General features: G+C 37.6%; 4 protein-coding genes and 1 long non-coding RNA gene across 8 annotated transcripts in view; all 5 read right to left on the bottom strand.

Moving 5' to 3' along the window:
* LOC126620149 (uncharacterized) overlaps positions 1-1,129 on the bottom strand; it is a 1,296-nt gene extending 167 nt beyond the window's left edge. The window contains exons 1-3 of the long non-coding RNA XR_007622250.1: positions 1,106-1,129; positions 784-831; positions 119-506 (exon numbers count right to left, since the gene is read on the bottom strand). This is a non-coding gene — a long non-coding RNA (uncharacterized LOC126620149). The remainder of the gene's footprint in view (positions 1-118; positions 507-783; positions 832-1,105) is intronic.
* Positions 1,130-31,670: 30,541 nt separating this feature from the next.
* LOC126617965 (galactolipase DONGLE, chloroplastic) lies at positions 31,671-33,415 on the bottom strand. The gene has a single exon (XM_050286050.1). The coding sequence runs from the start codon at positions 33,330-33,332 to the stop codon at positions 31,920-31,922; it is 1,413 nt and encodes a 470-aa protein (XP_050142007.1). The 5' UTR covers positions 33,333-33,415; the 3' UTR covers positions 31,671-31,919.
* Positions 33,416-43,543: 10,128 nt separating this feature from the next.
* Positions 43,544-52,161, bottom strand: LOC126619098 (uncharacterized). 2 transcript variants are annotated; one of them, XM_050287378.1, is made up of 14 exons: positions 51,550-52,161; positions 50,198-50,336; positions 49,741-49,960; positions 49,516-49,616; positions 49,273-49,394; positions 49,078-49,169; positions 48,794-48,899; positions 47,929-48,083; positions 47,484-47,608; positions 45,600-45,721; positions 45,116-45,213; positions 44,746-44,990; positions 44,233-44,605; positions 43,544-44,134 (listed from the first exon to the last, which is right to left on the bottom strand). In XM_050287378.1, the coding sequence occupies exons 1-14, from the start codon at positions 51,832-51,834 to the stop codon at positions 44,068-44,070; spliced, it is 2,250 nt and encodes a 749-aa protein (XP_050143335.1). In that variant the 5' UTR covers positions 51,835-52,161; the 3' UTR covers positions 43,544-44,067. The 2 variants fall into 2 exon arrangements, with proteins under 2 accessions (XP_050143335.1, XP_050143334.1); XM_050287377.1 differs by having other exon boundaries at positions 47,484-47,611; positions 51,550-52,155.
* An 881-nt stretch (positions 52,162-53,042) lies between these two features.
* On the bottom strand, positions 53,043-55,424 carry LOC126619691 (uncharacterized). Its single transcript, XM_050288107.1, has 5 exons — positions 55,340-55,424; positions 54,744-55,019; positions 54,030-54,250; positions 53,694-53,773; positions 53,043-53,395 (listed from the first exon to the last, which is right to left on the bottom strand). The coding sequence occupies exons 1-5, from the start codon at positions 55,422-55,424 to the stop codon at positions 53,287-53,289; spliced, it is 771 nt and encodes a 256-aa protein (XP_050144064.1). The 3' UTR covers positions 53,043-53,286.
* A 1,245-nt stretch (positions 55,425-56,669) lies between these two features.
* Positions 56,670-62,391, bottom strand: LOC126619101 (vesicle transport protein GOT1). Of its 3 annotated transcripts, XR_007621945.1 has the most exons (8): positions 62,154-62,391; positions 61,990-62,061; positions 61,803-61,894; positions 61,585-61,665; positions 60,138-60,235; positions 58,791-58,865; positions 58,240-58,308; positions 56,670-56,967 (listed from the first exon to the last, which is right to left on the bottom strand). XR_007621945.1 is itself a non-coding variant. In XM_050287384.1 (7 exons), coding segments are annotated over exons 2-7 (375 nt in total). In that variant the 5' UTR covers positions 62,018-62,061; positions 62,196-62,390; the 3' UTR covers positions 56,670-56,966. The 3 variants fall into 3 exon arrangements, 2 of the variants coding, with proteins under 2 accessions (XP_050143341.1, XP_050143340.1); XM_050287384.1 differs by lacking the exon at positions 58,240-58,308 and having other exon boundaries at positions 62,196-62,390; XM_050287383.1 differs by lacking the exon at positions 58,240-58,308 and having other exon boundaries at positions 62,154-62,389.
* Between the last annotated feature and the right edge of the window lie 9,698 nt (positions 62,392-72,089).

Genomic DNA, 72,089 nt, shown 5'->3' with positions numbered 1-72,089 from the left:
AAAACAACTCTAAACAAAATCATCTTTTACCATTTATATAAAACGATAATTGAATGCATCTGAAGATCTTATTTAACTTATACTACAGATAAACAATTGAAAGCTTTTATTTACGAACCTCAAAAAGAAGAACCCCTAATCGGTAAATGTCTGAAGCACATGAAGTTGATCGACCAGAAACCTCTTCGGGACTATTATACCATAGCAGATTAACAATGCAACTGTTATCTTGATCTCCTAATCGGAATTCTAATGGATCCAACAGAACTTAGAATTTCATGCCTAATAGAAGCCACTTCACTTCTCAGCTCATCAACTTCCAAGCGCAACCTCTCATTTTGATTTCGCAAATGTTATATATACTCCTCTGCAACTGCAGGATAGTAAATAAACAACAAAGTTTGAGCCGTAGTCACGGTTATGGAAAAATAAATACCAAATACATAATGCTTGAACTCTCCTTCTTGTTCTTTACCAATTTCATCCAACTCTGACTACTTCTTCATCTGCCATGGCATAACAACCACCGTAGATTAGGAAAAAAGGGCGACATAACAGATTTAGATTAAATAGAAATATCCAAATCAAAGTAGAGGCACCACGTAGGTCCTTACAAATACGTTTACAATATACCCAAAATTCAGAAGTACAAAGGACAATTACTTTCTATTTCCCTAACCTCAAATTTCTCCCCTGAGCAAATTTAACATACAATTAACTGATTAAGCAAAAAAATGAATGAGCAAAAAAAATTGTAAAGAAGTGGGAAAGAACACAGAACACCTTGATTTTTGTGTACTTTTCGTAGAGTTTGGAGTAAAGAGCTTCCGTCTGCGAATGAACAAAATTCCAGAAAAAATTAAAATGGAGGGGAATCCTACAGTGGACTGGTAGTACACTCAAACATGACAAACAGAAAATTAAACACAGAGAAATGAGAGATGAAGGACTGACGATGAGGGCGATGTGTGAGAGATTGAGAGTGAGATGGGTCGCGTCGTCGCGGGTCGCCTGGGATTCAAGACCGAGAGAGACAGAGAGTTTGAGAGAGATAGAGAGTGATTGAAGTTGAAGACCAAGAGAGAGAGAGAGAGAGGAGGCTAACCTTTTGTTGTCGAGACTCGAAACGGTGAGATGAGAGACTGACGGCGAGGGCGAGGTTTGAGAGATTGAGAGTGAGAAGGGTCGCGCTGTCGCAGGTTGCCTGAGAGATTGAGAGAGACAGAGCAATTGAAGTTGAAGATCGAGCGAGAGAGAGAGGAATCTAAGGCGGCACGAGAGGGTTACTGGGTTAGGGTTCATGGAGGGAGTTTGGAGGCAGGGAACGAGAAAGAGAAGAGGGGAATGAAAAATAGAAAAGTGTGGCTGCTACTTGTGGCAAGGGTTAAAGGATTTTGTTGATTTCTCAACAAAATTAAAAAAAAAATCTCATAAATCCTGAAGGCATGAGGGTTCGAACCCATTGCCTCTTGCGTGAAAAGTTTTACTTAAACCAACTTGGCAACAGGTTCTGTTTTGTTATGATTGTATGACTAAACTATTTATAATATTGAAAAAAATAATTAAATATATATATATCGGTTCGGTTCGGTTTGGTTGTCTATTTTTTACGGTTTTCTATTTTTTTGAACCCACCCTTACTTTAAGGTCTGGCCACTACGTGTTTCACGTGGAAGACATCAGGGGAGGCAAGTATTAAAAGCCTAACTGGGATCCAATGTGTTTCTACTCTAAGGAAGAAAGAGGTATCATCTACCATCACAACGACCCACTGATCGTGGAAGCTCACATAGCCAACTTTGAAGTGCGACGAATCTTAGTAGACACAGGGGGTGGACACGGGGGCTTCGGTCAATATCATGTTTGCTGAAACTTTCAGGGCACTTAATGTAGCTGAACACTTGCTCGATCGCTCGATTTCCCCTCTGATAAGCTTCTCGAGTGATATTGTGCAACCTATAGGGAGCATACACTTACCTTTCACCATTGGTACATGCCTTTACACAGCTACCATTACCACTAACTTCCTGGTAGTCGATTGCCCAATGGCATACAATGTCATATTTGGACGCACATGCATCAATGATCTCAAGGCCATGGTATCTACACATATGTTGTTGATGAAATTTCCAACCCCTTATGGCAATGGTTACATCAGAGGAGATCAACTTAGTGCACGGTCATGTTACAACACTTCGGTCAAGCAACAACACATGCATGTGCCCAAGATACATGACCAAGTCATAAAGACCAGCCTGGACGAAGCTAACTTGGATCTTCACGGTGGTAACAGTCAACCTGACGATCCTCGAGATGACTCTTTCACCCAGCGATCATAACCCGCTGAAGAGCTGGAGAAGGTTTCTATATCAAAAGATTATCCAGATCGCATGGTGAAGATTGACACCACCTTGTCACCACTCATTCGGTTGGTATTGATCTCTTTTTTGCAAGAGAACACTGAGGTCTTCGCCTGGTCATATGAGGACATGCCAGGCATCTCTCCCGATATTATATGTCATCGCTTGAGTATTGACCCCAATACCAAGCTGGTGAGACAGAAGCGAAGATCTTATGACGCTGAACGATACGAAGCAATGAAGGCAGAAGTTGAAAAACTCAAAGGCATAGGCTTCATCCGTGAAGTTAATTACCCAACATGGGTAGCAAATGTGGTCCTTGTTAAGAAAAATCCGACCAAAGAAAGTCTTTTGCTTTAAAAGGTCTTGTGGAGAATGTGTGTTGACTACACCGACCTAAATAAAGAATGCCCAAATGATAGTTTTCCTCTTCCTCTCATTGATAGACTTATAGACTCTACGGCAGGGTATGAACTCTTGAGTTTCATGGATGCTTCGGATACAACCAAATCCTTATGAACCCTCCGGATCAAGAACACACAGCCTTCATTACTGACAGGGGACTATATTGCTATAAAGTCATGCCCTTCGGCCTAAAAAATGAAGGAGCGACTTATCAGAGACTAGTCAATTCAATATTCACCAAACAGATTGGGAAGAGCATGGAAGTTTACATTTATGATATGCTAGTCAAGAGCAAACATGCTGACCAACACATCACCAACCTATCTAAAACTTTCACCATTTTGAAGAGGTATTGAATGAGGTTGAACCCCAACAAATGTGCCTTTGGCGTAGGCTCTGGCAAATTCTTAGGCTTCATGATAAGCTAAAGAGGCATTGAGGCTAATCCCGAGAAGATCAAAGTAATCATCGACATGAAGGAACCGGTAACTTCAAAAGACATTCAAATCCTTATTGGCAAGGTGGCAGCCTTAACTAGGTTCATCTCTAAGGCCACAGACAGATGTGCTCATTTCTTCAAAGCACTTAAGGGAAGTAAGAAGTACATTACATGGGCTGATGAATGTGCTGAGGCATTCAAGAACCTCAAAGACTAGCCCATCTGCTCTCCAAACCTGAGGTTGGTGACACTCTCATTATCTATATGTCAACATCGGCTTCAGCAGTAAGTTTCGTTCTCATTCGAAATGATGGTAATGTCGAACGGCTTGTCTACTACGCTAGCAAGGCCTTGCAAGATGCGGAGACATGATACTCCAACATTGAGAAATTGGCTCTAGCATTGGTCATGTTTGCTCGAAAACTTTACCCTTACTTCTAAGCACACTTCATCATCGTGCTTACCAATCATCATTTTCGACAGATACTCCAAAATCCTTACACTTCTGGGCGAATGATTAAATGGGCGATAGCATTGGGTGAGTTTAACATCTCTTACCAACTAAAGCCAGCTGAGAAGGGCCAAGCAGTGGTAGACTTCATCGCCGACTTCACATATCATGTTGACATTGTTTCTACGCCTAAAAAAGTGGTTTCATTACCCTTGGAAGCTCAGAAAATAGAACCAACAGCCCCAGCATGGAGTCTATATGTTGATGGCGCGTCCAACCAACAAGGTTATGGAGCAGGACTAGTCCTTATGACCCTTGAAAAAGTGGCGATTGAGTATGCTATTCGTTTCAAATTCAAGGCATCAAACAATGAGGCTGAATATGAAGCCCTCCTAGCAGGCTTACGTTTGGCTAAACACCTTGGGGTTAAACGAATTGATATCTTCAATGACTCTTAATTGGTGGTTAACCAGGTCACCAACAACTTTGACGCTAAGGATAGCTCTATGGCAGCATATCTGGCACAAACACAATTGTTGCTCAAGCACTTCCACTACCAGATCACCCAAATTCCTCGAGCGGCAAACAGTCATGCAGATGCTTTGGCTCGTCTCGCCTCAGCGGTGGAAGACAAGATTGGGAGAAAAATTCAGGTTGAATTGTTGGCAGCACCAAGCACCATGGCTGCGGAAGTGTGCAACTTACAATAGGGGGATAGTTGGATTACCCTGATTTATAGATTCCTTGCTCATGGCACCCTTCCAAATGACAAAGTCCAAGCTAAGCAGATTCGATACAAGGCTACCCGTTACTAGATCATTAATGACCAACTCTACAAGCGGGGTTTTAACCTACCATATCTAAGATGCCTTACTCTCGTAGAGGCCGAAATTGTCCTTCAGGAAATACATGAAGGAGTCTGCGGAGATAATGCTAGATCTCGATCCCTAGCACACAAGGCTTTTCACCAAGGATATTACTGGCCAACACTCCACCACGATGCCATTAGAATATCCCGTTCATATGATAAGTGTCAACACTACACAACTATTCCTCATTCCCCTCCCGAGATGCTCACTCCTATGATCAGCCCTTAGCCCTTTGCCCAATGGGAAATTGATTTGATCGGCCTAATGCCTGCAGGGAAGGGCAAGGTTTGCTATGCAATTGTTGCAGTTGACTACTTCACAAAGTGGGCCGAAGTAAAACTCTTGGCAACCATTACTGAGGCAAAAATAGAAGACTTCGTATGGAAGAACATCCTTTGTAGATTCAGCATTCGCAATGCGATAGTCACTGACAACGGGCGACAGTTCGACAACAATAAGTTCAGGATGTTCTACTCTAAGTTCAACATCAATTTATGTTTTGCCTCTCCAGCTCATCCCCAGTCCAATGGACAAGTCGAAGCCATCAACAAAAAAATCAAGCAAACTTTGAAAACTAGCTTGGACAAGGTTAAAGGTTGTTGGCCAGAATTTGTACCCCAAGTTCTTTGGTCATACCGCACTTCGTATTGGACATCAACAGGAGAAACCCCATTCTCACTTGCCTTTGGTACATAGGCAGTTATCCCAGTTGAGCTTGAGCAAGCAACGTTCCGAGTCCAGAACTACGTGCAAAGTGAAAATGACAAACAACTTACCCTCAACTTAGATCTAGTTGAGGAACACAGAAACCAGACTCACTTAAGCAATGTCACCTACAAGTAACACATCTCCAACTACTATGACTCAAGGGTCAAACCTCGTTCTTTCAAAGTGGGGGACTGGGTATTGAAGAAAAGATTACTTTGCGACAGAGTCTCAAGTGAAGGAACACTTAGTCCAAACTGGGATGGACCGTTTGAAGTTGTTGGCATCAGTCGTCCTGACTCCTACAAGCTTAGAAGCTCTGATGGTAAGACCCTTGGCCATTCATGGAACGCTGATCGCTCGAAGTACTTTTACAAGTAAACTCATATTGTACAAGTGTTAAGCTTCAGCCGTTCGACATCCTATGTAACGAAGACTATTTGGCATGAATTCAATAAAGAGGTGATTTAGACAACTCAGTCCTAATCCTCTTACATTCCTAACAATGAAACACTCGGGTTCAAAGCTTCAACATGAATGCTTCCAACATGAAACACAGTGTAAGTATATGTCAACAAGACTATACAAATAAACGAATAGCTTCACAGTATATTCGGTCAATCATACATTCCAACACATTCATACATAAGCCAATTGTGCTTTGAAAGGGTTCAACATACTTTGTGTCATTCGACACTTGCTACAATGTGCCTAGATGCCTTGGCCTTATTCTCACCAACCAGGTGATGAAATGTGAAGAAGGAACTTGTTGATGCACAAAACCGGAGGTCTTAGAACAACGTAAATCCGACTGTGAATCTGTAAGAAATGTAAATAACACAAAATGTATCGTGGTTTACCCCAAGATTTGGTCTACGTCCACACTAATTATGTATTTATCTAAGGGGGAGAGAGCTCTGAGAGTGAGAGCTTTGAGAGGGGTGAGAAGGCCTAGGACTTGGTCTCCCTTAATTGTGAGGGTGAGAGGTCATTTTATAGAATAAGGACTCCTCATTTATTACATATTTGCCCATTCCTTTATCACATAATTACATTTAAGTCCCCCGAGTATTTGTACGAGATCTAAATACGGAAGCCCTAAATATGGTATAAACAGTAGTCCTCCAAGTCTTCAGTCAAGAGAGTCTTTTGGCTGGAGACTTGAAATTCAGTCTATGTGTGGGCAAAAGTGACTAGATGTTGTCTTAAACTGATGTTCGATATGAGGCGGTGCTCAATCCGAAATGATGCTCAACTATCACATGTTGCGAGGCTGCGAGGCTGCGAGGCTTGTGGCTTATGTGGGCTTGGTTGGCTCGGCTTGTGGCGTTGAAGGTGAGGGAGTCCCTTTTATAAAATAAAGGCTCGCTCCTCAATACATAAATGATGGGCTAGAGTTGATGCTCGCGGCGAGGCAGTTGCTCAATAGGCGGCGATGCTTTCTAATGGTGGTAAGGGAGTCCCTTTTATAGGATAAGGGTTCGCTCCACAATACATAAGTGATGGGTTAGGAGTGATGCTCGCGGCGAGGCGGTTGCTCAGCTGGCGGTGTAGCTATCTAATGAAGGTGAGGGAGTCCCTTTTATAAAATAAGGGCTCGCTCCTCAGTACATGAATAATAGGTGCTCTGATGAAAGTGAGGGAGTCCCTTTTATAGAATAAGGGCTCGCTCCTTAATAAATAATGGGTTAAGTCCCCCAAGTATTTTTTATGAAGCCCAGTTAAGGCCCAATATATGGTACATAATGTAATCCCCCAAGTCTTTGGTTTATAGAGTCTGTTGGCTGGAGACTTCAAATTGAATCTATGTATGGGCCGAAGTGGCGGTTGTTCAGAGGCGGTATTTGTATACCCTGCACTGAAGCTTTGTAGGTGAAGCTTTGCAAGTGAAGCTTTGAAGCTAGAGCTTTGTAAATGAAGCTTTTGAAGCTGGAGCTTTTGTAAATGAAGCTTTTGAAGTTAGAGCTCTATAAATGAATCTTTTGAAGCTAGAGCTCTGTAAATGAAGCTTTTGAAGCTGATTGACATGAGTGATGCTCATGAATGTTTCTGTTGATTGACATAAGTGATGCTCATGGATGTTGTCATGAGTGATGCTTATGAATGTTAACATGAGTGATGCTTGTGAATGTTGACATGAACGATGGTCATGAATGTTTATGTATGATTGTCATGAGCGATGCTCATGAATGTTTATGTATGAATGACATGAGTAATGCTCATACTTGGCGTACTTTTGATCACCTGGTTGGTGGCATGAAGGGGAGTACGGGTTGTACATTTCATCACCTGGTTGGTGGCATGAATGGCTAGTTGCCAAATGATATTAGAGTACGGGTTGTACATTTTATCACCTGGTTCGTGGCATGAATGGCTAGTTGCCAAATGATATTAGAGTACGGGCTGTACATTTCATCACCTGGTTGGTGGCATGAAGAAGAGTATGGGTTGTACATTTCATCACCTGGTTGGTGGTAATAGCGGCAGGTTGCCGAATAATTTTGGAGTACTAGGCGTACTTTTGATCACCTGGTTGGTGGTAATAGCAGCAGGTTGCCGAATAATTGTGGAGTACTGGGCGTACTTTTGATCACCTGGTTGGTGGCATGAAGGAGAGTACGGGTTGTACATTTCATCACCTGGTTGGTGGTAATAGCAGCAGGTTGCCGAATAATTTTTGGAGTACTGGACGTACTTTTAATCACGTGGTTGGTGCTATTTTGGGCCTATGGGCCTTCGCCCTCCACACAACATTCCAGCCCATTTATTTTGGGCTTTGCCATTTTTTATTTTTTTATTTTTTTATTTTTTATTTTTACCCTCTGATGGGGTTTATATAAATATCTCCGAAGATAAGAAAAATAAATTACATGTTTTCAGCATGTTGATGGGCATCTTCTGGTCCAACTGAAAGTGGAGATTTGAAACCTTGGTGGGCATCTTCTTATCTTTAATCATGTTATCCCGTGGGAAAGTGGAGTAGTGGAATAGTGGAATAGTGGCTTCTTTTCGGCTTTTCCTTTTCTGCTTTCTGCTTTTCTTTCTATTTCTTGACCCTGATGAATATGGCAGACAAGAAATGATAATAGATTTAATAGTAAGAAAATAATCTTATCTCTACTTTTGCTTTCTTCTTTTCACTTTCCTCACTTTCTGTCTTTGAGTTGTCATGCATGTGCACCCTTGAATCTGCAGGTTGGCCACGATGGTGATGCTTTATATTTCAGGGACAAATATGCAGACTTCTCACTGGATTTTCTGATGAGTTCATTCCTTTTCTCAGAAGTTGATGCTGGCAGATTAATCAGTTTTTCCATGCTCTTTTCCATATCATATCCGCAACCATCAAGAACTTGCCAAATTTGATCCCTCTCTAGTTTGAACCCAACTCCAAGCATACTGAACAGAAAATCCTCCATGCCCTGGTGGAGCCGTTCATCCCTTGAGGAACAAGACTCATCGTTTTCGACCCAATTTTCTGACATTGGCAACACACTGGAGTCCAGCTTCAAGGGCTTTGGTTGCTTCATTAGACCCATTTGCCGCTGCCGACGCCGTTTCCTTCACATATTGCTTCCCAATAATGCTCGAAACGCTACCAACCGAAACCGACCGATATTTCAGCTTTGAAGCTTTGGGATTCCCATTTTCTTGATAAGGCGACTTCTTATAGATACTATTGATAGGTAATCTAAAAGTTTCTCTGCCATTGGGTGCAAAGGTAGCCAGAGCTTCGGCGGCGTCGTCAGCATTCTTCCCCGCCTTGTAATACGCAGAAGTGATTTGATCAAGAGAAAATGCAGCCCCAAACACCTCCAGCAAACCCCTCAGTGCCATATCGTCTGTGAGACTCGACACGCCGTTCGAACCAGAGGCCTCCATTTTCCCAGAAACTCGACGTAACAGAAAAATGGATTTCGCTTTCTCCCTTCCAAAGCACGTTCATTCCGATGGAAGTTGTTGCATAACTCCCAAAGACATTGAATTTTTTGACCCACTGAGTGATTTGAGATTGAGTGGTCAAGTCTCAGAGTTTAAGTACTGATTGGTGATTGCCTACCTGGTTAAATACCAACAAAAAATACATGGCTTTCGAGGCGGGTCACCAAAAGGCTGTTGTACATGGTGCTGTCTTCAAACCTCTTCGAAGCTCATTCCTTCCGTCAAATCACCCACAACGCGGCCACAAAAGAAAACCCCAACAATGGCGAAGCAGACGAAGTCGTACCAGTAAATTTGCAGCACCATTGTCGGAGATGAAGACTTTCAGTGAGAACCCAGAATCAGTTGTTCCGAATTGGGAAGTGAAATCGTGATAAGATGGACGACATTTGTGGTGGTTCTGGAAGGTGTTTATTTATGTTGGGTTTTTCCAGATTTTGCAGATTCACGACGGAGGTGAAAAATTAAGAGAGAACCGACATAACTTTTCGTGTCGATTCCCACAGACGGCGCCAAATGTTGATGCACAAAACCGGAGGTCTTGGAACAACGTAAATCCAACTGTGAATCCGCATGAAAGTAAATAACACAAGATGTATCGTGGTTCACCCCAAGGTTTGGGCTACGTCCACACTGAGTATGTATTTATCTGAGGGGAGAAAGAGCTCTGAGAGTGAGAGCTTTGAGAGGGGTGAGAGGGCCTAGGACTTGGCCTCCCTTAATTGTGAGGGTGAGGGGTCATTTTATAAAATAAGGACTCCTCACTTATTAAATATTTGCCCCTTCCTTTATCACATAATTACATTTAAGTCCTCCGAGTATTTGTAAGAGATCTAAATACGGAGGCCCTAAATATGGTATAAACAGAACTCATCTTCATGCTACCAACCAAGTGATGAAATGTACAACCCGTACTCTCCTTCATGCCACCAACCAGGTGATGAAATGTACAACCCGTACTCTAATATCATTTGGCAACTTTCCATTCATGCCACCAACCATTTGATGAAATGTACAACCCGTACTCTCCTTCATGCCACCAACCAGGTGATGAAATGTACAACCCATACTCTAATATCATTTAGAAACTTGCCACTCATGCCACCAACCAGGTGAAGAAGGAACTCATCTTCATGCTATCAACCAGGTGATGAAATGTACAACCCGTACTCTCCTTCATGCCACCAACCAAGTGATGAAATGTACAACCCATAGTCTAATATCATTTAGCAACTTGCCATTCATGCCACCAACCATGTGAAGAAGGAACTCATCTTCGTGCCACCAACCAGGTGATGAAATGTGATGAAAGGTGATGAAGGAACTCACCTTCGTACCACCAACAAAGTTATGAAAGCAACCCACCATTCATTCCACCTACCAGAAGACGAGTGGTACAACTTGTACATGTGAACTCCTAGCATTCACAAATAATCAAAAACCCTCAAGCTTGACAACTCAACTAGGGGAGCACTTATGCCCAACAAGAGTTATAGTCATCAACAAAGTCTTATTGCAAGCCAACGACAACTTCAGTGCATGGCATACGAAGATCAAGCTATTCAGTTCTCTTGCATCTGCTTCAGACATTTCCCCTATGTAACAATGCAAACACTACAACTCGTAGAAAACTTCACACACTCTTGATCAAGACAGTGTGAAGCAAAACCAATTTATGGTGCCAACAAGAGCTTCATCAAAGGAGTTCAACCACAATTCTCAAAAGCTTCACACATTCTTGATCAAGACAATGTGAAGCAAAACCAATTTATGGTGCCAACAAGAGCTTTATCAATGGAGGGCAACCACAATTCTCAAAAGCTTCACACACTCTTGATCAAGACAGTGTGAAGCAAAACCAATTTATGGTGCCAACAAGAGCTTCATCAATGGAGGGGAACCACAATTCTCAAAAGCTTCACACACTCTTGATCAAGATAGTGTGAAGAAAAATCAATTCGTGGTACCCAACAAAGCTTCACCACAAAAGCTTCACCAACAAAAGCTTCATCAATGGAGGACAACTACAAATTCTCAAAAGCTTCACACTATCTTGATCAAGATAGTGTGAAGCAAAATCAATTCATGGTACCCAACAAAAGCTTCAACTCCAAAGCTTCACCTACAAAGCTTCAACTCCAAAGCTTCACCTACAAAAGCTTCACCCACAATAGCTTCACCCACAATAACTTCACCCACAATAGCTTCACGAACAAAAGTTTTACCCACCACAAAAGCTTCACCCATAAGCTTCACCCACAAAAACTTCACCCACCACAAAAGCTTCACCTACAAAAGCTTTACCCATAAAAGCTTCACCAACAAAAGCTTCACCCACAAAAGCTTCACCTACAAAAGCTTCACCCATAATAGCTTCACCTACAAAAGCTTCACCCATAAAAGCTTCACCCATAAAAGCTTCACCAACAAAAGCTTCACCCACCACAAAAGCTTCACCCACCATAAAAGCTTCACCTATAAAAGCTTCACCCATAAAAGCTTCACCAACAAAAGCTTCACCCACAAAAGCATCCCCAACCACAAAAGTTTCACCCACAAAAGCTTCCCCCACCACAAAGGCTTCACCCACAAAAACTTCACCTACAAAAGCTTCACCTACAAAAGCTCCACCTACAAAAGCTTCACCTACAAAAGCTTCACCCATAATAGCTTCACCTACAAAAGCTTCACCCATAAAAGCTTCACCCATAAAAGCTTCACCAACAAAAGCTTCACCCACCACAAAAGCTTCACCCACCATAAAAGCTTCACCCACCATAAAAGCTTCACCCACAAAAGCTTCACCCACCACAAAAGCTTCACCTACAAAAGCTTCACCCATAATAGCTTCACCTACAAAAGCTTCACCCATAAAAGCTTCACCCATAAAAGCTTCACCAACAAAAGCTTCACCCACCACAAAAGCTTCACCCACCATAAAAGCTTCACCTATAAAAGCTTCACCCATAAAAGCTTCACCAATAAAAGCTTCACCCACAAAAGCATCCCCAACCACAAAAGCTTCACCCACAAAAGCTTCCCCCACCACAAAGGCTTCACCCACAAAAACTTCACCTACAAAAGCTTCACCTACAAAAGCTCCACCTACAAAAGCTTCACCTACAAAGCTTCAACACAAAAGCTTCACTTACAAAAGCTTCACACTATCTTGATCAAGATAGTGTGAAGCAAAATCAATTCATGGTACCCAACAAAACTTCAACCTCAAAGCTTTACCTACAAAGCTTCACCTATAAAGCTTAATATATATATATATATTTTTTTTCGGAAATTCAAAAAGTCAAAAATTCGGAAATTCAAAAATTCAAAAATTCCAAAATTCAAAAAAAAAAGAAAAAAAAATCGAAAATTCAAAAAAATAAAAAATTTGCCAAGGCCTCCTCTTCTTTGGGCCTAACAACTTTCATAACAAATATATATGAATGAGGAGTTTTGGGCTACCACTTAGAAAAGAAAATGGTGAAGTTTTGTTACTTTGGAAACGTTGCTACTAGCAAAACACCTCCTTCGTCAACTCCCTCGACCGAAGACTTAGGGGACTCCTACCATATGCTACTGGACCTTGATACTCGAAAATCTCACGACCACTCAGTGACTTAGATTTTTTCAAGTCTCCAACCGAGAAGTTTTCCTCACTCGGGAAATTAAGGGAGCACAACCTCAACCTACATGCTTCACTCACAAAGCTTCAACAGAAGAAAAAATTCAAAGAATTTAGTGAAGAAGACCTTGGTGTATTTAACACAATATGTTGAAATGAAGCAAAACTTGTTTATTGATATCTCCGATAAGTTACAAATGTGTACATATACATGAATCAAAATAAACAAACAAGAGGGAGCCTTCACAAAGGTTGCTCAGGAGAAGTCTCAGCAGTCGGCAGAGCCCCAGAAAGAGGAGGCACCAGAGGGTGATTATTCGGAGCCCCAGTACTAGGCAGAACCCCAGAAGGAGGAGGCACCGAAGGTTGATCATTTGAAGCTTCATTACGCGGTACAGCCCCAAAAGACGAAGGCAATAAATGCTTTTGGAACAAACCCACAAACCTCTGATGATCAAGTAAAATATAACCATCAGATTCCTACAGCTGGTTGAGCTTCCTCTTCATATTTGTAGCATAGTCATGTGCGAGCCTATGCAACTGTTTATTCTCATGCTTGAGCCCTCTGATCTCCTGTTTGAGACTTATCACTTCAGCCGCCAATGATTCAACTTGGCGGGTTCGAGCAAATAGGCGCTGGGCCATATCAGACACAGAACTTGCACACTGAACACTGAGAGCCATAGAATCCTTAACAGCCAACTCATCAGACCGTTTGGAAAGTAGTCTATTATCTTTAGGAGTGAGAAGGTTCCTGGCCACCACCGCAGCGGTCATATCATTCTTTATCATATAGTCCCCAACGGTAAGAGGACCAGTAGGGTATAAGAAAGATGGGCGTCATATGTTGTCTTGAAAAGGCATGGCTGCCTTTACCAAAGTTCAAGTCAAAACGACGGTCGGATGGGCCAGACATTCTCAGAAATGATGAAGGAGAAATGAGGTGCAATAAATCTCTGAAGTAAAGGGAAAATTCCTACAAGCAATAACTCTTTGAATGTACTTCTTGCACACAATTGGTGCCCTTATAAAAGAAAGGGCAACAGGGTCGTTGGTTCAAAAATCGAAGAGGCACCACTCTCCGGATTCCGAAGAGGCAATACTTTCCACACTCAACATCAGCTCCTCGGGTACCACAGATAACTTTGCCAAAGGTCTCTGACAACGTTTACACACATAAATTTTGAAGGTCCAGCTACCCTACTATTACCCACAATGGTAAGGGAACAACACCACTGCTTGATAACTAGAAAGTCCCTATGTGTGTCAACCTCGGTGCTCCGTGGCAAGGCAAACTAGCAAAAATGCCTAACCTTTACTCACATTTGAGAAAACACTTCCAACAAGATTTCTTACTCAAAAATTGAAGAGGCACTGCTTTCCGAATCTCGAGAGCCATACTCCCAACAGGATTACGTGTTCAAAAATCGAAAAGGCATCGCCCTCCGAATCTCGAGAGCCAGACTCCCAAAAGGATTTCTTTCTCAAAAATCAAAGAAACACTGTTCTCCGAATCTCAATAGTCAAACTCCCAACAGGATTGCTTTCTCAAAAATCGAAGAGACACCGTTATCTGAATCTTGAGCCAGATCCCCGACAGGATTGCTTGTTCGAAAATCGAAGAGGCACCGCTCTCCGAACTTCGAGAGCCAGATTTTCTTGGATAAAGCTTGTATGCAATCTTTACATGCAACATCAGCTTTCCAGATACCACAGACCATTTTTTCAAAGTGCTCTGACAAAGTTAAAACACATGAAGCTTGCAGCTCCCACTACATTGCTATGACCAAGAATGGTAAAGGAATAGCACTAATACTTGTTGTTAAGGAGACTCCTATATATGTCGACTTCCATCCTCCATAGTCAGGCAGACCTACAAATAAAAAAAATGCTCAATTTTTCTTCACATCCGAGAGGGCACTTTCAGCAGAGTCTCTCGAAATACTCAGCTTTTTTTCCTACCGATAATACCTCTGCAAACAAGCCACACCAGAACAAGAGTATCTCATATCATTAAGGTTAAAAGCAAGAGTATCCCATATCATGCTTTTTCCCTGTCTTTTCCTTTGGCCTTGTTCTTACCTGCAAGACAAAGAGAAAGAGAGCAATCAATAAACACTTGGAATCAAGCTTCCAGTCAGGAACTGACTGCCTGGAACCCCTTGCCTGATTAATTACCTAACATTGCTCTCGAGTACTCATCTTCAACATCTTATGCTTCCAGAGAAGATACCACATCTGCCTGAAGAACAGATAGGGCAAGTGAGAAGGATACAAGGAAGCATGTTTAAACAAGCGTCACAGAACATGTGCCTATACATCCACTACTTTGTCAACAACAAAAGTATCCCATATCATCAGGGTCGAACGTACTCTAGATTTGATGGACTTGTTTTGACCCTCAAATTCTTGAGTCGGCCTTATACTCTGGAGGAAACCAGAAAACCCTCTAGCCCAGTTTAAGAATAAGCATGTGGAAAGTTACTTCTGCAAAAGCAAAAGTATCTCATATTATCTATTCTCCATTTGCTTCTCCTTATCATTGTTGCTGTTTACGACACAAGGAGAATGAGAACAATCAACCGGAAGCCGAAGTCGAACCTCCGATCCAGGTTGCTTTCTTGGAAGTCTGATTGCTTACCTTGTCTGTTACCTCATTCGGCAAATTTCCTAGCTCGACGACTTGGGGGACTCCTACTATAGGGTTTGTATCGCACTTGACTAAGCCCGAAACTACAAGTAAGCTTCAAGTGAAATTGATACATTACCTTGTGCATCTTCATCGGTTAAAGATATCACCCTTGGATAGAGGAAAAGTGCTTCTAGAGAAGATGCCACATCTACATATGAGATAGATAAGGCAAGTGAAAATGATACCACACTTCGGTACTTAGAAGTTTCATGATTACTCAATGGCTTGGATCTTGCAAGTCCCTAACCGAGAAGTTTCCCTTACTCGGGAACTTAGGGGAGCACTGTTTGTACCATACTTGACCAATCCCGAAACTACTGAGCACCAGTCAACGTTATACCGACAAGGACCCAGAAGAGTTTCCCTCCAACCAGAAGGCCAATCACAACGCGACATGTGTCGACATCAGAAGCCAATCATAGCGCGACACATGTCAACATCAGAAGCCAATCACAACATGACACGTGTCAATGTCAGGATGAAACTAGAAACTCTCTTCTATAAATAGATATCATTCTCCTACAATATTTCCTAATATCATTTGTACTAAATCATTCACTAGTACTCACTAAAGGAGAGCTTGAACCTATGTACTTGTGTAAACCCTTCACAATTAATGAGAACTCCTCTACTCCGGGGACGTAGCCAATCTAGGTGAATCACGTACATCTTGTGTTTGCTTCCCTGTCCTTATCCATTTACATACTTATCCACACTAGTGACCGAAGCAATCTAGCGAAGGTCACAAACTTAACACTTTCTGTTGTACCAAAGTCCTCACTGATTTTGTGCATCAACAGATTCAAATAAAATCAAGTTTGATCACTGCAATATTTTATAACACAAAATGCGATTTTATTCGTGCAAGGTTTTTTTTTTTGAGATCCCGTTTCCATCACTTGCTCCGCTATGTACGCTATAATTTTCTCTTAAAAAAAAGTATACCGGTGCATTCCATGTGCAAATGGTACATAAATGAAGAAATATAATTTAAGATGATCAAAATAGACTATTCTATGCGTACACATTGTGTATCGCATTGGGTTTTTTTTTTAAATAAAGAAAGATTATGTTATATTAACTCTTCGATGATAGTCGCACGTGAGACACTTATTCTTTCTCCAAAGGGAGAAGAAAATTACACCTAGAACCTACCCACCCATCCCTTCTCCACAAAATTTATTGATAACAATGAAACTAAATGAAAAATACAAGCGAGGGACTATGTCGAGACCCGCTGACAAAATGATCCACGAAAACGGTAATAATGACAAAACAACATGTCACGAGTATAGGAAGAAGTTACAAAAATTAAAACGTAGACCACTAATAATAAGCATAACTATCTATCCTGAATAAAGTTTAGGCATCTACAACCTGATTCGTTTGTGTATTGACTTGCTGATATTCCATTGAACTCGGCGGCAAATTTCAAAGCTAATAAAAAACGTCGCATTCGAATGATATGGATTTTTCCTAAATCAGATTGCATTTGTTGGGAAAAGTCTAATCCGTATTTGAACCCGCAGCTTTCTATCGTTGCCGGAAACTCAAAGATGAAGTAATTAGATGTCTTAATTGATTTAATCATCTAATTTATTTGATTTCTCAATATTTGGTTGACCTAATCATCTAACATTAACTTAATTATATTTGACTTTAAGTATAGCCACCACTTAAACAGTACTAGATTATTTATGGTTAATCGCTTCTCTCTGTCGGGGAAAGATCTTTCTTCTTTAAATCTCCTTCCCTTCAGTCACCTCCTCTCTCTCTCTCTCTCTCTCTCTCTCCCTCTCTCCCTCTCTCCCTCCTTAAAAAAGTCAATACTAGATGTTGACGCTACTTAATCTTGATCATTCAAATACGAGATAACTAGAAAAAAATAAGAAATTAGAGAGAATAGAATAATCATATTTCCTCTCTGTCGGTATGAATTCATGAACTCTCTCTCTCTCTCTCTCTCTCTCTCTCTCTCTCTCTCTCTCTCTCTCTCTCCTTAAAAAAGTCAATACCAGATGTTGACGCTACTTAATCTTGATCATTCAAATACGAGATAACTAGAAAAAATAAGAATTTAGAGAGAATAGAATAATCATATTTCCTCTCTGTCGGTATGAATTCATGAACAAATCTCTATAGTGTCATGAGAAAATTCTCCACCGAGGTCAAGTCAAGCATAGTGATCACAATTATTTCAGGAAGTATATCAAAATTTGGGGGCTAAATACTATAATCATACTAAAATAAACGTAAACAAATATTAAAATCTTAGCTTAAAACTTTTGATGACCGCTTAGATTTGTGAGCAATACGTAACTTAGTTATATTATTAAAAAGTGTCATGGATGGAAAATGCTGGCCTTTGAGTGGAGACATATATGTCCTACGTTTGTATAACACTTTTTTTAACTTATTCTAAAGATCAAACAAAGAATTTCAGGTTATTTTCACCGGCACTCGTTCTAAGTTTGAACTTATTTTAAACGATAGTTAAGGCTACTTTTTGGTGCGGTACTTTGTAGTGACGCATTCAAAAATTCATGTTTAAAGAGGCTCTTTCGACTTTGTAAAATAAATGGACATAATAAAGAAAAGTAACATTATAACAGAAAACAAAATGAATGGAATTTCTTTGGATATATAGAGTAGTTTTTTTTTTGGGACGTTTTGAAGTAGACACCTCGTTTTTAAATGTCATAGACTAAACATCTATTCCTTTTGCAAATTTGATTAAACATTTTCCTTACAATTTTGATACTTTAATTTTATTTCATTAGAAGTCTATTCACGTTAGCATTCCCTTTTTTCCTCCTATTTTTATGCATCTCTTATTATGATGATTTAAGATTTTTTTTATTATTTTTTATTAAAATATTTATTTTAGTAAATTAAATAGAATGTAACAAAACTCGTTGTTAGGTACGTTTGATTATATCGGTACGTTTGATTATAATGGTACATTTAGTTACTTGGTACATTTGAATTTTTGATCCATTTGGCTTCTTGGTACATTTAAATTTTTGGTACATTTAGTTTTTGGTACATTTGAATTTTTGGTATGTTTGTTCTCAAAACATAAATTTTATTACTTTTTGTCCTAATAATGAGGAATTACTTTAATTAATTTTTTTTATAGAAATAGTCGTTAACAATGTAAAAGTTTAAATTACTTTAATTAATTTTATTTTTCTAGAAAGAGTCATTAATCAACATATAATAACCTTTTTGTTAATTCAAAATTATATGATTTATCATTATTATTTAGCATTATCTACAATAATAAGGATTTATCTCTAATCAACTTAAAGTTGTTCCAGGAACTTATCTACAAAAAAACAAGACTATCTAGAGCATTGTGTATAAATCATACATATTTTTAAACATTCCAAAAAGATGAATATTCATTTTAAGATAGTTTATAATTGGGTACATTTTAATTCAAGGTTGTTATGTTTTTGTTTGATGTTGGTACATTTTCATTTAATATTGGTATGTTTCCATTTGGCGTGGATGTACATTTAGATTTGAAAAGTTTAAATTTTTAGACTTAAATATAGTTGAAATTATTTAAAATATATAGCAGATATTTAAATGTAAATTAATTTCAATTAATCTGAAGTAGTTCAAGTCTAAGTATCTTAATCAAATGTTTCAAAAGCTTAATCAAAAACTCAAAAAGCATAAATGTTTAGTCTACAAAAGTCTAAAATGAGGCTTCTAATTCTAATTTTCTCTTCTTTTTTTTCTCCTTTTGATTTAATAGGTTTACAAATAAAGGGAGGCCGGAAACAGAAGATGAACATGCCCTCGATCAACCTATATTGTAATGATCATAGGTTTTCAATAACTATTTGTAAATGACTCATTCTTAGGTCTTTTTCATATATTTTCGTAATTCTCAAAAAGTGCATTTTTAATCTCCTCATTCTATTTAATATTTTGTAACTCATTCTTTATTGATTTGATATCAATCCTTTAGAACTCAGAAGTAGCCATTGTTCTTTGTTTTATTTTAGTTTTTGTTTTTGTTATAGATAAATGTGACATATGTGGGAGAAAGAAGAGATGCTGAAGAAGGGAGGAAATAAGATAACGGGAGGAAACGAAAAAAAATGTATATGAAATGATACACAAAATGAAAAGTTAAAAAACCATTTTCATTACTTTTCTTTTCAAGTTTTTATTTGATAAATAACAACTTGAGATCTCCATTGCAACGAGGTAACAATAAAAATATTAAGAGCGGTTTGAACTTAGATGGACCAAACTAATTCTGATACCATGTTAACAAATTAAAGAACAAGAAAAAAAGAAAAAACTAATTCCAAACGTTGATTTTATTCCTATGACTTAATTCATACGGAGTTTCAATTTTATACAAAGATCTAATCCTATAGCAAATAAGAAAACAATCATAATCTTTATTCTACTAGAAAATCCTACATTAATATAAAAGTTAATCAAACTGCTACCTTATTTGCATTGTTCAAACGCTTTCATACTACGGTCGATGTCGAGCACGCATGTTGGCTTCAATTGATTTAGCTAAACTCAGGTTTGCGAATGTATACATCTTGTTGAACAAGCATTTAGCGTATGATAATATCTTAGGACAATACAATATTATTTAGGGATAACTAGATTTTAATCCTTGAATAAGATTGAAATTCTATTAAAACCTAGTGCAAAATAGAAAATTGATTCTAGTCCTCTGACTACATATCTACACGTCAGCATAAATAATAATAATATCATATTTTATAGTTATTTAACACTTAAATATTTCTTTTCATGCCCTAATTAAATGTCCTCGGATGAGGCCAGAATTGCGAAAAATTCTAAGGTAAGGTGACCGAATCAGATCATTCATACGGTGATAGACACAAAACACCCTCCCTACTTCACCGCCCCCCTGATGTGTCATGTTGATCATGGTCCACTTGTGATCTCACCTCCTCTCAAACTCTCTTGATCCGACTTCTCCAAAATAGCACCAAAGAATATGAGAGCAACCAGTAACACCCTCCCTACTCCACCGCCCCCCTGATGTGTCATGTTGATCATGGTCCACTTGTGATCTCACCTCCTCTCAAACTCTTGATCCGACTTCTCCAAAATAGCACCAAAGAATATGAGAGCAACAAGTTGCATGTGGATAAAATAATAATAAGTCCAATTGGTACAAGACAACATCCCCGTTATATATAAATTAAGCATTTCTAACGGTCAAAGAAGGGAGATCATCTAGGGTTGACATTCACGTCACGTGTTTCATTCATGTGGTTTTTGGTCGGTTTGCATATGTTTAGACTTCAGTTCAAGAGTCCGCGTATCTGAATCTGCTATACGTTTTTTTTATCTCTTTTCAATTTTGCGACCCAAATTTTTGGAGTGCATTTCTTGTCAGATGTCACAATCTTTCACTTTGGTGAATGGTGAGGGACTGAGGAGAATATGGACTGCTACGCTTTAAAAAAATATGTGCTACGTGGATACTTGCAAGTCTCTATCGGTTTCACCAGCTCCCTAGCCCCACCCCACTTTAGTCCATCCATCCAAATGCTTTACCAATAAGATAGAGATAGTTTAAATTCAGAACGCAATAGATTAAAAATGAGAGTGCTATATTTATTAAGACAATCGAAGATGGAGAGAGTTTAAACTCGAAACGCGGTAGATTGAAAAGGAAGGCTATATGCACTAAGACAATCCACCCCTTAATGATAATTTGTTTTTACTAATATTTACAATTTGCTTAATGAAAAAGAAGTCACAAATTCAGTAATTAAAAAAAATTACTTTTACAAGATGTGGTTATGGATGAAGAGGCTGCATCAAGGGGTTTAAGTCCACTAGCTGGTTTGGTATTGCTGTGCTTTGAACAAAAAACTGCTTCTGCTGTGCTATGAGAATAAGCTCATTTTTTATGCTTCACGTTTTCAGTTTTTTTTCACCAAAAACTGTGAAAATAAGCTGTTTTTAAGTGTTTACCAAAAACATTTTTAAGCTCAGCTTTTTTTTATACCCACTTTTTATAAAAGCACCTCGTACCAAACCAATACTTCAATTAGCTCAAATCAGCCGATTTATGCTTCAAAAGGTCCAGGAGGATCCTGGGGATCCTCTAATCACGTCCGTTTATCGTACATCATGTGATAAAAAATTATTGTTAATTTTTTATTTAAAATTGAATATAAATAGTACCTGACAAAAATTGGTCGCATGATGTATAATGAACGGATGTGATTGGAGGATCCAGTGAGGATCCTCTCTCTCAAAAGGTTGTTTCTCCTTCTCAAGTTAAATGCCAGTTTTAATTGTTTGTGCGAATCTTGTCCATTTTAGTTTAGTTTTGCGGAGTTGTTTTACGAGTATATTGGGAGTCGTATCTTATATATGTTTATGATGTACTATTAAAGTTATGTTTAATGTATAAAGTTTTTCAATTGTTTGTGTTTTAGATGGAATTTTTGTTCGTTTTCTAACAAGACATTTTATAAGGATTCAAGTCCAGCTTTCGTGGTATTTAAAGTGGCAAAAATACTTTTGAAAAATGCTCATGTGCACATATACATTTTGACTAAGAGGTGGTAAAAGTCGAGAGAGGATCCTCACCGGATTCTTTTTGTGAGGATTTCAGGGATCTTTTAATCACATCCGTTCATTGTACATTGTGCAGCCCGTTTTTGTCAGACACTATTTATATTCAAATTTAAATAAAAAAAATTACAAAGATTTATGACTGCACGATATATGATGAACATATATGATTAGAGGATCCGGCAAGGATCCTCCTTGGTAAAAGTCATACTGAAACATGAAGTTGGATTGTAAGTAAAAAAAAATTAGTTCAACTTTGTTATAATAACGAGTTCAATATCTAATTATTACTGTCTCATTTGTCTCAGTTACCATCCCTCACATAATAGAATATCATATCCTTATTAAAAAAACACAATATCAAATCTGCTGTATAAAAAGTACACAATAGTTTTCTGTCACACATATCTTCCCCTTAATCATAATTGCTAGGTTTCTAACAATGATTACCTAGTTTTCGTTTTTCTTTCCTTATTTTTAATCCTAAAAAATACGACGTCTGTGAAATCCTAGCCCCATATTTCACTATTTAAAATTATGTATTTCATATTTTTAGTTTCGACGCGTTTATAATTACAACATATAGTTTTTTTTCAATAAGTAAAAGGACCAAAACGTCCTTAATGAACTAATCGAACTTTTCGAGGACGTATTTAATTCCTATTTGATTTGTCACTTTTATTTACATATTTGGATAGAGCTTGACCTCATGAGTGCGTAGACGAAAACCGTTCGTGAAACAGAGTTTTAACGAATGAGAAATTAGCGGTTAAATGCAGGGGTAAAATAGTAATTAACCAATAATATGGAAGACTCCATATTTGCTGGAGTAGCAATTTGGGTGCCACGTGTACGGCTGAGATGGGAAAAAGAGAAGAGAAAAGAGGGAAAGGAGGGGAGAAACTGTAACATCCCACATCGCCTAGGGGAGGGGATCATGTAAGCTTTATATGTATATTCTCATCTCTACCTAGCACGAGGCCTTTTGGGAGCTCATTAACTTCGGATTCCGTAGGAACTCCGAAGCTAAGCGAGTTCGCGTGAGAGCAATCCCAGGATGGGTGACCCACTAGGAAGTTCTCGTGCAAGTTCTCAGAAACAAAACCATGAGGGTGTGGTCGGGCCCAAAGCGAACAATATTGTGCTACGGTGGAGTTGAGCCCAGAATGTGGTGGGGGCTCGGGCCGGGATGTGACAATTTGGTATCATAGCCAATCCCTGGTCAGATGTGTGCCGACGAGGATATCGGGTCCCTAAGGGGGGTGGATTGTAACATCCCACATCGCCCAGGTGAGGGGATCATGTAAGCCTTATATGTATATTCCCATCTCTACCTAGCACAAGGCCTTTTAGGAGCTCACTGGCTTCGGGTTCTATCGAAACTCCGAAGTTAAGCTAGTTCGGGCGAGAGCAATCCCAAGATGGGTAACCCACTGGGAAGTTCTCGTGTGAGTTCCCAAAAACAAAACCGTGAAGGCGTGGTCGGGGCCCAAAGCGGACAATATCGTGCTACGGCAGAGTCGAGTCTAGGATGTGGTGGGGGCCTGGGCCGAGATGTGACAGAAACTGGCCAATCAGAAAGGAGAAGGAAAAGCAAGGAGGGGAAATGAGGGAGGAGAGAATGAGCGAATTGGATCCCTCCCTTTAACTAGAGACGCAACCCGACGGCACCATGTTTTTTTAAGCCTTTTCAAGCAATTTTTCCGACGATTCGTAGCCACCCATCACCTGGAAACAACTCAGCATCAACTCCTCTTCTATTTCCACCAAAAACCCAAGTTGATTTAATATCTTTACATGAGAATCAAAGTCGAGGGCTTTGTGGGTGCAAGCGACAAATCCGCCATTTCTGAAAGGTTTTCCGTTAACCGCCACCACCCTCAGGCATCTCTTGAGTCCAAGAACATAGCCCTAACAAGTCTGGGGGCGACGGAGCTGCGTATTCAACTAATCGAGGAGCACCCATTTATAAGGTTCTGACGAATCAAGGGCATTTTCAAGCATTTCTCGGCTGAGTTGGACTTCAGCCTAGGTATGAAAGTTGTTCCCCTTGTTGTGCTCTACAATCTTATAAAATTTGGTAATTTTTGGAGTTAGTTGGAAAATTGGGCTTTCGTTTGCCGGAAACCTTCGCATGTGGCGGTGCGGCTCCAATAGGCCAACTTTGTCTTTCTAAACTAAATTCAATATTCTAATTTCATATCTGACATCCAATTGATGAAATTCCATCGTTTGAATCTAGTTCCATTAAGGTCTGCCACTTGACTAATGTAGCAAACGATGATTCAACCATTAGATCGTTACCAACTTTAATATGTTGTTATACGTAACATTTGAGAACCTCAGGAACTTACGGATTGGGAATCTGACATACAGATCTTCCCGAATTGAATTTCTAGGTTTGTAAAACCAAACGTTAACCGCCACTTAAGTTTAGCGATTGGCGAAGATCTGACCATTGGATCATCCCAAAATTTTAGAATATTATTCTATAAAATTGTTATTTTTATATTTGGCCATTTATCTATTTTTATTAAATATGATTTGACTTGTGCATTGAAAATATTTGTGAAATGTGATTTGAAGTGCTTGTTGAATTGTTTGTGAAATGTGAGGGCTAGTAGTGGACCGTTAACCCATTGTCATGGGGATTCGTTGCTTCGATATCGTTTCATTCCTTACTTCGTTGATCCGTTCTAAATTTAGTACTTGACCTTGTTTCATTTCGTTCAGCCTTCGTGAATTGAGTAACTTGATTCATGTCTTGTTTCTTCGAGCTGTAGTTATGTTTCTTGGACTTCCGCTCAGTTTTGTTAAGTGGTCCGGAACTGGGTTCCGCTGGGGTTCCTTTGAGTGGTCTGGTTCCCTGCTCCGTCTGGATTCTGTTGAGTGGTCTGGAATCCTTCGTGCTCCGCAATTCTGTTGAGTGGTCCGAAATCGTATCTTGCTTGGATTTCGTTGAGTGAGTCCGATATCCATTGTACTCCGCGATTCCGTTGAGTGGTCTGGAATTGTATCCTGGTTTGGATTCCGTTGAGTGGTCCAGAATCCCGCTTGGTATTTTGGTTCCGTTGAGTAATCCGGAACCCGATGTTGTTGGATTTCGTTGAGTGGTCCAAAATCACATTCTTGACTTCGTTGATTCGTTGGATTCAATCTAAATTGAGAAAGATTCAGAGATGTAGGCTTCGGCCGAATTGTGTCGCTCTAGCCCTGCATTTTGGTGTATTGTATGATTTATAAATTGATGTGATTGTGGAATGGTGTTGGAAAGCATATGTGTGTGTAAATGGCAAGATGACAACTCTTGTTTGGCTTATGGTTGATGTGTAGTGTGGTACTGTTTTCTGCTAGGATGTGTTTTACGAAAAGTTCAGAGTTTAACAAATGGTGAACTACGAATGACTTGATCCCGTTTGAGGGTACGTAAGCAGTCTAATAAGGAGGTTAGATGCAGCCATAAAGTATACGAAAATTACTATGCAATCCGAATCTTGAGTTGTGCTTTGTTCATATCCCAGAGACGGGATATGTTAGATATACGGGTACTTGGTGACGTCACATGTTGATCCAGGACATATGTCGGGATCGGGACTTGACAATGTCGGGGGAAGTGGAATTGTTGACATATATGCCACCTGGACTACTTGCATAAAATTAACTACACTACTTGTTAAGAGTATCAATCTCACATCGGAGAAAGAAGAAACAGTGCATGTACTTAAACGTAATCGGACTACTTTCTATATTGCCAATTGGTTTTATGGTGAAACCTCAACTACTTTCTTCATAATATTAGAGCATGTTGTCATGTGTGTGAAGCCTAACAGCCACACGTGCTCCATGACACACGATTTGTTTTGTTCACATGCTAGGCTTGAAAATTCACCACATGTAAATAACCGTATTGAAAGTATCAATCTCACATCGTAAAAAGAAGGAAGCTCAACTTTTTTTCACTACCATCTATTGTAACTTCATACACTAGCTTCATGTAAAACATGAAGAAATTAACAAGACTTCAGTCAAAACTGTCTTCTGCCAATCCAATTAAAGACATATATATGCATGTACTAACACTACTCTTCCCGCGTATATATACTGTTCTACTATTTTGGAATTTAAGAAGTGAAAAACGTTTAAGGAAGAAAAGTTGGACAATTAAGTAGTAGTATGATGGTGTGATTAAGCCTAATTGCTTTTGGACCAAAGGTTTTCACGACAGTATATGCATGGATTTCCGATTCGCATCCTGTAATCTAATTTCTGCAAACAATTAGTTTAGCAATCATTTCTGCGTGTCTATGTTTATTTGTTGATAATTAATATTAGGGGTTAGTGTCACTATTTAAATTCATTGTTTAATCATATATGATAACACTCAGTGAGTCATTACTATGTTCCAAGAATATGTTCCACACCTTAAACACTCACTGAGTCATTATTCAAACTATGTTCCAAGAATATGTTCCACACTTTAAACATGTACAACACAGGAACAGAAATCATCAGACTATTCTCATAGCTATCGAAGACGTTCACTCAAAACTGTTTCCCTTATACCCCGGACTGTATTTCACAATATACCGACAAGACATTCTTAATCCCTCATGAAAGCAATGTCTTTATCCCACAAGCATTATACGTACTAATGTTCTTGTCTTTTACGTGAACACTGGCCAACTAACGAGCAACATTTAAACTTGGTAAAATGACAAAATGTCTTTCCTAAGCACTCATGTCAATACTTGACATGACCGCTTTTTTCAGACACACCCCCTTGAATGGTAATGATTGATGACCACCCTCAGATAAGTATGCTAAACTTGCAATCCTCAAGTACCCTCTTTCTGATAGTCTCTTTCTTTTAATATATGTATGTGAAATTCACCAAACTGCTGATTCAATGAACAGCCTAAAATTCAAGATGAAATGCGAGTAGAGAGCATTTGGGGGAGTCATCATTACACAGTTGAATTCTGATTAGGCACTTAACATAATTTATGTGATTTGAATATGAAGTCACTTCACTCGAAAAGTAAATGGGGAAATTATTCACCTGAAAGTAATGGGGAAATTATTCTGATTGATTGAGAATAACCGAATACAGTACTTTGTTTGCATAGAGAACTCTAAAGCATATCCGAAGGGACAAAAAGTTGAAATTTCCCAATTGAAATAAAATCAAAACTGTTAAATAAAACAAAGTAACAAATTTCAACGTCTTCATCATACTCATTGTGACAAACATGAGTTTACTAACAATAAAATCAACAAGTAGACGCGTGCAAATTCCGTTAGGCGGACATGAAACATCAACAACAACGAAGCAATTCAAGCTAGCAAACAAGCGAGCGAGCTAATAAACAAGCGAGCAAACGAGCAATCGATCAATCAATCAAATAATCAACCAAAGCCAACAACCAAGAAAGCAATTTCTGAATCAAAATCTCCAGTCATCTATTTAGGATGTCGAACGAGTTGTGGTAGCCGACACAAGTGGATAAAATTCATCAAACGCAACCTTACGTGATTCATTTAATACCTATAGTTATCCATGGACACCGGTATTGAATGATTGGGTCTTTGAAAAGATTGGCGTTGGTTCTAGAGACTGAATACTGACCGATTGGGCTCTAGAAAAAATTGGTGTTAGCTCCGATATAATGACTTGACCAGTTCACGAATGTGGGAATTGGTTTCCCTTTTGACCTCGTGTGGGCCACTCGTGAGGGATCATGTTGGAGAATACGATCTTATGTCGGTCATATAACAAAATAATATATTTTTAGTGTATGAGAGTTTCCACAGCTAATATCGTTGATGTCTTTTGTGATAAAATCCAACAAATAGAAATAAGTGATTGAGTAGGAACATATCAATGATATTGGTGGTGGACCTAAGCCTACAAAGTTTATCAAACAATTCATGCAATACATCAAATATAGGACCCTGCAAATTAATTTTTTCTTACCTCTATGAGGTTTCTTTTTCCCTCATGTTACAAGCATGTTGAGGGTGGAGGGTTTCTTTTTCCCCTCTATTTTTCCATGATTAATGAGAGAATAAATTACCTTTGTATTTTTGTAACCCAAAATACCCTTCACCCATGTAATGAATTTAAAAAATATATATTATTAAATTTTTTTTGACAAAAAATACTGTATTAAACCACGGGATGTGGATTCGAACACAAAACCTCAAATGCAAGGGTTAATGTTTTTAATTAACCAACTGACATACCTCTAGTATCACATATAATGAATTGACCATGTGGGAATTGGCTAACATGACTATTAAGCTGACATACCTATAGTATCACATAAATTTAAAAAATTCAACCATGATCACCACCTAGTTAAACTGGTGAGCAAATTCACGCTCAAGAATTCTTACATTTTTTTTTTAAGAAAAATTAATGAAAATGATTTGAAAATTTTGAGTTTTAATTAAAAGGATAAAAAAGTGTTGTAAGTGAATAGTACCAGGAGTGACTTTTTAAAGTAAAAATGTTCTTTTTCGTTAAAATAAATAGTATCAAAAGTGTTTCGTTAAAACTTTTATTTTTATTTTTAATGTCTCGTTTTAGTGGGGACTAAAATATTTGCTGTACTTTCTTCATATAATAAACAATCCATTTCTGTGATATATATGCAAAAGGAATATTATTTCACCGTAACTATATTATGGTAAGATAACAGACTTTTCTCGGCTAAAGCTTTAGCACATGAAGTTATAGCGGCCTGTCAATAGCTGTCGCACAAACCAAATCGTACATAGAACGAGGTGAGAAATGACGAAAGTCCAAAATCATTTGATCATGAATCAATAACATAAAAATAAAATAAAATAAAAGATGAATATAATATTATTTCTTTTAAAAAGAACCAAATGTTCATTGCGATAATAGAGTGGTTAAATCTGAAATTCAACGTGACCGCTTTACTTTTTGAAATTTCGAAGTCATCATTTTACTTTTTGTAATTTTATTTCGATCTCATTTTGGAGAGATTTTTTAATGTGATTGGTACACGATATGGTGCATCACATGTCACCGTACAAATGGTGGAATATATATGCTAAAAAGTTAATAACTTAAAAAATGAAATTTCTCACCATTTCTATTAAAACATGTGGTGTACCAAAAGTCATTACTTCACTCCCTGAAACTCTATTCACTCAACTTTGGCTTGTTTCTATGTTTTTTATTAAATAACCATTAAAATTTACTTATGTGGCATAATTAGGGCCCATTTATAGTTGATGTGGCACAAACAAGTATAAAAAGATCCAACAAGATCCTCTCCGGAGCCTTTTGATGAGGATCTGTGAATCGTATTCGTTCATCATACATCGTACGATCAATTTTTGTCAGGTACTATTTGTATTTAATTTCAATTTTTGTCAGGTACTGCTTGTATTTAATTTTAAATAAAAATATTTAAAATGATTATGACAGTACGATGTATAATGAATGGACAAGATTCACGGATCTCTAGGATCCTCATACAAAGAATCCAAATGCTAAAAAGATCACATATCCAATCAAATTGTGTCATATAGATTGAAACAAAAAGAAAAAACTAAAGAAAATTTAATTTTCAAACATTATATAACCTATTAAAAAAAACTAATGAAAATAGCTTAAAAACTTTGAGTTTTAACGATAAGGAAAAATAAAGGGTAAAATGAATAGCATCAGGATTTACTTTTTAATATTAAAATATAATTTTTCGTTAAAGTGATACCGAAAACTTTTCATTAAAGTTCCTTAAAAAATGAAAAAGTAAGAAAATAGCAAAAACAATTCCTCAGTTTCATATCTTTGACCCCTCTCTCTTTAATCATTGTCTACATTTATCCATTCTCCCTCCATCTCCAGCCACTTTATCATTGGCTCCTTTGATTTCTTATATTCTTAATTGACGTGGCTGGTGAAAATAGAAGAAGATGGTTCTTTATTTCAAGAGGAAATTTAGCATATTACCATATAACTATGAACTTTTTATAAAAAATGGAAATAAGGCAAATTCAAACAAATTATGAGTTTCAGGATGTAAAGTGGTGAGTTTTGAAGTTTAGGGAGCAAAGTGGGATCAAAATCAAGTTTCAAAAATAAAGTGACTACTTTTGAATTTCAAGGAATAAAGTGGAATCAAAAGCGAGTTTTAGGGGAGTGTAGCAAAATACAAGCCTTTTTTTTTTGTGCTAATGAACTAAAATGGTTTGGATTACTCAGGGCCAGCCCTGAGAATTTGTGAGCCTTAGGTGAGTCTTCAAAGTGGAGCTCTAGAGTTCTCTGACTCCCGACCCTTTGTACATTGACATGTGTAAAAAAATATTACTAAAAACATAAAAAGTCTATTTCTACATCAAATATCTTTAAAAATTAATATTGAAAAAAGAAAGATATACAAACATTACTCAAATATTACTCGTCTCGCGTTTTTAGATGCAAATGCACTTATTAGGTTTACATAATCTAATTTTTCAACCAATTCAAACCGAAAGAGAAGTCCCTACCCAGTACGCCAAATTCCAATCATTTTTCTATTGTTACAACATTACTTGTTACATTCAATAAATGAATGAATGGTTGAATTACAGAGACAACATCTTACAGCTAGGGAAAATACTATAGTGAAGATGATAGTAATTTTCGTATACGCGCCTAGGCAGACGAGGTGGATTTGAATAATTTATTATATATTATATAAACTAATTAATCTGAACATTAAATAATGTCATTTTTCAAAAAGGTGAGTTTTAGCCTTTTAAGTACATAATAAAGATATATATGGTGTGATATTAAAATAGCGTAATAAAATCCCATACAAATAAACATAAATGTGATATTTAAGAGAGAAGCAAAAAAGTAAAAATAAGATGGTGGAGATTATTTAAAAGGAACAAGACGTGCATCTATAAAAAAAGATAGTGGGATCATCTTAAGTAAAATCGTGCAATTAAAATGATGTTGGGAATACGGTTGTCTTCTTCCTCGCGCGAGGCCAACCCTGCAACAAAAGATTTCCAGATTCCAGCGTTTACATATAAGCCTACATAGCTCCCGTCCATCCCCGTCTAGACCTACCTAGCTCCGCCTAAAAATTGGGGGCCCTAGGCGGACGCCTACTCCGGCTACCCTCAGGGCCGACCCTGGGATTACTGAACCTTATTCTAGGGAGTACCCCGAACAATAGAACCTTTTCAACCATTCTTCCAAAAAGTTCTTCTTAAGAAGGGATCATATATAACGCATTTTGACATTAGTTTTTGTCGGCCAATTTCATAATGTTTTTAATGATCCAATGGGTTAACTTTTATGTTTTATTTCAAAGACCACGTCTAAAAAAAATCACCCAAATCCAAAATCATATGATTGTTGGATTAATTTAGTTTTTCTTTGTAAAACTATATTTGTCCATTTTCTTCACTCCAAATGAATGTCTTAATGGTTTTGGATTTGTCTAATTTTTTTGTAAGGATGTTCTAAGAATAATGTACTATAATATATATAGTTCAAATCGTTGAAATACATTTTGAAGTGGATTCTACAAAATAAGTGTCAAAAAGCGTATGTTCATGGATGCTAACCCTATATATATTCATATAGTAGTTTCATTTGATAAATCATATAGTAGTTTCATTTGATAGCAAAACTTTTAACCTCTTGATCGATTTCTTTCCAGAGGTTATCAACTATTTCCTAATGTACAAGCTTATGCATTAGATCATGACTATTCTAATCACAAACCCCTTCCTAAACAAAAATTACAAGGGTGGGGATGAAGTTGGTATACATATAAATACCCTAAACTTTATGAACAATTATGTTCTTTGCGATTGAACCTGAAGGTTCACCATGTTGCTGGTGGGACTACTAGCAGAAGCACTTCTCCATGGGATCGGCAGCTGCATGTTGAGATTTCGAGCACTCATATCCATTTTCAAGAGCAGTTCTCTAGCTCTGTTCATCAAATCCGCTCCCTCCTTTTGAATCTGGACTCTCTTTGGACATTTGAGCAAGCTAATATAAGTCCCCAAGTCATGAACACATGAAGGGTTTTGCATGTTGAAGAAATCAAGTACTAGTTCAACTCCCACATGTGCATAACACGAGCAACTCCATGGGAACTCAAATGACCCCTCACCTGCCAAAACCCTAAAATTTTCATGATTGAAAACAACCCCAGGCATCTTGGTAATGGGGTCATTCACATTAACTATTCTCAACGCCTTCACACCCAATTCCTCACACCTTTGCTTGAACCCCGAGTTTCCAACCCTTGGGCCTCCGAACGAGAACACTGTAATCGGTGTTTTCGTTCCGGAATTATCTCGGTTTAACCCGAGCTCTGCGATGTCATAACCAAGAAGAAGAGCCAATGAACTCCCCATACTATGTCCTGCCATAGTTATGCTTAACTTCTCACCTTTGTACTTGTTTAGCAACCTCGACACCTCCGAAAGAAGCTGTTCCCGGCAACTTCCTAGTCCAAACTTGCTTTGGCTTTCATCTGACGTGTACAAGCTCAAAAACCCAGATTCCACTTTTACATCATTTCTTGGATTATGAGGATCGAGCCTTGCGGGAGTGAGTGAGCTCATTAGGTTTGCAACCCACTCAGGGTTTGTAACAGTGCCTCTGAAGGTAACAATAATATCTCTTCTTCCAAGCCTCTTAACCGCATCATCTGATGAGACGGCGACATATCCAATCCAACGGCCGCACGACTCTCCATTTTGGATTGGGATCTTGATGTCTGGAGTGGCGTAGATGTACTTGGTGACTTCATAACCGCAATTTTCCATTCCAACCTCTCTGAACATGTTTTTCTTTCCGTATTTGCAATTGAGGTAGCGTTTGGAGTTGGGGTCGAGATCAAAGCCCTTGTAACACGCTGTGACAAAGTCTCCGTATCTAATGATCTCTTGCCGGAGAAGTGGGTGCAATGGTTCCACCAGGTTTTCCCAGTTGTTTGATCCTTGTATTTCTCTCCATTGATCAGCCAAACTAGTGCTAGAGCTGGTATTGTTAATATTGGCTCCAGTAGTATTTCTTGTTACCACTTCAGCGACTGCTGCTGCGGACATAGCAACTGCGTGTCTCGTGGCAGCTGCCACTTCAGTTTTTTTTGCCAGACAAATTTGCCCAAAAGTAACCGAGCGTATCCCAATGTTTTTGGGAAACGTCACATGTTGGTTCATGTTTGTGGTAGGCATTTGAATCATGGAAGCCATTTCTATAGCTCTACTTCAAAGAATTAGAGAGCTATAGCGAGAGAGAGAGAGAGAGAGAGAGAGAGGAAGAGAGAGTGGCTGGCTGAATTATGTTGTGGGATGAGAGGCAGAGGTATATATACAAATGGAGAGAGAGAGAGAGAGGTTATGGAGGAGGAGGAGCTGAGAGGGGATGTGTGATAAACTTGTGTCATGTGGGTCATAAGAAAATAATAGTGAAAGAAAAGTAAAAGCATGTTTGGCGAGTATTTGACTGGGAACATCAAAATTCCCAAGGGCTTAATTTAAGTGGTCGGTTGGATTTTAAGGCCACGTACACTCTGTTTCTCTGTTGCGGCTATGTTAGAAAAAGAGCCCTTTCTTTTATTTTTAGCTGGTTCCCTTGATGTTGACTTCAAAGTTTCAAATATATGGAGTTTTTCTTTTTCTTTTTCTCTTTATTTTTTGGCCGGAAAAAGCAATGTACATATAAATTGACACTAAGGTCAAATCGTGTCATATCATGTTTAGGTTATGTCTCTCTATTCTAAGCCAATTAAAAATTAAACTTCGACAGTTATAATTAATTAAGTTACCATATATCGAGAATATAGTCTCGTGTTTATAATGTCACTTTAATTTGAAGATAAGATCGTTAATATTCATATTTTTAAATTGTCAACGTTCACTCTGAGACACAACCAATAGTTTAAAATGAGAAGTTGACAATTGTCTTGTGGAACTAGAGATTACATGGATATAAATGGCTAACTTAATCCATTTATTAATTATTTCCTAGTAATTATGGACGTCGTTTGAAGGAATTATATTTTCATTGCATAATGGATGTATGGATTATCAAGGAACATGCATGCTCTTGAAGGGAAAAAGGAGCAAAATTAAAAGGTTTTCAATGTAATACACTCGGTAGACTACGGACTTGGTGAACCAACTTATATCAAATTTAGCTATCAAGTTAGCATTAACATATAAAGTTGTCTTTTTAGCTAAAACTCTCTCTAAAATTGATATAGCTCCTCAATTGGTTCTTGAAATTTAAAATCGATAGAACTAGTCCCTGAGTTTTATTTTGTGAAAAATTTTCTTTGAATAAAGATAAATGAAAAAAATTGTTTAGCCCATTGTTTATTAAATTGAGGGTATTTTGTTATTTTGGTCTTTATTTAACAGAGATTTTTCACATAATGACCAAAATGATCAACGGTGGGCAAACTGAGAAATCACTTCTATCGATTTCAAATCTCAAGCACCAAAATGAATGTCAACCTCAGAGCAATTTTGGCCAAAAATGTTCGGGTTCGATATGTTTGGTTACAAGTATTCATTAAGAACATACAATAATTGAGCTATTAATGTTAGAATCAAAAGGGGACGAATGGTTAGATACTCTTAGATACTACTGAATTAATGATCGATGGTACATAGGTGACAATAAAAGGACTAGTTGATTGGTATGTATGAATGCAGAGAGTTCACATGTGTACAGATTAATTAAGCAAACGAGTGAGCAGTTGCTATCTTATGATATGAAGCAAATTTGTATTCAACCACAAAAGAAGAGGCTATAAAACAATCAAAACATACCAGCTAGTCTTTAGTCTAAAGCAATCAAACACACTTAGTTTTAGTCTAATCATACATAGTTGTCTTATGTTTTAAAGAAGATCTTCAGCTCGACTCACATTGATGCGAAAACAATGCAAGAACAGTATATATCTGTGGCTAGCATAAATATAGTGGTACAACTTTATAATGGTACAACTTTGTTGTGGGTGTGTTAGCCCTGCCATATAAAGCGTTGATAAACTACTCGTGTTATGATACCATTAACTTAGGTCACTAAAATATCAAGGGCAACAACAAAAATGTGAATTTTGAGAGATTGCCTTATACCATTTTATTAATAAACATGTGATATACCAATACAGAACATCTCAAAATATAGCCTCCTCAGTATTTTTCAAATATCAATCGTGCTATCTACATTATTACCGTACTTCAAAAAGATTAATTACGTTTGAGAAATTTCCCTTTTCACACTACAAAGAATCCTTTGTTGTGTTAGAGCTTGTTGAGAAACCGTTAGCCGTCAGAAACATCAACAAGGTTAATAAACCGCGCCGACTATTTTCTATTTGGTTGTCCATCTTTTGTAAAATTGCATGCAGGCCCCAAATAGAAAAGGCACTCGTACGCGCGCTTCATATTTGACGCACGCCTTGCGCGCTCGAGAATTGAGAATTGAGATGGTTTCTGTGCCGAGTGCCGGACATTCAACGCGGCGATTGACATTTGTACGTGGCCCCCCCCCAAGAAATCTATAAATCTGCTCTCTCCTCATTTGCAGACATTGACTGCCTTTTTCCTCTTCACTCAGCAATAGCCTCTCAACTTTTAAGGGAATTGGAACAACATTCCTTTAATTAAAAATATGTGATTATTGATATTTTAACTCATCAAAGCATGTAATTATAATTTTTTTTGTCAACTTCGTTAGAACTTCTATCAAAATAAGTCACTTGTCACGCACGTAATGCTGAATCAAAAGGAAAATATGAAAAACCAAATGAGAAAATTGTAGGAATGATCTCTTAACTTTAACTCAATTGGAGAAATGATCATTCGATTGGAGTAATGATCATTCCACCTTAACCAAATTGTTGCAATGGTTCTTCCAACACCACTCATTTTGGCGGAGTTGACGAAAAAGATTATAGTTGCACGTTTTGATGAGTTAAGGAACCAATGGTTACAGATTTTTAGTTGATGAACCACTGTTCCAATTAGAATAAAGTTAAGGGACTATTGCTACAATTTTCTCATTGAGTTTTAGTTGAGAGATTTCTCAAATTAACGTACTTGGGTGATGATTTTGTAGGATTCACATTCACTTCGTTTCATGTCTATCTTTAGGTCTTTCTTTCATTTACATCGTAAATCTAATAAATCATATGACTGCTAAAATAAATGGTGATTCGTTTAATTTTTCTTTGAATCACCGTTTTCGTCTATTGTCTTTCTTACAATAGGATCCCTTAACGACGTTGGATTTGTCTAGTTTTTTTCCAAAGATAATCTATACATGATGAATTAGAATATACGATGCAGATCATTGAGACTGTTTATACCATACTTGATTAATCCCGAAATTACTGAGCATCAGTCAACGTTATACCGTCAAGGACCCAGAAGAGTTTCCCTCCAACCAGGAGGCCAATCACAGCGCGACACGTGTCGACATCATAAGCCAATCATAGCGCGACACGTGTCAACATCAGAAGCCAATCACAACACGACACATGTCAATGTCAAAATGAAACTAAAAACTCTCTTCTATAAATAGAGATCATTCTCTCACAATATTTCCTAATGTCATTTGTACTAAATTATTCACTAGTACTCACTAAAGGAAAACTTGAACCTATGTACTTGTGTAAACCCTTCACAATTAATGAGAACTCTTCTACTCCGTGGACGTAGCCAATCTAGGTGAACCATGTATATCTTGTGTTTGCTTCCCTGTCCCTATCCATTTACTTATTTATCCACACTAGTGACCGGAGCAATCTAGCGAATGTGACAAACTTAACACTTTCTATTGTACCAAAGTCCTCACTGATTTTGTGCATCAACAGAGACCTTTACAAGGTGTCTTTGGATAATGAAAAACAATTATATGTATGCACCCTAGTGTCAGTTTGATTCTCACCAATCTCTCCCCTTAACAACTAATAATTTAACTCACACTACCGTTTGCCAAAACAATATTATATATATTATCCACACATATGATATACTGCCACTTCGAGTTTTTCTTAAATGCACAGAGCTTTATCCACTTTAAGATACTATTATAATGCTAGTAGCCACGCCTTCTACGGTTGCCATTCTTTGAATGCACACCCTTCCGCTCTACGGTTGCCATTCTTTGAATGCACACCCTTCTGCTCTTTTGTGCCCTTACCAATTTTTTAGTACGGTATGTGCTTTTGAAGCAAGACCAAGAAAACAAAAGTAATTTCAGTATATTAGGGAAAAATCCTATTTCTAAATTTGTATGATCTAAAGAAAATATATAATATTTGTTCAAAAAAGAAAATATATAATAAAAAAACTTTAGAGGAATGACGCTTATACCGTCATGTGATTTACCAATTCAAGTATCAAAATATGAGTAGATTCTATGGTCACTTTTTTTTTCACCATGGGATTAGCTTTGATTTTCTCTCCGTAATAAATAAACTATTACTTATTCAAGTCTCCCTTCTGATTTTCTAGGCGAGTATTAGTAATTTAGTATTTCCTAATCAATAATATCCAAACATTTTTTTCTAGAAAAAGAATGATAGTTAGGTAGACTATGCTTTGTAGGTACATCATAAAATTGAACACAAACCTTATTTCTCATAAAAAAAAATTAAACTATTACTGGTGGAAATTTTAATAATAATAATAACAATAATACGTATGCTATTTTTCAGGTAGAATAAGAAGTGGGTTAACTGCCTAGCTAGCTAGTAACATGCATGCTATTGGTTCATGCATGAGATATTTCTTGTTTAGTTTTTTTGGTTTAAAAACGGGGCTAAAATCAAGAGCCCAAAAAACCTTACTCAATAATAAATTTAGACCGGGACATCTCAAATCGATTTTCATGAATAAAATTAACTGAACAAGAATGAGGAGTATCAAAATAAAAAGGAAAACTTTGGATGCGGTCCCTAACTAATATTCTTTGACTAAAACCTTATTGGTTTTCAATTTTTTATCAAAGTCCCTGAAATTAATGTGATAATTTATTTCTATGTACGTTACTATATTTTTTAAATTAAAATTTTATATTTATATTTGTTTATATTAATGAAATTTTAAATAAAAAAACCATAATTTGTGGGATTAAAAATATTAAAATATAAATATACTATTGTGTGTGTGTGTGTGTGTGTGTATAAATATGGGTACATTCATCAAAATTAACCAAAAAATTATTGTATCAAAACATGAGTACATTCTTCAAAATCACAAAAAAGAAAGAAAGAGATATTAGGCTTAATAATATTAGTAATTTTTTTCGATTAAACTTAACATGGATATATTCTCAAATCAAAGAAAAAAGAATGTACCGATATATGTTTAAAAATGGATTAGAAAAAAATTGAATAGATTTTATATATAAAAAAGTGGTACATTTTACATATAACAAATTGGTATATTTAAAAATGAGTACATTTTAAGATTAAAAATTTGAAAAAATTACATGAATGGGTACATATAATTAGCATGGGCACATTTAGCAAAAATAAAAATGGGTACAAATAAATAAAAAAATATGGGTACAAATACAAATAAAACTTTAAAAAATATGGGCACAAAAAGAAATTTATATATGGGTACAAATTAAAACTAAAAAGAAAATTGGTACAAACTAAAAATGGGCACAAACTAAAAATAAAAATATATGATAAAAATATACTAATGGTAACATTTTTAACATTAAATGAATATATTTAGAAATAAAAAATATTTTATTATTGAAATAATTAATGATGTTATTAATACCAAGGACCTTGATCAAAAATTGAAAAAGAATAAGGGTTTAATCAATGGAGTATAGCAAAGGTAAGGATGAGAACCTAATTTCTCCAAATAAAAATTACCTAAATCTAAATCAAGACTATGGGTTACTAAATTGTCTACCACAAAATTCTTATCTCTATAGACATGCCGAAGTTCGCATTGTCAAGATCTTGAAAGCAATTCTCGGAAGGCCAAAACAAGTGGACCTAAAAAATGATTATTGCCGGCAACTTGCAACACCAAATGAACTGTGAATGCAAAGTCTGATTCTACTAGCAATTTATCAATCTGTAATCTCCATGCCAATTATAAGCCCAAGTAAGCACCACATAGCTCAGCAATAAGAATCTCACATGTGCCTAAATTGGCACAAAACCCATAAATCCATGTATCATCAGAATCTCTTAAAACACCACAAGCTCCAATTGAATTATTATTTCCCTTTCTTGCAACCATCAACATTAAGTTTAAACCAATCCGAAGGAGGAACTTTCCAATGGAGCAAAGATTCAATCCTATGGGGTTTTTCAATCTTGAGAATATTAGCCTTCAACTATTCGCGAACATATATACAATAATATTTGTAGGCTCATAATCATTGCAAAATCCTGCTAAAAAATGAATATAGTTCGCCAATCCATTGAAGGGAATTGAACCTAAACCTGTTCTACCAAGTTTAAGCTCAAGGCTCCTCTTAACGTCCCCTAAGGTCAAATATGTTAGGGAGAGATTTTTTTTTTTTAATGTATTTATAAACATGAAAATAGGACAGGTTGTTAAATGGAATTTCAACATCTAAAGCAGAAGTCCATTCTCCATTATATTGGATTATTGAATAGTCTTATACAAATTTCCGTGGAAAATATTTGGACATATACATATATACCGACTCTATAAGGTACCGTTTGGTACGTGGGACGGGACGGGACGGAACGGAACGAGCCGTTCCGTCCCACGTTTGGTGCGCCTAAAATCTGTGGAACGGGTTGTCCCATGGGACGAAATTTGGCTGATTTTTCGTTCCACCTCTTCCCCCTGGAACGACCCGTTCCACATCCGTGGAACACAAATTTATAACATTTTATGACAAAATTTCTCCTTATCTTTTTCAATATTTACATCATCCGTTCCGTCCTGTCCCGTCCTGTTCCGTTCCGTCCCGTCCCGTCCCGTCCCGTTCCGTCCCGTCCCGTCTGCGTACCAAACGGACCCAAGGGAAGGGATCTCTATTTTTTTTTCAGAAAAATAGGAATTAGTTATGGGACCTACTTCACATGGATCTTCAATAATCCGAACCATCTATTTTTACAAGGCTACATATTTCTAGCTTATGCATAAGAGCAATTATCTAAGCTACAAATTTATAAAACTTTGTTTGTCAATAAATAATTAATAAAATTATTACTATACCCTTTTATACATAAAAAAGGTCGTACCCAGTGCACAAGGCTCCCGCTTTACGCAGGGTCTGGGAGAGGTGAATGTCGGCTAGCCTTACCCCCATTTATGGAGAGGCTGCTCCCAAGTCTCGAACCCTTTTATACATAACTAAAAAAAATATTAGAAAAGAAAAAATATGGGCTTAGAGATTGTCAGAAGAAAGTTGGGGCATTGCGTGTGTAACGATGACAAGAATTATCACATTATGAGTAGACTTCCATAACATTTGATGCTTCATCCTTGGTTTTGTATTTTGAAATAAATATTCCCTATGTCAAGGAAGTAAGCTTTGGCAAACTCAAAGATATTTTCATGATACATAATTATATATTTAAAATTATTATCATGTTCGTCAGATCAAAAGAATTGAAAAAATAAATCTTGGTTTGCAATCTTGGTTTTGTTGGGGCGCAAGTGATACCACTAAACCTATTAGTTTCTCAAAATGAATCAAATAATATAGGATGATGTAATCCACACACCAATTTTTACTTGTTCGTCAGATCAAAACAAAAGAATTGAAAAAAAATCAAATGACAAAATTTAACAAAGGTGTGTATGAGGTAAAAATAGATGTGTAAATAACACTGCCCATAATATATATATGTCTTCCAGCAAAAAATAAAAAAGCAAATATGTCACCTGTATCTGCAATAATTCTGTATATGCATGCCACACACACGAGCGGCATTATCTGCTGGCAGATTGTCGAGTATAAACACAACTTGTGCATAAAAAATGGAAATTTGGTGGCAGAAGTTGTTGATTTTATTTTTATGTGGCCTCGGCTGAATGAAAATATATGCATTTTGACAATTATGATATGAATCAAGAGTGTTTCTTGTCAATAAAGCTGCAGAAAAGTCACCTACGACTTGAAAATTAGGGTTTATGCGGAATACATAAACATTGACTAGGGTTTATTTTTCTTGTCAAACATGGAATATTAGGGTTTTTTTTTTTTTCTCTTTACATGATGTAAAAAGAAAAAAAAGGTGTCAAGCAGCTGGGGATGTCTCAGCACTCGTGAATCGTGAGATTTTTAACCCTTGGTGAAATGTGACAGTTAACTAACCTTGAATCCATGGACATAAAAGACGACATGCATAATATTGTGTAATCACTGAGATATTCACATCTTTATATATACTTGAAGATCTCTAATTGCAGTTATTTATGAATTAAATTGCATATATATTATTGATATCAAATCCACTTCTTATTTTTTTAGAACATTTTGGTCATTTTAATAAGAGTTACATTTATACAATCGTTTAGTACCATATCTGAAATTAAGATACAATTAATTTCTTTATTATCTGATGATGTGGGAACGAAAAATGAAAGCCCAACAACTTGTTAATTATTTTGAATGATGCTGAGCTTTCCATGCAATCATGCACAAACCGCCAATTATATTCATTGACCTGGAGCTCGTAAGCTTGAAGGAAATAAATTAGCTTTATCTGTCGACCAATTTCTTTTGAAAAACATCTAAAATATCATCCCTATAAGCTGGCCTCGTTATACTTGTTATATGCAATCTTCTTCAGGTTGATATGTATCAGCTTCTCTTGTTGCATAATTATGCAATTTGCTATATATATCGAATTGTCTAGTTTTAATTGTGCTGGTTTGCTTTGTTAGAGGTTTTTGTGCCAGCCGTTATCTGTTCTAGTTGTGATCTTGCTATTATATTCCTATTTGCTATTGAATAGTCTTTTTTTTTTCTTGATTGCCGATTTTTAACTCAGGTGGAGGGGTGCTAGTTGGTTAGGCCAGAAATCAGTCAATTATGACGTGTGTTGGACTATGGCTTTGATCTCCATGTTATAGTAAGGGGGAATGATCAGTTCATACTTTAAGGTATAATATTGGTTAATTCACGTGTTATAATATAAGTGAATTGGTAATTACTGCATGAATGTTATAATCCCACTCTTCACACATGTTGTACTTGCCTTTGTACGTAGTTTTTCTTTTTTCTTGTATTTAATTTTTTTCATTTTGGGAACTTTTCCATGTAATCTTGTGAATTTAGTTTTTCATTTAGCTTTTACTAAGTGATTTTAATATGGTTTGAGCGTCAAATTTTTAGTACAATTGACTAATATTTTTCTCTAATGTATATGCCACAAAGTTTCCACAAATAAAGTAGCCATGCAAGCTGTAAATATGTTGACACATTTTGAAGTTCGAAAACAAATGCTGATTCGCTGCTGTATCTCAAGAGCACTTTTTTGAATGCTAATGCTGGTCTTCCAATACCAAAGTCTTGGACTTCAATTTGGTATCTGTTTTGCTTTTGGATTTAGCTAGTAGCTCAAAACCTAAACCAAGAGCTTCATACCTTGACCTAAATTTGTGAAGATATATTTATTGAATATGTAGCCTTGAATTGAACTCAGCAAAGACAATGGCTTTACTTTCTGGATGTAGCCTCCTTAATATTGCTTTTTTTTTTTCCAGTTGACAATGGAATTCGTAGGTTGCATGCATTTCTTTCTACTTTTTCTTTGTTTTTTCAGCACGCATGTATGGTCCCCCACGTATTAAGATGGCAGTTAGAATTTTAATGGCTTTATTACTTGCTTTTGCTCCTTCCTCCCCTTCCTTGTTCTTTGCTATGTAAATTTTGTTAAGGATATTAGTGCAAGGGCCGGCGATTTGGTCATTGGTTTTACATTACCAGGCAACTTGACTTATATATACGTACTGGACCCAAATACTTGCTTAATTAACTAGTTTTGTTGCAATATGACCAAAGCAATATCGTAGGTAAATGCTGTAAAAGTGTAAGACCTTAATATCTTATTTGAAGTCATCACCCACTTACAACGATCATCGTCAGATTCCTGCTATAGGTGAACTCCAATTAGAAGTAGAAGAATAAGTAGGTGACGACATGACATGAGTTTCATCCCCCATGGCCATGCAGGTGTAGGAGGTATTAGGGTTTGCTAGGTGACGACATGCATGTTGTTAACTTGAGATCAAAGCTCACGAAAGTAAATACAGATCAAGTTTTGAGAGAAAAGGAAGAACGTTAAGGTTTCTGATTCGGTAGATGAAACGGCTAATAACACCGAAAACAAGCATAGTTTTAACTGACTTTGTTGAGTCGATAGAAGGGTGAAGCACGCGGAGAGAATCATAAAGTTCAGTTGATGTTTCAGACGTGAACGTAGCCACACTGACGAGCAAATCCCCGAATTTTTAAAATTGATTTAAAGTTAACGTTATTTGTAACACAACCAAATTTTTTGGGTCGCAATATTTACAAGTAGCAAACCTGTGTCGTTAAGCTGTAAAACAAGCAGCTTAATGACGAAGGAAACAGGAAAAAATGAGTCTCTGCGGCCAATGTCTAATACTACTGTTAATCAAGCTTCTTCGATTTTCAATAAAATGAGTTTCCGCTGCCTCTAGCTCCAATGCTGCAAAGCTAATAGTCAAAGCTACGAGATATCCAAGCCCCCCGAAGATTTTTGGATGTGAAGCAAAAATTATGGGTTCAGGCGCCGTCGAGTTGAGGTATGAACAGCCCAGTTCACATAGATGATCAGGGGACATGACGGTTTGTAACAACAGTGATCAAGATATAGCCATGCCAGTTCCAGTTAAGAAAATAAACTCCAACGACAAAAGGGAGCCTTATGTGAATCTCGGGGCACATAAACCAGTCTCAGAAGATTTGATTAGGAAGAACCTGGGAACTTCAAACTGGTGAACTTTGGACCTGAGAACTTTGAGCTTGCAACAACTTTTTCATTGCATCGTGACATCTGAAAATACACAACCAAAACAAGGACATGAGACGCAACTTCGTCTCCAATAAGAACTCAAAGAGGAAGATAACTTAAAGGTAACTGTATTTGGATACCTCCAAGGAAGATGGTCAAGAAACATTGACGGTGACACAATAATATCTTTGAAGCTTTCTCTATTTGCAATATAAGCCTTATGACAGTGTGTCTTTTTGTGTACTCTCCCGCTTTTAGATGGAGACATATCGAATCTTCTTGGTTGTGGTACTATATGAATTACAAGGCCAGGCAGATACATCTCTGGGGGATCCCTAGCTGTCAAACTTCCAGATTTTGGGACACTTTCCATAAATTGGGACACAGGGTCATGGTCTGAAATAACGTCACTAGCAAAAGGGTTGGTGAATTGATCTTGATCACTTTCAAGAACTCTTTCCTCCATGTCAGCATCATTCCACAGGATGAAATCTTGATGCTGTTCCTGACAAGCTGCAATAGAAAAGTAATTTTTTTCAAGATCCTTCACCCGCTTCATGACAGGAGTCATGCCCATGATTATATGATAACATAAATCATGCGGGCCTTTGTCAGAAAAAATTTTAACCTCATGATACTAAAAAAGTCGATACCTGCCGCATCATCCTCATACTGATTTTCATATATTTGGTGGTTTAGTTTTTCATCTGAAGATGAATCCTTTACGTCAGTCCCATCTTGCTGGCACTTGTTCACATGAAGGAAATGGCGCGCAAGCCTTAGTATCATAGCCGTATCAGTTTCTGAATCTTGTGACATTGATGTAATTGCAGCCGCACGAAGCCGCATGATGAATCCAACTGATAAGCGTGCTGAGAATTCATTGTTGTATACAATGCTGCAGAGAAGTCAGGGACTTATTATGTAGAGAGGACAATATAAAAATATGAAAACAAGTCACTCTGTTTTATTTTTTCTTTCAAAAATCAAACTATCAGTGGTGTGAGCGAGAAGCAAATTTACCTTGTAACAAATTCAGAACATGCATTTGCTACAACTGAGTCCACACATGGAAGGGCCCCATATGTATAGACATGCATATCTGGGTATCGGTGGTATAGCTACACAAATATTTTGAGAATAAAATCACAGAAGATTTTCATCAAAATCAAAATGGATAAAATTGAGAATAAAAGAAAAATGACTCGTACAGATACTCTTAATTGCATCAGCTTGTCTATTTGTCACAGTTCATGTGAGCATCCATCAATATCATCGAAGAGTGGTAGATTATCTACAGTACACTCAACAACCCATGGAGCTCTTGAACACTAAGACTCACCTATATGGACTTTCAAATTCTTCAGCCACGAACTAGAAAAAGTATATCAAAGAAACGAATAAACAGTCACATTATACTTCTATACAGGAAAAGGAAAATAATAAGATACTTGCATACAGGAAAAGGAAAACAATCAGGGTACATTCCCAGTAAAAAATGACATACTCTGAGCCCAAGCAATGCAGCAATAGCACCTCCTAGGGAATGGCCTACTATGCGTATGCTGTACCCCTCACACTCACATCCAACTCCGAGCAAAGAAGAAAGAAGGCCACTTGAACCAGATCCTGCAATTCCATCACTATTTTTTTTTTTGAGAAGAAACAATTTTATTAAAGAATAGTGAAAAACACAGAAGTGGATAAGAAGCAATTCCATCACTATTGACATTGTAAGCGAGTGTATAATTTGCCCTAATTCCAAAATTGATCTGCATAAACTCCTGACTATAAAGTCATTTACTTCAAACACTTGAGATATGGAGTATTAGATACTGATGTGCCCCCAGAAAACCTGAATGCATATCCAACACTCAACATGAGTGTCTGATCACTTGTCGTTTTGACTTTCAGAACCGAAAGGACGTGCCAACGTGGGAACCGTTAATTTTGAAAACATAAAGGTCAAAATAAAAATAAAACAAAAATGACATAACAGAAAGGAAGAGTCAGAAAGTAAACACTCTCTTCTTTACTTGCTGTGAAAAACAGCAGCAGAGGAGCTATGCTCTTCCTGGTTGTAACCTAAAAAAGAGAATGGCAGAGAAAAAGGAAGTATTTTTGCTCACCACCCTAAAGTGATGGTGATGCTCACCACCTTATTGATTACTGTTGGATGAGTTTGATTTAATCTATCTACTACACAAATCTCGATTCTCTAGAATTAAAGTAACGAAACGGGGATTAATAGGGTGGTGAGCAAAAATGCACTCGTGAAAAAAAAAAGGAATAGATACAAATAACATAAAAGATCAATTGTGGATGTCCATCATCCGACCTGTGGTCTAAGTTTTGTAGGTCACCTTTTAGGGATCATCTCCACAAAAGATCAACCAGATTAAGAATCATTTAGCCACTTGATTACCAGCACCATCATTAACATTTTATCCAACAAACCACATTTTGCTTCATAATATAGATGATGAAACAGTTTGCAATGATTTTTGTATTGCTTTTGCAAGGGCAATGCTTCAAGGACTGAAAAGATGGATGGTTCCAATTATTGAGATGCAGGCAGCCGAACAGTGAAAGTCTGCACTTTTCACGGTTTGAAAATGCCCGCTCTTTAACCTATCTAAAATACATAACTTATAATTTTTTTCAATCCACTTTCTTGGAGAGTTCTTGTATCGTCATATCCTACAGTGTTTGCATCAAGTATCCTCTATCCTGTATCAGTATCTATGAACACTGCTCTTAACAATATGTAGGAGTAAAATTAATAAACGAAAAGGTTTCAAAGATTTTTATAGTGTAATGTCCACTTGTCAGAATTTTGTTGGCAGATACTTAGTTTCCAGACTGAATCTGGACCACGCATTCAAGCAAAGAATCACCTAACCAATGACCTACATTCATAGTCTAGCAAGGGAACATTTCCCAGGTTTTCTAATATATCTTTAAACTACAGTGTTCCTGCAGCACACAAAAGCTCCAATATCTACATAACGAGTGACATAAAAGAGATAAATAAACAAAAAATAATAAATAAAAAAGTTTTAGCATGTCACAAGTGGGCCTACATATCAAAAAACTGAATTGCCAAATTGTGTTCGCTCATTGATAATAGATATTGATATGGAGACCAACTTATATAAAGCTTATTGTGCTTAAGTCTATTGGGAAACATCTTATCCCTCAGCTCATTTGATTTAGACATAAAGGACGTGCTGTAAAACAAAAGCATAAAGAACTCAAAGACAATATTCTGAAAACTAATAAATAGATATCAATTAAAGATAATAGAAGTTCGACGTACACCAAAACAGATTTCAAAATAGCCCAATAAGTTCGAATGGGAGAAAAAACAACAAGAAGGTCATCTAATTACCATCATCTCTAGGGCTGCCTTCAATTTGCATGAAAAGATCTCTAGTAGCCTCAACAATACCAGAGTGCCCATGGTGCGGGAAAGATGAAATCACAGCTTGCCTCACTTCAGGATGAATATTAGTGCTACTGCAAACACAATAGATAATAAAAATCTGAGTGCCAAATGCAAATACAATGTTGATGATGACAAAACAGAGCTCCAAGTACTAAGGAGATGTTTTTACTTTATCTTCATTGACATGTTTTCTTTTCTCCTATTTTTTTTTTTTGAAGGGGTGGGGGCGTGGCCCGGTGGAAGGGAAGGCAGGGTTTGCGTTATAGACTTTTCAACACTGTAGTTTATAGTTGAACTTCCATGATAAAGTTTTCAGACTCTAAGAAGAACCAAATTATCATAACATAGCACACATAAAAATAACCAACAGAGAGAGAGAGAGAGATACTTTATCAATGCACCCAAGTCTTCTACAGACAGAGCACATTCCCTACATAAACTGTCGGTTATTAGATCTTCTGGGGTCTCAGTTCCCCGAACAGCAATCACCACAGATCTTAGATGATGCAGCACAAGAACAAAGTATGCAGCTTTACACTTTGCCTGAGACAGAAAGTATATATGAGAGATTTTTAGATTATAAGCGTGCTCTATACCCCAGATTCCTTTATTTAAGGTTTGTGGCGATGGAACATGCTTTTATTGCAAACAATGAGAAGATGATACGTGCTATTTTATGCAAGACCCTTGGCTACAAAATGGGGTATAGTTTTGGAATGGTCATTTTTTCTTGGGAAAATAGATGCAATAAACATATTTTGATATTTAGTTTACAGAAATGTGATAACATATTGATCATATATCGACAACACAACGATGACATAACAACAACACAACGATGATATAATGACAACATAATAAACAGTTATCATTTCTGCAAAAAAATGCCAAAATATGCTTATTGTAGCTAATTGCCATTTTTTCTTTTACTGTATAGGATCGGTTGGAGGTACCATAAAACTCACTGCACATGATGCATTTTAAGGTATTAAAAACAACTAGATACAATATAACCTTTTAGGTTTAAAATGACTAAAACTATGTATCACTTGAAAGTTGAAATACATTGGTCAAATATGTTCTTTAAGGGAAAGAACTCTTTCTTCCCTTCATCTCATATAGATCCTAATTTTCATGTGAGTTTATAATTCATAAGCTATTTTATTAAAATCAACCAAAACCTCTTGATCTAATCTCATGATGTAAGTTCATTAATCTAATATGTTCAAGCAATGCCATTAGGATGATCTCACCTGGTTAACACGCCCTTTCCTAAGTACCTCTGGTGACAACTTAACGTATTTTAGAAAAGCTGCTGCATGACCTCGCAACCAATTATCACCATCAAGTACGGGTCGCCTACAAAAGAGAAAAAAATAATTACTAAGTAAGATTAAATGGTAGCAAAACTATGTTCTTTTTTTTTTAACCTTTCATCAACTCAAAAATTCCAAATGTCTACAATTATATTTGCATAAAAAAATGGTGTATATCTATTATACATGTGCATGAGTAAGATACCCGATTAATTAACGACCTGTTACGAGTCCACGGGGTCAAAATCCCTTGCCTATAAAGCCACGCACATGGAAATAAGAAAGGATTTCTTCCAAAATCAAGTAATGGTCCCTGCAGCATGCAGTGCCTATAAATCTAAAAACCTTTGAATAATGAACCCAATCAAAAAAGAGGAAAAAGTAAAGCTACTTAAGAAAGTACTTTGTCATAATACCGTGTACGCAGCTTCTGCAAATTTATGAAGATCAGCAGCCTCCCTGATCTTCTCTTCAGGTATATCCATGCAATCTTCAAAGGATTTAGGTGATTGTGTCTGGTTCCTCAATAGTGCTAGACCTGGAAAAATTATAGCAGTGTCATGCATGCCAAACAAAAAGCATGAAAATGAAACGGGAAAGAGTAAGGTAGGGTACAATCAAGTATAGATGAATTAACAAGTGAAACTATCAGAACAAACCTGCCATGAGTTCCAGATGTCCTGTGCCTGCTGCACGATAGGCAACAAGATCACCAAGTAATCGAGCTACTGAGAAAACCTCATCTTCTTCCAATACACTCCTGGATATATGAGAGACAAGCGAAATAGAAAACAAGTAGATATCTATTTTTAGATATAAAAATAAGCATGTTACTGTGCGTGTTTGTTAAGTATCATGTATTCAACTAAATATGCAGGACGTACAAGTATTTGACGCGTCCCATACAGCACAAAGCCTCACGAAGGCCATGATCAAATACCTCCCTGTAATGAGCTTTCCATGCATCATCTTCAGTTGCATAAAAAGATCTCCATCTTAAAATATCAGTTCCTGTGAAACACTGTAGCAGTGCGGCAAAACACACCGTGAGCAAAAAACAGCCCAGTAAATGTTGCTTCCACGAAATATTGTTTGAAGTTGACCCTGCATTATAAGCATTACAAAACTTCTGAAATTCCACACAAAATCAGGAATATGAAGAATTCTTGAAAAACAAGGAAAGTTTTATATTGCCCACGAAAAAGAAATGGAAAACTTCACATTATCTTTTTCTTTTCAAAATTTTATTTATAACCTTAAAATGGAAATCCTTGTCATTTAACAAAAGGAATATGTCTAGAACATGAATGAATTGTGAATACAAGGAGGAAGACGCCTTACCAAAATTACAATGACTTGATGTTCCATTGTCAGACATATGGCTAGCCATATTGTACAGAAGGTAAGATGCACCAATAAATTGCAGTACTGTAATAACTGTGGCAAACCGAGTCCACCAAAGCCATTTTTTGTACCTCACCTGTTCATTCAGAATGTTTTTTTTTTCACTGTTAATACAAGCATTGTGATACAAAGAGGTGTAAAAATAAGAAAATAAAATCACATGCATATATATTATATAGGGCAATTGTAAATCCACTTGCATATCTTCTTGAAGCTTACATAACATTCACAAACTATTTCATTAAAAGACACAGAGCCCATGTATGCAAGGAGTGTAGCAGATTAGGAAAAATGAAAAAAAAGAAAGTAAATCAAGAAACTTATAAAAATTTCCAAAGAAGATGAGATGAAGCTGGATTCTTTCTCTAGCTCACTACATGGGATTATAATTCGCAGCCCTAGTGCTAACTCATCCAGTTAACGTTAAGCATGACGTGAAATGGCATTTGACAAGGTCGTGGTGGCACCAAGCATCAGGTGGCACACCCCAACCATATCCATAAAGTTCTGATGGCGCACTCCAATTCACCCATTAGGAAGCAGGAGGTGGTGTTAATTTATTTGGAGTGATTTCAAATTTCAATTCTTGGTGCGAGGCCAAGAACTGGTGTGAGGCCCCTAGAGCGATTTCAGTTTTCTGTGTTTACACTTCCACTAATCTTTCTAAGTTCTGCTGCCTTACTCTGCCCTACATCAACATGTGAAGCAAAAGTATAACAATCTGGTATAAGTAACCATCATATTCCTAACTCACATCCACCTAGTTTGCAAGAATTGTCGTCAAGAAATCATCTATATCCAAGAGCCTTATTTCCACTACTTCCTGCCAAAACCTCTTCCTCTTCATAAGCCTATCGACACACTCTATCCTCCACATTAGATCAAGAACAAGGATTAGGCAATGTATAGAGCTTCATGTAAAACCATAAAATTCCTTGACTAATTTCACCCTTTCCAAAATTCGAAAAAACTTTTTGAAGTGTGTATCCTCCTCCTCCTTAGCTAAAGGAAGATTTGGCGCAAAACCGTGCGCAATAGCGTTCTAGGATTCATATAGCCAACTCCACTTAATGGGATAAGGCTTGGTTGTTGTTATTGTATCCTCCTTCTCCTTGAACACTACAAAACTACGCAATGTTTGGAAATGTAGCTGGAGAATACGTTTTCATCGGACCTTATCCCCAAGCACGCATTCAATTCGTTTCACTTTCTCGGCAACCAAACAAGAACAAATAGATAAACAAAATCCAAATGGGGGAAAATGAAATGGTACAATTACCAATACGTACCCGTGTCTCGTGGCGAAAAGCGACGTCGACGGCGGCGGGGCTATTCGCCGGAGAATGCTCGAGAATGGTCATGGCGGTGGCTTCCTGGGCGAGGCCAGTGTTGACCATGGTGACAATTCTTACAGCGGCCAAACAAGGAACGGCCATGAGAGGAATGGTGACGTGGTGGTCACAGGAAGGCAAAGCCATGAAGAGAAAGAAGCAACCGAGAAGGAAAACCACGGCGTTGGCGACGCCCAGGACGACGGCGGCCCATCGCAGGTTCTTGAACTTTGAGACCCACATCGCCCTCCACTTGAAACGAATTTCGGAAATTAAAACAAAGTTGCAAACTTGCAATCAAATAGCATCATCCCCGGAAAATTTTGGATTTTGGATTTGTAATTTGATTAAAAATGTGCCAATTCTTTTGATTCTTAGCCTGAAAAACACACAACCCAACGCAGTGTTTGGGCGGGCTGAAATTCCCAAGTTGGATTCGCAACTTTAGTCCATGGAGAAATGCTGACTCAAGGTGGGACTCTAAATAGATTGTCTGCCTCTGATGTTATTTGCACCATATTTTATAGTTAAGGGTAGAAATTAACGTTAAATTATGAAATGATAAAGAGTCTATAAAGACTCGAGTCTCATGAGAGCAAGTCCACCTCAAGAAATACCCTAGGCTATTGGGCAGTCCAATACCCCTGTCGAAAATCACTCCAAGCCTACCCGATCCACCGTGGGACTGAAGTCAGCTACGTTTTTTTTTTTTGGCGTCGAGCGTGTGAAATACACGCATGATCTAAGGCACGTCGCCCGACAAAAACGTGTCAACTTTTGAACAGTTGGTTTTCCGATTAACGGTTTAGATTATTAGGCTTAAAAAAATCATAAAATTTCAAATGTTTATGTTGGCATACGTGTTTAAATCTGGACTATTAGATTACAATTTCTTTTTATAATTCACCGGTCCATATTAATTAAGTTAAAAAATTATTGAAAAATATATAAAAATTAGTCAATGCCACTATTGAGCAATCTATAAAAATTGCACTTTCGGATAATAAAACGTGACGTGACGAAATTGGCTAAAATCCTATCCGAAAATAAAATTATCTTCTATTATTTTATAAAAATAATAATAATATTTAAGTACGAATTGCCTGGACTATTAAGGGTGACGATGCACTTATACAGTTATTGTTCACTAAAATGAATAATTACCTTGCTCAATAGCCTGGGCTGTAATAACCCGAGTATATGTTATGACGGAGTTGCTCTAGAGAGTCTCCTTAACATTTCTCTTGTTCATATACAACGACACTCTATCCAATACTAAGGTCATCTCTCTAATGCATTTCTCAAAAGTGCTTTCCCCAATAATGTAGCTTTTAAGTACCATGAAACTTAAAACGCACCAGGACATGGCTAAATCAAGTCAAACTTTGGATTTACTCATCCCAAACAAAGATTACTCATAACCAAAACTAAAACTTAAAGTCACGCAAGAGCGGTTTCACACGTAGATATCATATTTACTTATCTAAATTACAGCACTAATGAAAACCAAACATGGCATAAGGCATTTGCATGGCCGAATTTGTAGACGTTCAGTTTTCTAGGATATTAAAAACAAAACATAAAAAGGGAGATTTCAAGCCAACAAGGCTCCCCGCCGCTTTGCAAGGATCGGGAGAGGAATGTCTATCGTACACAGCATAATCCTTACTTTCCAAGAGTTGGTTGGAATTAAGTTTAAAGTGAGTGGAGATATTTGCAGTTGGGGCAACAAGGAGAAGACCTGGAAAGAACAAGAAGGAGATGGCATTTCCTGCAAGCCAAAGCTACCGTGTTATTGTTATTACTATTGTCTCAGCTGCCATCATACTTGCAGTTGTTGTTCTTGTTGGATAGTGGCCAAAAGTATATAATAAAAAATAAAGGACATAATGATGTGAGAACATCATTATGAAAGATGTGGGAACATCATTATGAGGAGAAAAATGAATATGTCTGTTGAAAAGAAAAAAGAAAGTCATGATGATGTTTGTAAATGAATGATTATTCTTTACTTTGGATTTTTTATTGGATGATTTTGTAAGGATAAAGGTTGCAGCCGAATGTGGGAGGTGTGGGGGAGCGGCATCAGATGAGAGCCATACTAGGGAGAGCGTTCGGCTCTCCCATTTGAAATAGTGCTTCTCCTTCCCATTTGTTTGTAATCCCCTTTTGTTAGTAATCCCTGAATCAAAGATGTTGTTGCTACATGTTGTGTAGCTTTTGGGAGAGATGGTATTTGATGTGTGTCCATCTTCTCCAATTGTTCTTTGTGAGAGTGGGAGCTATTGGGTGTATGTGAGATTTGGGTTTGAGAGTTAAAACTCTATTTGTAATCTCCTTTTGATATTAGTGGAATTTCCTCGCCGTCTCAGAACTAGACGTAGGCTTACGCCGAACCAGTATAAATCCTTGTGTCATTTGGATTATTTGTCTTATCATATTTTGCCGTTGTAGCTTATTGGTTTCATATTTGACGCTTCCGCACAACAATTCTTGGCCTCATCGATTGTCCCGGAGCTTCGGTTGAATCGCGAACCAGAACTTGAACCTGAGAGCGTTGAGATGTTGAGCTCAAGGTTCACAGATGCCTGGTTGATAGGCCAGTTCCACCTCTTTCTCGAGGTCTTTCTGTTCAAATAGTACATTTTCCTGGACTGCACCAAACAAGTACGTACCAGACAATAATATCAATTACAACAAATAATTCAGACAAAACAATATCTTAACCTTGATTAATTAAGAACATGTGAAGTTATTAGTTGAAAATAAATAGATCATAATCAAACATATTCTCATGCATGTACATTACTGTTTAAAATGACTAAAGGTAACCCCAAGCCAACAAGGCTCCTCGTTTTGCGAGTGTCAGGAGACATCTACTGTACACATCCTTACCTTACTTTGCAGATAGGTTTTTTCACTCAAACATGTGACCTTTCAGTCACAAAAAAGCAACATTTCCGTTATGCCAAGACTCGCCCTCTATCACACTACTCAAATATGCGAAAAAAAAAAATTTCTACTAGGTATTAATCTTTGCATTACTGCACCAAACAAAAATATTAAATTTTTTAATCTGAGATTTAATATTTCTCTTTAAATCAAAATACTCAAACCAATAAGATTTCAATCTAAGATTATTGCTCAATCAAGATCAAGGCACTGTTCCCAATCCAATGGAAGGGGGTCTTTAAGTTGAGGATCAACGCTTGTTTGAAGTGATGGAGATGGAGCACTACTCTTCAGGTGGTGATCTTGGAAAAACTTCCTCTTCCTACAAGTACCTTTGCTTTCTGCAGATTCCACTGGACTACTGCTACTGCTACTATTTTTAGGGGTGGAATTTTTTCCCGAAAATCCCGAACCGTCCCGATCCCGTCCCGAAATTAGACCGAAAAATTCCCGAAACGAATTTCCCGAAACCGATCCTGACCCGAAAGTTTCGGTTTGGAATTCGGCCACAACTTTGAAAGCTTTCGGGAATCCCGAACCAAACCGAATAATATATATATATTTATTTATTTATAATTTATAATTAGAAATTACTTGAACTGTTGGATTTGTTAAAATCTAATCCAACCGTCCATAGTTAGGTCATTTGTTTGTTAGGTTAATAGACTCTCTCAGTCGCTCTCGCTCTCTCACCTCACTGGCTCGCTCACTCTCACAGTCACTCTCACAGTCCCCCCGCTCCACTCCTCCGTCGAATCCACGCCGCTCCTCATCGTCCATCACTCCATTGACTCACGCCGCTCCACTCCTCCGTCGAATCCATGCCGGTCGTCGTCGTCCATTGACTCACGCTGCTTCTCCATCGACTGATGCTTCTCCATCGACTCACACTCACACACTCGAATCCGACACCAATCAAGTCCCAAAATCCAGGTTAGGGTTCCCGATTTTTTATTAACTTGATTTCTGAGTGAGTATTTTGTCGAATGTGTGAGGGTTTCGAATTAGGGAACTTTTCATGTGTATTTGATCCTTCTTCCTTCAACAGAGGACCCCAAATCAGTAGGAAACCCCATTTTATGTGTTTCTGTAGGAGATGATTCAGGTAGCAAGCTAACTAAGATTAGTAGTTAGTAGGCCCAGAAGCTTTCCCAGTTGCATGCAACGCTTCATCTCTGTGCCTCGAGAGATTTCTCACTGATTAGCACAACAATTCTCACATAGAGAGAGAGTGGGAGTGTGTAAGAGAGAGAGAGAGAGAGAATGAGAGAGAATCAATTTCGAGCAGTCCTAATCATCTTCTTGTTTTTCTTCATCTTCGGAATCTGTGATGCACTATATGGACCATCATCGCCAGTTCTTCAAGGCCCAATCCCGAAGTTACCCGAAAATCCCAAAACACTTTCGGGAATCCCAAATTTCGGGAAATGCACATATTCGGTTCGGTTTTGGGATATAAAATCCCATCCCGAAATGTTTTGGTTTGGGATTCGGGAAAGGAGTTTCGGTTCGGGATCCCGACCCGAACCACCCCTAACTATTTTTATTAAAACCCAACCGTGTTGGACCTAAAGAGAGCTCTGGAATTTCCATTTTCACAAAGCGGGGAGCCTTGTTAGGTTGAGGTCGCTCTCTTAAAAAAACCTAGGATTTGATATCACAAGAAAAGAGAAAGTATAAGTATATAAATGGTGGGGTGTGTAGGGCAAAGTATTGCTCTCTACCTATCTGGATTCCAGGAGTCATGCAAAAGGTGCTTCTCTACTAAAAGAGTGCTCTTAAATTGCCCTCATCAAACGTACATTCATTAAAAGGAGGAAGGCAGGCAAGCATTTAAAGGTGGCAAGTAGATATCACTTTTAATCCATCAAAAACCAACTCTCTCTACCAGCATTTAAGGTCAATCTACACATACCACCTCTCTATCGAGAGTAGTGTACTCGGAAGTTGGAACACCGCCGCGTAGCGTTACTAGAGGTGGGACACATACAAACCATGTCATCCGCTCATATTAGAACATGTGTAATAGTCACGACACGTGATGGTAATCTAAATACACCTAAAAATTACTCGTCTGTATCCATCTCTGCGTTATCATTTTCGTTTTTTTGTTTTTGGTAAAGACATCAATAAATCCATCTCACTTCCTCATCTCTCATTTACAACTATTACCAACAGAATCTGAATTCATATGCATTTAAAACTTATTTTGTTACACAACATTTTAAGTGTGATGGATGATATGTTACCCAGTACTACTAGTCTCTTTCTTCTTTTTCACTCATCTGATGATGGAATCTTAAACCCATGAGAAGCCAATTGCTTAGACCTTGTTGGGCTTCTGAAGAATCAGGAAACCCTATGAGACACGAGCTGTTATATAAGTAGACGTCAAGCATCACTGCCCTGAAGTTGATCAAGAATCTGCAAGACATTAGAAGATGATATTAAGTTCAGGGCAATTCCCATCCACAAACTTTTGGGATTGGATTCTCTGCCTGATTATACAAGGCTTTCAATCTTCAACCATACATAAATATATCTATATATACATACATATATATAGATATATATATGTATGTATATATAGATATATGGGATATGATCAAGGGACAAACATTTTGACAAATACAAATACACATTTTTTAGGCCCTTAGATTACATAACATCCAAGGGTCCTTATTTATGCATTAAATGATATGGATGCTTATGTGGATTTTATCTAATGTTAAAGATAAAAATAAAACTGAAAAAAAAAATCTAAAAGAAAATTGAAAATAAAATTAGACGAAAGAAACCCTATAAACCTGCAAACAAGAAAGGAGTAGAACTCCATTGATTCGTAACCTCCATCTCCTTCTTTGTCGATGAGGTCTACAATTAAATATCAATAATCGAAAAGGAAAAAGAAAAGAAATTAGAAGCAGAAATTAGTGACCCCAATCACAAATCAGTGACCCCATCTTGAAGGATGATGATGATGAAGTCCTATGAAGATCTTTTATTCATTTATTTTTCTTTGACATTAATAATACTTCTTGAAAGCCCTAGGCAGATAGACAGGCAACAAGAACCCATATAAATTGAAGCACCAAAACCCCATATTAGCAATAGCAAGCCCTCTCCCCGCTGGCAGAGAGGAGGATGGCAACGGTGACGGGGATAATACTTCTTGAAAGCCCTAGGCAGATAGATAGGCAACAAGAACCCATATAAATTGAAGCACCAAAACCCCATATTAGCAATAGCAAGCCCTCTCCCCGCTGGCAGAGAGGAGGACGACAACGGTGACGGCGTTAAGCTACCAGAAGTTGCAGACCTCACAGCAAAGAGGGAGATCTAGATTACGGATCAATGGAGTTCTACTCCTTTCTTGTTTGGATGCTTATAGTGTTCTTCCGGCCCTTTAATTTTGTTTTTAATTTCTTTCTAGATTTTAAGCTATTTCAGTTTTATTTTTATCTTTAGTATTAGTTAAAATCCACATAAGCATCTATGTCATTTAATGAATCAATAAGGACTCTTGGATGTTATGTAATCTAAGGGTTTTAAAAAAGTGTAAAAATATTAGTCAAAATGTTTGTCCCTTGATCCTATCCCTATATATATATGTAGGTATGTATGTATGTATGTATATTATATTAGACAAGTCCTAAACTTTTAGGACATAGATCCTCTACCCATCTGCAACTATACCAGACTATTCCTTATCTTTAATTGTCCATCCAAAACTTTTGCAGCGAGATTTCATTTTAACAATCATGTCTGCCATATTTCTTTCATCAGAAAGAGTATATGTGACTCAATGAGAATAGACTGAATAGTCAGTGTATAGTTTGGTATAGTTTCGAGAGGGTAGAGGTTCCTGGTCCAAACTTTTAACTTTACAAGCACCTCACCCCTAAAATCCTTAGTCTTACAATGTATTCACTATTAGGAATCGTGAGTATGTGACCAATGTAAATTTACATACCTGGTGGTCCATAACAATTCTGAAATAACTTTTGTCACAAAATATTTTCCACAAGAACAAGTAGACACACAAAGATTTTCATTTTTCATGTGTAGTGAGTGGGAGAGAGAGAAGGAAGTATTTGCGAGTCTCAGCTGTCACCAAGTGAAGGTACAAACAATTCTTTTACAGGGTAACAATTGAACTATGGTGCGATGTCAGAACAACCATTTCAAATAAAACGGTTTGGAGCATTAAACATCTTGAACAATAAAACAAGACAAGTTCAACTCACCACAATAGAAACCTTATGATCCATCCCAACATGGGAACTTCATAGAGGAACGCCTTCACAGATGGCCAAAAACGACTGCAAGAAAACAAGAAAAAGTCAATACAACAAAATTAAATATAAAATATAAGAGGATGCAGTTGATTAGATTTTCTGTATAGTGTATATACTTGCAGAGTTCATTAAGTAGGTTGACTCTGGCAAACTTCATGACAGTTTAACGACTCACAGATTCCATGAAGTTGAGTGAGACACGTCTACGCAGTTATATATTGAGTATGACAAAGGTCAACAAACTTCTTGCATGGATTATAGGGACTCTTGAGGAAGATTTAGGGTTTATACAATTAATAAAACATAAAATAAATTCATAAGGGTCAATTCCATATAAGAAAAACTAGTAATCACGAGATAATTAGTATCCATGAATACATAACATTCAAAAAACACATAATACAAACATGCAAATATAACAATACTATCCATCAACTAAAATGTCTTCAAACTCTATACTCCAATTGGCTGTACCCTTTTTCCCAAACGGCATAACACACAATGATGATTTGATTTCCATTGCAAAATCTTCCTTACATACTCCACAATGAACAAGATATAGGGGGAAAACAATCACTTAAAACCCAGTTCCATTAGACAAATACATTATAAATTTGTTGACAGTGCCATCAGTTGAAAGCTTCTAAACATAAGAGCTACAAACTGAACATGTGTGCAGGACCATCAACTATCAGTACAAACCAAGAAGCTTAGGAAAAGCTATAACATAATCTTAACACCTCTGTCTTTTTTCAATAAAGATCTCCTAGCTACTTGTATGAATAAAACAAAGACAACTTATCTCCAAACAACAACTCCGCCATGGCATGTTCATATTTAAGCAAGTTAGTTTGAGCCAGAAACAAGATTCTCACTGAATATGAATGAAATACAATCAGTTCTTCTGTCAAACAGTATTTATATATGTACACTGTAATAGCTAAACGATAAGTTGTAATAATATTTTTTCAATTCTTCATTCCAAAAAATCCTTGCAGACTGCAGGCGATTAGTCTACAACCCATGAAAAACTTGAACAGAATCCCAAGAACAATAACTGTGAAATCAAGATGCTGGCTTGTATATCAAGCTTTTTAAGTTTGTATTTTGTACCTCCACCAGTGAACTAAAACTATATCTCTTAAGACAAATCCTAACAGGCCCGCCCGTGATGATTTCACTAACTCTAGGTAACTAGAGAGTTTTGTTAATTCCATCAAAACCCAGAACAGTCTAGATATACTGTAACTGAGATATTATTCAGAGCAGAGCACAATGTTAAGAGCAGAAACTAACCCGAATAAGTTAAGGCAGCCATATATTTCCAAGATTATACCAACTATTGGCCACCGAACGAAAAGGAAAAAGAGACCAAGAAGAAAAGATACAGAGCCCTGCAGGAAAAAATCAACATTAGATCTAAGTCATAATAGATAAGTTATATTTGTTCAACACAATGTAGATATCCAGTTCTTCCTCATTAAAAAATGCATAATCAGTTAGTATTCAAAGCTCATCAATGCTTAATTTTGTAAATAAATTAAGGGACAACAAATCAGATTGTCGCTAGACTCACTACTGTATTCCCCCAAACAACTAATGGCTATGTTAAAAAAAAACACTACAGTTTAAAATGCATGCTCGAGTAAGTCAAAGGACAAAGTTCTAAATCCTCATTTAGAAACTGAACTTAGAAACCTTATATTAATGCATTTTAGGACGTTGGTTGTCACTTGTATATTTCAGAATATGTTTTTTAAGGTGTTTGATTTAAAGCATCAGAAAACATGTTATTGAATCAAAATATCAGAAAAGTGTGTTTCTGTAGAATGTTAACTGGTCATGATACCTAGTCGACCAGTCGAGGTACTCGATGATGTTTTACACTACTTGAAAGTTTTGATTTCTGACAGAACTAGAATGGCAAACTGATCCACTATTAGGGGAGCCGCCAATTAGCCCTACTATTGTTTAATAAAATCCTTGTTTTGTTTCAATTACCCAGAGAGTTATCCTGTTAGTTTCACGTTTCAGCTGATGAAAATTGCATCAGGATTTTATACTTAATATTTTACACAATTTCTACTTGGTTACGAACTTCCAACACGTTAGTTAATGTTCTGAATGTTTTAGGGATGTCTATGGCTTGTATCCTAGGGTTTCACTAAGTAAATGCTATTACAAGTTGCCTTTAATTAGATACCTTTCCGTGAGTGCACATTCATGCTCTAAAATACCCCCTCTGGTTGCTGGTGTCTCAGAGTAGGGTTTAGTGGGGTTTAAGGCTTAGGGTTTAGGACACTCGGGATACGAAACCCTAATCCCATAATGGATTCCAAAAACAAAATAAAAAGCAAAAATAAATTGTAAAAATCATGGAATTCTTAATCAGTTATATTTCGGGTTTATTTTACTAGCGTTTAGGGTATATGGGTTTAGAGTTTAAGATATTCACACTAACAAATAATTTTGTTGGTCTAATCTTCGCTGAATTGTAGAATGCGAGCTAAATGCAAAAAACGAATGCTGATAAAGTTCTGTTTATGAGTACCTACTGCAAAATAGCCGAAAAATTTACTCAGTACTAAAACTTCCCTCATTAAAGAAAAACAATGGATGCGTCACTGATACCGCTACTCTAACATAACCACGCTAACAAAACCAAATCATTTATGAAAAGAAACGAAAACAAAAAATGAGCATCCTAATAAATGATTCAGTGAAAGCTGCTAATTTCTCATACCTTTAAGTTTGCTTTGCTAGTGAAGAGATTCCATGTAGAACGCCAACCAAGTAAAAGGGCCACCCCAGTCAACCAAAATATCTGAAATGGAAGATACAATCATACAACAAAATACAAGAAAACAAAGCACTAGTCCAATTCCACACACATATATGTAGATATACATATACATATACATATGCCTGAAAGAAGGATTGGAAATTAAGGAAACCCCTTACATTCCCTAGAGCAAGCAAGCCTCTGTCGAAGAAAAGCATCACACCCAGAAATGTGAAAAGGATGCCAAAGCCAAGGAGACCCAACCCAACCTCTGCAAAGTTCAAGCAAAACTCTTGAGGTTACGAGCCACCCAGATCATTTTCTTTGATCCAAAATTCGAAAATCCAAAACAAAAACAATTCTTACTTTTCTGTTCACTCAATTCATAAGCCATCTCTGGCCAACTTCTAATTGACAGGTTCAATCGAAAACCACAAACTGCAACGTGTATGTTAAGAATACAAGAACCCAATGAAATTACTACATCAACAGAAACCCAAATGAAGGAATTTTGAAAAGAGAGAGAAGACCTATGTTGCGTATCAACAACGGTGATTTGGAGAGGAGGATACCTCCAAGTTTTATCCTTTTCTTCTGTTTCCTGACCGGAGGAAGCTTATGAAGGTTATGGCTTCACAGACGGAGTGGAGGACTAGTTGGGATAATAATCAGTTGGTTATATTTGCCGGAGTCTACAGGTTTTGTGCAGATTCGGAGGTAACTCGTGAGGAAGAAGACGATAATTGTACCCTAACTTTTTTTGTTTTTTTGTTTAATTTAAGTAACACGGCGTCGTTTTTGTTTTTTAAATTTATTTTTATTCTTGACCCACCTTTTTTATCCCACTCAAATTAGAGCAACTCCATCCAGCGTGAGGAAGGGGCAACTTTTTATTCAATCCTCTTCATTGATTGCCTTTTTGCATTTACACTTTTAAACTAAATAGAACAATACAACAACAACAACAACAAAGCCTTTTCCCACTAAGTGGGGTCGGCTATATGAATCCTAGAACGCTATTGCGCTCGGTTTTGTGTCATGTCCTCCGTTAGATCCAAGTACTCTAAGTCTTTTCTTAGAGTCTCTTCCAAAGTTTTCCTAGGTCTTCCTCTACCCCTTCGGCCCTGAACCTCTGTCCCGTAGTCACATCTTCGAACCGGAGCGTCATTCGGCCTTCTTTGCACATGTCCAAATCACCGGAGCCGATTTTCTCTCATCTTTCCTACAATTTCGGCTACTCCTACTTTACCTCGGATATCCTCATTCCCAATCTTATCCTTTCTCGTGTGCCCACACATCCCACGAAGCATCCTCATCTCCGCTACACCCATTTTGTGTACGTGTTGATGCTTCACCGCCCAACATTCTGTGCCATACAACATCGCTGGCCTTATTGCCGTCCTATAAAATTTTCCCTTCAGCTTCAGTCGCCTACGACGGTCACACAACACGCCGGATGCATTCTTACACTTCATCCATCCAGCTCGTATTCTATGGTTGAGATCTCCATCTAATTCTCCGTTCTCTTGCAAGATAGATCCTAGGTAGCGAAAACGGTCGCTTTTTGTGATCTTCGCTAGATTGCTCCGGTCATTAGTGTGGATAAGTATATAAATGGATAGAGATAGGAAAGCAAACACAAGATGTACGTGGTTCACCCAGATTGGCTACGTCCACGGAATAGAAGAGTTCTCATTAATTGTGAAGGCTTTACACAAGTACATAGGTTCAAGCTCTCCTTTAGTGAGTACAAGTGAATGATTTAGTACAAATGACATTAGGAAATATTGTGGGAGAATGATCTCGTAATCACGAAACTTCTAAGTATCGGAGTGTGGTGTCGTCTTGACTTGCCTTATCTGTCTCATAGGTAGATGTGGCATCTTCTCTGGAAGTACTCTTCCTCCATCCAGGGGTGGTATCTTTAACTGGTGGAGATGCACAAGGTAATGTATCAATTTCACTTGAAGCTTACTTGTAGTTTCAGGCTTGGTCAAGCGCGATACAAACCATGTAGTAGGAGTCCCCCAAGTCGCCGAGCTAGGGGGTCTGCTGAAAGAGGTGACAGACAAGGTAAGCAATCAGAGCTCCGACTGATTGTTCACCTTCTCCCCATCTTGCAGCAGCATGAAGGATAAAGAGAAGAAAAATGAGAAGAGATGATATGAGATACTTTTGCTTTTGAAGAAGTAACTTTCCACAGGCTTATTCTTGAACTGAGCTGGAGGGTTTTCTGGTTTCCTCCAGAGTATAAGGCCGACTGAAGAATTTGAGGGTCAAAACAAGTCCATCAAATCTAGAGTACGTTCCACCCTGCTGATATGGGATACTTTTGCTTTTGACAGAGTAATGGATGTATCGGCACGTGTGCTGTTACGCTTGTCTCCACATGCTTCCTTGTATCCTTCGCACTTGCCCTATCTGTTCCTCAAGTAGATGCAGAATCTTCCCTGGAAACATAAGATGTTGAAGATGAGTACTCGAGAGCAATGCCAGGTAAGTAATCAGGTAAGGGGTTCCAGGCAGTCAGTTCCTGGCTGGAAGCTTGATTCCAAGTGCTGACTGATTGCTCTCTTTCTCCTTGTCTTGCAGGTAAAAACAAGGCCAAAGGAAAAGACAGGGAAAAAGCATGATATGGGATACTCTTGCTTTTAACCCTGATGATATGAGATATTCTTGCTCTAGTATAGCTTGTTTGCAGAGGTATTATCGGGGGGAAAGAAAGCTGAATATTTCGAAAGGCTTCGTTGGGAGTGCCCTCTTAGATATGATGAAGGGTTGAGCATTTTTGCAGGTCTGCCTGTCCGTTGGGGATGGAGATCGACATATATAGGAGTCTCCCTAACAAGTAGTAATGCTATTCCTTTACCCTGCTTGGTCATAGCACGGTAGTGGGAGCTGTCAGTTTCACATGTTTTAACTCTGTCAGAGCACTTTGAAAAAGTGGTCTGTGGTATCTGGCTCTCGAGATTCGGAGAACGATGCCTTTTCGATTTTTGCGAAAGCAATCATGCTGGGGGTCTGGCTCTCGAGATTCGGAGAGCAGTGTCTTTTCGATTTTTGAGAAAGTAATCATGTTGGGAGTCTGGCTCTCGAGATTCGGAGGGCGGTGCCTCTTCGATTTTGGAGCAAGCAATCTTGTTGGGAGTGTTGTCTCGAATGTGAGTAAAGGTTGGGCATGTTTGCTAGTCTACCTTGCCACGAAGCACAGAGGTTGACACACAGGGACTTTCCAATTATCCAGCAATGGTACTGTTCCTTTACCCTCTCTTCGATTTTGAGAAAGTAGTCATGCTGGGAGTCTGGCTCTCGAGATTCGGAGGACGGTGCCTCTTCGATTTTGGAGCAAGCAATCTTGTTGGGAGTGTTTTCTCGAATGTGAGTAAAGGTTGGGCATGTTTGCTAGTCTACCTTGCCACGAAGCACAGAGGTTGACAAACAGGGACTTTCCAATTATCCAGCAGTGGTACTGTTCCTTTACCCTTGTGGGTAATAATATGGTAGCTAGACCTTCAAAATTTATGTGTCTAAACTTTGTTAGTGCTGTTTCTTTGCTATTCTTTTACCTTTCTTGGTCAGAGCGATGTAGTGGGAGCTGCAAGCTTCACGTGCTCAACTTTGGCAGAGAACTTTGGCAAAGTTATCTGTGGTACCCATGAGCTATTGTTGTGTGTGGGAAGTGGGTGATTGAACAGTAAGATTCATGTGCTTTCTACTTCACCAGAAGTCTTCGACAGAATGCCCATAATTTCTGCAAAGCTGAGTGTGCGTGTGACAGGTGCTGACAAGGCTAGAAAAGTAGGTGCCTCTTCGATTTCTGAGATCGGCCCTCGTGGTCTCTGAGCAGTCCAGCTTTTGAGAAAGCGAGCGCCTCTTCGATTGATTCGGAGAACGATGCCTCATCGATTTTTGAGAAAGAAATCGTGCTGGGGGTCTGGCTCTCGAAGATTCGGGGAGCAGTGTCTCTTCGATTTTTGAGAAAGTAATCATGTTGGGAGTCTGGCTCTCGAGATTCGGAGGGCGGTGCCTCTTCGATTTTGGAGCAAGCAATCTTGTTGGGAGTGTTTTCTCGAATGTGAGTAAAGGTTGGGCATGTTTGCTAGTCTACCTTGCCACGAAGCACAGAGGTTGACACACAGGGACTTTCCAATTATCCAGCAATGGTACTGTTCCTTTACCCTCTCTTCGATTTTTAAGAAAGTAGTCATGTTGGGAGTCTGGCTCTCGAGATTCGGAGGACGGTGCCTCTTCGATTTTGGAGCAAGCAATCTTGTTGGGAGTGTTTTCTCGAATGTGAGTAAAGGTTGGGCATGTTTGCTAGTCTACCTTGCCACGAAGCACAGAGGTTGACACACAGGGACTTTCCAATTATCCAGCAGTGGTACTGTTCCTTTACCCTTGTGAGTAATAATATGGTAGCTAGACCTTCAAAATTTATGGGTCTAAACTTTGTTAGTGCTGTTTCTTTGCTATTCTTTTACCCTTCTTGGTCAGAGCGATGTAGTGGGAGCTGCAAGCTTCACGTGCTCAACTTTGGCAGAGAACTTTGGCAAAGTTTTCTGTGGTACCCATGAGCTATTGTTGCGTGTGGGAAGTGGGTGATTGAACAGTAAGATTCATGTGTTTTCTACTTCCCCAGAAGTCTTCGACAGAATGCCCATAATTTCCGCAAAACTGAGTGTGCGTGTGACAGGTGCTGACAAGGCTGGAAAAGTAGGTGCCTCTTCGATTTCTGAGATCGGCCCTCGTGGTCTCTGGGGAGCCCAGCTTTCGAGAAAGCGGGTGCCTCTTCGATTTCTGAGATCAGCCTTTGAGGTCTTTGAGCAGCCCAATTTTTGAGAAAGCAAACGCCTCTTCGATTTCTGAGCAGGCGCCTCTTCGATTTCTGAAGCTCCGTCGAGTGCAGATTTTTATAGGGGCTGGCATTAAGTTCCAAAGCACACTTGAATCTCCACCAGTAGAAGCTTCATTCTTGCACTTCTAAGATCTTGATTTGTCCGACCTCTTCTCTCTTCAACACCTTTGAAAATGTCTGGCCCCTCCGACCGTCGTTTTGACTTGAACCTTGTTGAAGAGGCAGCCCCGCCTTCTCCAGACAACATATGGCGCCCATCCTTCGTCTCCCCTACTGGTCCTCTTACCGTTGGGGATTCCGTGATGAAGAATGATATGACCGCTGCGGTGGTGGCCAGGAACATTCTCACTCCCAAAGATAACAGACTACTTTCCAAACGGTCTGATGAGTTAGCTGTTAAGGATTCGCTGGCTCTCAGTGTTCAGTGTGCAGGTTCTGTGTCTAATATGGCCCAACGCCTATTTGCTCGAACCCGCCAAGTTGAATCATTGGCGGCTGAAGTGATGAGTCTCAAACAGGAGATTAGAGGGCTCAAGCATGAGAATAAACAGTTGCACCGGCTCGCACATGACTATGCTACAAACATGAAGAGGAAGCTTGACCAGATGAAGGAAACTGATGGTCAGGTTTTACTTGATCATCAGAGATTTGTGGGTTTGTTCCAAAGGCATTTATTGCCTTCGTCTTCTGGGGCTGTACCGCGTAATGAAGCTCCAAATGATCAACCTCTGATGCCTCCTCCTTCTAGGGTTCTGTCCAGTACTGAGGCTCCAAATGATCCCCCTCCGGTGCCTTCTCTTTCTGGGGCTCTACCGACTGCTGAGACTTCTCCTAAGCAACCTTTGTGAAGGCTCCCTCTTGTGTGTTTATTTTGACTCATGTATATGTACATATTTGTAGCTTATCGGGGATATCAATAAATAAGATTTCCTTCATTTCAACGTATTGTGTTAGATACACCAAAACCTTATTCGCTAAGTTCTTTGAATTTTCTTTTGTTGAAGCTTGTATGTTGAAGCTTTCTGAGTAGAGCATGTAGGTTGGGGTAGTGTTCCCTTAATTTTCCGAGTGAGGAAAACTTCTCGGTTGGAGACTTGGAAAATCCAAGTCACTGAGTGGGATCGGCTATATGAATCTTAGAACGCCATTGTGCTCGATCCTGTGTCATGTCCTTCGTTAGATCCAAGTACTCTAAGTCTTTTCTTAGAGTCTCTTCCAAAGTTTTCCTAGGTCTTCCTCTACCCCTTCGGCCCTGAACCTCTGTCCCATAGTCGCATCTTCTAATCGGAGCGTCAGTATGCCTTCTTTGCACATGTCCAAACCACCGTAACCGATTTTCTCTCATCTTTCCTTCAATTTCGGCTACTCCTACTTTACCCCGGATATCCTCATTCCTAATCTTATCCTTTCTCGTGTGCCCACACATCCAACGAAGCATCCGCATCTCCGCTACACCCATTTTGTGTACGTGTTGATGTTTCACCGCCCAACATTCTGTGCCATACAGCATCGCCGGCCTTATTGCCGTCCTATAAAATTGTGGTGTAATTTGAAAGATAGGGATAACATATTTATAGAAAAATTAAATATTTTTTTTAAATTAAATTTTTTTGGATTTTTTAAATTAAATTTTTACATTTTTTTTACTTTTTATTAATTTTTTACATTTTTTAATTACTTTTTTTACATTTTTATTAATATTTTTACATTTTTTATTAATTTTAAAATGGACCTCGGGCTCTTGGGCCACCAATTCGAGCCGGGCCTTTCACTCGGGCTCCCCTTAGTCCACACGCCGGCTGGAGCTTGCAGCTCTGGCTATTTGGTTGGAAAAATGACCAGTCCATCGGGCTACTCCCTTCGTTAGAGTTGCTTTGATATATGCTAAAGCTCTACGGCAAAAATCATTGTTCATAAGCACAGTGTAAAGACGGAAATGTCCCCCACCTTTGGGAATTTTTGATAACTAGCCATATTTTGCACCACAAAATGATTTTTAACCAACTTTTTATTATTCTTACAAATTTAACCAAAAACTCATGTAAAAGTACTAAATTACCTGCTCCCTTCTTCTTTTATCTCTTCCCCCTCTTGATTCCCATCAGTCCACCATACCCCACCCCAACCCAACTCAACTTGGCTTTTCTCCCAAATCTGCCACCACCATTGCCACACCCACTACGATTGACGCCGCCACCATATATTGCTCTGTTACTCAATTTGGAAATCAAATTAAAGTTTAATCTTTCTATGCTTGCATTTGTAAGACTTATGTTGAGTTGTCAATTATTATGAATCGAATTACTTGAAAGACAAATAACTTGATCTTCAAGATATTTGGCTTTTAATGTGATTTAATATTGGTTGGCAAGAATCATGGAACCAAGATATATTTAGTTGACTAATTGAAACCCTAATTAAGTAGGACATATTGTACATGCCTTGGTGGGACAACATTAAGAATAAATGGTGATTTGGTGTATTCCTCTAATTACTATAATAGGCGGAATTAGGGGAACCCTAATCACTATATTAAGGGTGTCCCTGCTTTCACAAAACACACATTCCATTCCGAGCAAACCCTATTAAAGCTGTTGAAGCTATATGTATTTTGTGTATTTTATGTTTTAGCTAGTTATGCAGGTGTTTTCTTTGCATGATTAGTTTCTGCCCAAAGGTATAACAATCATGCAATTTGCAATTGGTTCGATCCTCCACAACTTGACTACTTCCATGATGAATCTTGCAGAATCGAGAATGAGTAGGTAAATTTGTCAATCTTTTACCTTAATTTTTTCTGAGTTCTAAATTGGATTAAAATTATTGTTGAAAATTTGATGTTATTGAGGTATCTAAATGTTTATTTTAATTGACTTTGTTTTAGAATTAAAACATAAATTTGAGTTTGGATTCTCTTATAGGGTTTCATGTTAATTTGTGACCTAATTTTTCAATATTCACATATAAAAATCTTGATTATTATTTAAGTTTTATTATGAACCTTGCATTTTGAGGAGTGTTTGCCCAAGTGGGAGAAATAATATATTATGGGCTTCACACTCATCGATTTCTGCATCCGAAGATAAGATGTAAATCATGATATTTGTTTATATTTTATTTGTTAAATGTAACTAACCTTGCAGGAAATTTTACTTTGAATCACTATCGTTATTTATCAATTTTGAACTGATAAATACAATACGACCAGATTCATATTCATGAAGGATTAATGGGTACATTTTGCTCAAAAGTGTTTTACTTATTAATTCTTGTTTGTTGTTCAAGAAATTGAACTTGTAATTTATATGTTATTGATGAATAATTAATCTGCTCAAAAGTGTTTTCTTATTCAGTACAACTATAAATCAATGTATAGTGAAACATGAAATTGACAAGATTGCATATACTTCATTTGCTCAAAAGTGTTGAAGCTATATACGTTTGCCCTTGTATTTTATGTTTTAGCTATGCAAACCTAATATAATTAGTTTCTGTCCAAAGATGATTCTGAAATTATATGCTTTTGATGCAATAAGAAAACATTCCAATTAAAGTTTTCTATTTCTGTCAATTGTTAGATGAACAAAACTGACCAAATAGTTTTGTATAGTTTTTCAATCACAAGAATCACTTCCCTACAGATATCTATAATAAAGATGTTGAGCTTTATATTCCATGACTAATGTTTTGCTAGTGGGAGTATTTGAAAGGTCTCTATTTCACTTTATAGGCATTTATAAAGTTTTGCTCTCTTAATCAGTGGGAGTAATAATTTGTTTATCTCTGCTAATCAGTGGGAGTAGGAGATTACCTTTTATGTTAAAAAATTTGAAGTGTTAGTGTCTGATACTTTAAGAGTAAATTCTGTTTAAATTTTGTTCATAAATTTTAATGAGAAATCCTAATCTCGTTATTATATCAGATTGTTTAAATTGACAGAAATTCGTGCAAAGAACTCAATCTAGAGTTCATTTTGTTTAGTGAAATTGATATTTGGTTCATTAGTTTCAAACACCATGGCATAGTCTGCAGCTGTATGCTTTGATTGAATGTGCATGTGATTATAGAGCACAAATGCAGAAAGATATGCATTTGGATTTCTATAGTTCTACATTCAGTTTAAGTAATAGTTGTCTTTTGAGGGATAACTGTTGTATCTTTGGTTCAGTGATCACTGTGATTCTTGTTGCAATCAAACTGTTGGTATTGACACTCAAAGTGGGAGAATGTAAGACTTATGTTGAGTTGTCAATTATTATGAATCAAATTACTTGAAAGACAAATAACTTGATCTTCAAGATATTTGGCTTTTAATGTGATTCAATATTGGTTGGCAAGAATCATGGAACCAAGATATATTTAGTTGACTAATTGAAACCCTAATTAAGTAGGACATATTGTACATGCCTTGGTGGGACAACATTAAGAATAAATGGTGATTTGGTGTATTCCTCTAATTACTATAATAGGCGGAATTAGGGGAACCCTAATCACTATATTAAGGGTGTCCCTGCTTTCACAAAACACACATTCCATTCCGAGCAAACCCTATTATTGCTAGAACACTTCCGCTTGTTGAAAGTAGAAGACTCCTTTGTCATCCGCAAGAGTCATGTCTTCCATATTCCAAAGATAAGTAAATTGTAATTGATTTATTGTAATTTTGGTTTATCAAATCTGTGATCCTAATCTTTTGTTGTTGTTCTTATGATTTCAGAAATATCTTACAACATTTTGATGGTTGGATGTTGTATTCAGATTTGACTCTGTTACTCTTTTGTGGTAGAGTAAACTCTATGAATATCATTTTTCCTCTTCGTGTTTGTCATTCTTCTCCGTTTTATGAATGTGCTGTTAGTTTTGTTGGTGATGAGGACAATTATGATGTTTCTTGCCACTGCTTCTATGGCTTTTGTTGGAATGGTTTACAAAAAATGAGAACTCAAAGTATGCAAAAATGCTTTAATGGAGGCAAATTTGAACAACCTATGATTCTTATTTATTCCACATATCATATAAAATGATGAGATGAGAAATTGCAGATTTAGATGCATTTTCAAAAAATCTTCTATCGTACGGAGAGAGTGAGATGTGGAGGCAGCGTCGGTCGTACCGAGTGCCACGATGGTGGTGATGGATTTAGGAAAATGGATGGAGTAGGGTGGAGCAACCACTCCACCAGGTGGTGTAATCACTCTTTGCCTCCAAGTATATTTGTATTGTACCATAGGAAAGGTAAGGGAAAAAAGTGGGTCTTTCTTTTTTACTACGTCCCTTTAATCTCTGCAAAGGCATACTGAAGTTTTGATATTTGTTATTTAGATCCGTGATGATTTTGTGGTGGTTTAGGTATATTGAAATCGGCAGTCCTCATCTCCCCACCCTTACTCATCCACTCTCCTCTGTACGCACGCTCATTTTTCTTTATTCTTTCTTCTTATTTCTTCTCTTTAATTTGCAATTTTTTTTTTTGTTTGAACTTACGAGTTTTGTTTTATGTCACTGAATCAAGAAACTCCACATGGTTGCAGAAAAAAAAATCTTTTGTTTGTTGTAAGTTCATAAAAAAACTTCAAACTTTGTTTTCCTTTTTTTTGGGTTTTATTAGTTT

The sequence above is a fragment of the Malus sylvestris genome, chromosome 4 (genome assembly GCF_916048215.2).
Source record: "Malus sylvestris chromosome 4, drMalSylv7.2, whole genome shotgun sequence".
In the NCBI taxonomy this organism is placed as follows: Eukaryota; Viridiplantae; Streptophyta; class Magnoliopsida; order Rosales; family Rosaceae; genus Malus; species Malus sylvestris.
Note: the sequence above shows the minus strand (reverse complement) of the source record. Positions and strands in the feature narration are given on the sequence as shown.

What these genes read in the sequence shown, in the direction of transcription:
- LOC126619691 (XM_050288107.1), bottom strand. Translation starts at nt 55,424, where the DNA reads ATGGAGAAGCATCAGTCGATGGAGAAGCAGCGTGAGTCAATGGACGAC. An exon ending in TTGGGAACAGTGCCTTGATC is followed by an intron (nt 54,251 to 54,743) that starts TTGATTGAGCAA and finishes GTACTTGTTTGG; the next exon opens with TGCAGTCCAGGAAAATGTAC. An exon ending in AGAGCCGAACGCTCTCCCTA is followed by an intron (nt 53,396 to 53,693) that starts GTATGGCTCTCA and finishes CTGAGACAATAG; the next exon opens with TAATAACAATAACACGGTAG.
- LOC126617965 (XM_050286050.1), bottom strand. Translation starts at nt 33,332, where the DNA reads ATGGCTTCCATGATTCAAATGCCTACCACAAACATGAACCAACATGTG.
- LOC126619098 (XM_050287377.1), bottom strand. Translation starts at nt 51,834, where the DNA reads ATGTGGGTCTCAAAGTTCAAGAACCTGCGATGGGCCGCCGTCGTCCTG. An exon ending in ATGGGACGCGTCAAATACTT is followed by an intron (nt 49,617 to 49,740) that starts GTACGTCCTGCA and finishes TCATATATCCAG; the next exon opens with GAGTGTATTGGAAGAAGATG. An exon ending in CTTGACCATCTTCCTTGGAG is followed by an intron (nt 44,135 to 44,232) that starts GTATCCAAATAC and finishes GTGTATTTTCAG; the next exon opens with ATGTCACGATGCAATGAAAA.
- LOC126619101 (XM_050287384.1), bottom strand. Translation starts at nt 62,017, where the DNA reads ATGGCTTATGAATTGAGTGAACAGAAAA. An exon ending in GCTTGCTTGCTCTAGGGAAT is followed by an intron (nt 61,666 to 61,802) that starts GTAAGGGGTTTC and finishes CTTCCATTTCAG; the next exon opens with ATATTTTGGTTGACTGGGGT. An exon ending in CTAGCAAAGCAAACTTAAAG is followed by an intron (nt 60,236 to 61,584) that starts GTATGAGAAATT and finishes TTTTTCCTGCAG; the next exon opens with GGCTCTGTATCTTTTCTTCT.